The sequence below is a fragment of the Nicotiana sylvestris genome, chromosome 8 (genome assembly GCF_000393655.2).
Source record: "Nicotiana sylvestris chromosome 8, ASM39365v2, whole genome shotgun sequence".
Lineage (NCBI taxonomy): Eukaryota > Viridiplantae > Streptophyta > Magnoliopsida > Solanales > Solanaceae > Nicotiana > Nicotiana sylvestris.
Genome location: NC_091064.1, coordinates 73,927,907 through 73,999,995, shown reverse-complemented (window position 1 = coordinate 73,999,995; position 72,089 = coordinate 73,927,907). Strand labels below are relative to the sequence as shown.

The 72,089-nt window shown below is 40.4% G+C and overlaps 2 protein-coding genes across 2 annotated transcripts; both read right to left on the bottom strand.

Moving 5' to 3' along the window:
* Positions 1–47,586: 47,586 nt before the first annotated feature.
* LOC138875208 (uncharacterized) lies at positions 47,587–47,940 on the bottom strand. Its single transcript, XM_070154032.1, has one exon. It carries the CDS (start codon positions 47,938–47,940, stop codon positions 47,587–47,589), a length of 354 nt encoding a protein of 117 aa, XP_070010133.1.
* A 558-nt stretch (positions 47,941–48,498) lies between these two features.
* Positions 48,499–48,996, bottom strand: LOC138875207 (uncharacterized). The gene has a single exon (XM_070154031.1). The coding sequence runs from the start codon at positions 48,994–48,996 to the stop codon at positions 48,499–48,501; it is 498 nt and encodes a 165-aa protein (XP_070010132.1).
* Between the last annotated feature and the right edge of the window lie 23,093 nt (positions 48,997–72,089).

Below are 72,089 nucleotides of genomic sequence, written 5' to 3'. Positions count from 1 at the left end.
CAATTGTGTAGGTCAAAATGCGATCGCGTTTGGTTGAGAGTTTGTTCTTCGCGAACGCGTGGCCAATATCGCGTTCGCATAGGCGAAAATGAGCTGGAGTGAGAGGTGAGGTTTGTTCTATGCAGTAACGTGAGTTGGACCGCGATCACGTAAAGAATCCAAGGCATTGCTACGCGATCGCGTGGAGGGTTAATTTAGGGGCAGTCAGATTTGTGCTTCAGGATCGAGAGGCATTTTCTGCGTTCACAATTAAGTTATTTTAAAAGCTGGGCAGAATGTTTAAAAAACCCCTTTTCGCGATTTTTGGCCATATTTTCACCATTACTAATCTATTTTGGAGCTTTTTAAGGAGTATTGAAGAGGGAATCAAGGGGAATCGCTTGGAGGTAAAATTTATGGACTTAATACTTGATCCTAATGTTATTTTTACCTAATTTAACATGGAATTTGTGGAATCTAAAGCCTAAAAAATGGAAGTTAGGGCTTGGAAATTAGAGACCTAAATCTAGGGATTTGAGGGGTCATTTGTGGTCGGATTTTGATGTATTTGATATGTATGAACTCGTGAGAGTGTAAGGATTCTAGTTTTGTGATTTTTTTCGGAATTCAAGACTTGGGACAGGGGGTCGGTTTGGCCAATTTCGGGATTTTTGATGTAAATTGGTTATTTTTGAGTGGGCTTTGTTCCCTTATAATAATTTGATGGTATAAATCTGTTTTTGGTTAGATTTGTAGCATCCGGAGGCTGATGGGAGGGGCAAAGGAATTGGAGGCTAGAGTTTGGACCGGATAGAGGTAAGTAATGATTGTAAATGTTGTCATGAGGGTATGAAACCCTGGATTTCAAATCGTTGTGCTACTTTGAGGTGACACACACGCTAGATGACGAGCGTGGAGTCGTGCACCATTGGGGATTGTGACTTAGTCTATCCCGTATAACAATTAAACCGCGTATTTGATTGAAAATTATTTGGAAAGTATTATCTTGTTTTGGGCTGAATGCCATATTTGGGCCTCGTGCCAACTGTTTTGGACCCTTAGGGGTTTTTTACTACTATTCCTCACTGTTTTCACTTCATATTTGTACTCAGTCATGCTATATTCTACTGTTTTCACAACTCAGTCATCATTACTCGTTTTTGATATTTTAAATGATATTTTGGGCTGAGCATCATGTTTTACTGTAGCCTGAGTGGATTGTGAGATTTCTAACCGAGTAAGGCCGATGTCACGACCCCAACCCCGGTCGTGATGGCGCCCTACAAACTGCTAGGCAAGCCTGACCAACTAACAACCTCGGCCCATTTCTTATACAATTCATTATTAGCTAACACAGTTAAATTGCCAATTTATCAAAATAAAAGTTTAGGACAAAGAGTCAAATATGTGGAAATTCAGATGATAATCCCACTATGTAACCCATACAGATCTGGTGTCACAAGTCTCGAGCCTCTAGCACAAGTTTAACAGCCTAATACCTAATCAATCTAGGAAATGCGGATAAAACAAAAGGATAGAAGGGAGAGATCCGGGCTGCGGATGCCGTGCAGCTACCTCGATGCTCCCGGATGTGAACTGATCGACTGAATATCCTCACTCAGCCTCTGGAACACCTGGATCTGCACGCAAGGTGCAGGGAGTAATGTGAGTACTCCGACCCAGTGAGTAATAAGCATAAATAATGACTGAGAATAATAAATCACAGAAATCACAGAGTAATCTAGAATGTGGCAGTTTAAACAAGTAATATGAGAGAAATAAACCAATGGAAACGAAATATAGAGATGTTATAACAAATAAGCAGTTAAGTGACAGACATATAATGAAAATCAACACATAGAACGGTACCCTATAGTACCCGCTGCGGCGTGCAGCCCGATCCATATATTTATTGTCGACGGCGCTCACTGAGGGTGTGCAGACTCCGGGAGGGGCCCCTTACGGCCTAAGCTCAAGAGCAAGCCATCTCATGGCATCAACTAGGCCCTCGGCCTCATATCAATATCAACAAAATACTGCTGCGGCGTGCAGCCCGATCCCATAGTATCCTCACATCTGGCCCTTGGCCATACTCTGTCCAAAAATCATATAAGCCTCTCAGGCATTTAGTAAAACAGTAGTTCTCAGCCCAAAACATCATTTAATATATCTTTTTAGTTTCAAAAATTGAGTAAAAGTGGCTGAGTTGTAAAACAATGGAAAACGGTATGACTGAGTTCAAGTAGTAAGTCTAAATAGTGAGGAAATAGTGATATAACGCCCCGGAGGGTTCAAGTAGTTGGCATGAAGCCCAAATATGGCAATCAATCCAAATAATGAGGATACCAAATAAGCTTTAATCAAATACGCGGTAAAAACGTCACTCAGGACGGACCAAGTCACAATCCCCAATAGTAAACGACCCCACGCTCATCATCAAGCATGTGTTTACCTCAATATAGCACTACGATGTGCAAATCCGGGGGTTTAAACCCTCAGGACATCATTTACATTCATTACTCACCTCGAACCGGCTAAAGCTCTAACTCACTATGCCCTTACCTCTCAAATCGGCCTCCTCGCGCGTCTAATCTTACCAAAACTAGAACAAATACGTCACAATATGCCAAGGGAACAAAGCCCAAGCGTAAACAATCGAAAAATGTCAAAAATCTCGAAATTGGCAAAACCCGATCCCCGGGCCCACTTCTCGAAACACAAAAATTTTCACATCATTAATTTCTTATCTCTCCACGAGTTCATACATATCAAAAACACCAGAATCGGAGTTCAATTGACCCCTCAAATCCTTAATTTAATCCCTCTTAAACTCAAGCCCTAAACCTCCATTTTTAGTCCATTAATTCCTTAAATTTCAGTCCTAATTCATGAAATACTACCATAGAAGTGTGTTTTAAGTCAAAAAAACCTTAGCTTATCGAGGTTCCCTTGAAATCTCTCTTCAAAATTGCCCAAAAACTCTAAGTCCGAAGTTAAAAATGGTTAGACCCTTTAAACATAGCGAAGAAGAGACATATATACATTCTGCCCAGGGGTTTTCGCATATGCGACCCCTTACCGCACTTGCGGTAATGCATTTGCGGTCCAACCAACCGCTTCTGTGGTTTCTTATTAAAATTCCAAAAGTTGCTTCTGCGACTGGACTTCCGCATCTGCGGCTTCGCAGATGCGGCCACCTCGACCGCTTCTGCGAAAACTGCTCCCCAGCCAAAACTTCGCATCTGCGGCATTTCCCCTCGCACGTGCGGCACCGCACCTACGGTTCCCAAGCCGCAGGTGCGAAAACACCAGAAGCAGCATACTTTCTGCAATCATTCAAGTTCAAATCTTCCCGTTAACCATCCGAAATCACCCCGAGGCCCCCGGGACCTCAACCAAAAATACAAACATGACTCAATACCTTATTCAAACTTGTTCCAATCATCAAAACACCTCAAACAACAACAAATCTACTAAATCACATTGAATTCAAGCCTAATTTTCTAAAAACTTCGGAAATACGTTTTCGTTCAAAAATCCAACCAAAACATGTCCGAATGACCTGAAATTTTGCACACACACCCCAAATGACATAACAAAGCTACTACAACTCTTGGAATTCTATTCCGATCCTCGAATCAAAATCTCACCTACCAACCGGAAATACCCAAAATACTAACTTCGGCAATTCAAGCCTAATTCTACACCAGACCTCCAAAACCAATTTAGATCACACTCCTAAGTCATAAATCACCTACCGAAGCTAACCGAACCATCAGAACTCACATCTGAGCCCTCTAACTCATAAGTCAACATCCGGTTGACTCTTACAACTTAAGCCTTCTTAAAAGAGACTAAGTGTCCCATTTCTTACCAAAATCACACCAAACGCAAACCAATAAACTCGACCACATAAAACACGGATAACGAAGCATAAAGAAGGAGAAATTGAGAAAACGGAGCGGTAACTCATGAGACGACAGGCCGGGTCGTCACAACCGAGGACCTATGTTGTGAGGATACTCTGGGATTGGGCTGCTCACCACAACAGTGTTATACTGATTCATGATTATGATACCAAAGGCCTGATTTGTTATGCCACGAGGTGGCTTGATATAAGGCATAAAGCCTGTTTGATTATGCCACGAGATGTATTGTTTTTGCGCTTGGGCTGTAAGGAGCCCCTCCAGGAGTCTGTACACCCCCAGTGAGCGCGGGTACCTAGTGTGACATGTGATATTGGCCGAGGGTCTGTTGTTGTTTCATGTTATTGCCCGATGGGCTTATATGAGTGATTGTGAAATAGCCCAAGGGGCTAGTTCTATTGTTTTTTATTTATGTTTCATTCCTTATATCCATGTTTTCATCACTCGTTTGAACTACTAAAAGATGTTTTTCTCTGAACTAAGGAGTTTTTACGAGCTTTTACTATTTTATTGCATTGTACTGGTTTGATATTATTTTGTTATAGCATTTTGCTGTATTTTATGCATTTTCTTATCGCTCAGATACCTTTAATTTTATTACATACTAAGTTGGCATACTCACATTACTCCCTGAACCCTGTGTGCAGATTCAGGAGTCTCGGGTCACTCTAGCGATTGCTGATTTGCTTTCCAGTAGGCTTGTTTGGAGTTGACTAGGAAGCTGCTCGGCGTTCGCAGCCCAGTGCTACTCCGTCATATCTTTACTTTACTTTGTACTAGCTCTGTATTAGACTGTGTAGTCTTTTCATACTCTTAGAGGGACTTTTAGATGCTCATGACTGGTGACACCCCGATGTCGGGCTGTGTTTGTTTCCGCATTGTTCTATTTTACTCTATGTTTTTGGGATTTATGACTTCTTAATGACTTAAAAATAAATTATTATAACTGTTTAATTGGTTTGGGGGTTGTGTTGGCAGTCCTTGTTTTACGATAAGTACCACCACGGCCGGGTCCAGTTTAAGGTTGTGACAAGCCAATGCCCAAAACGATGGTTCGCAAACATGGTCCCCTTTCGGCGAACGTGATGCACTGACATTCTAAGCCTACGTGAATGTGGTAATCTTCCTGCGATCGTGAAGGCCAAACCTCCTACCAACTCCAACAGCCCTTACTTGGAAAACGCGAGCCAAGAATCGTGAACGTGAAGGACACTAACCATAAACCTTCACGAATGCAACATGCTTTCAGCAAATGCGAAGAACAAAACCACCATGATTACAAAAAAGCCTCTACGATTGCTTGACCTGCTTCGCGAGCGCGAAGCACACCGAACACAAGCAGTAATCAAGAATCTTAACCAAGATCTAGGTGGTTCAAAACTCACCCGACCATCTCGAGGCCCCATCAAATCATACCAACAATTTCGTAAATACTACCCAGACCTATCCAAAGCCTCTAAACATATTTATGATCATCACATCTATGAATTGACAATCAAACCCCAAATTAAACTTCTTTTAAGTTAATAAGCTTCTAAGCTTCCAACCAAGCGTCTGATTCCTATCTAACTAACTCGTAATGCAACCAAACTTAGCACACAAGTCTCAATTAACATAAAGAACCTATTTCACATCCCGAGAAAATACGAACCCGATATCATCAAATTCAACTCCCGATCAAACCTTTGGAGCTTCCAAACCTTCAAATTTCCAACATTCGACAATTAGCGCCAAAACATCCTAAGGACATCCAAATCAAAATCTGGACATACGCCTAAGTCCAAAATCAGCATACAAACCTACTGGAACAATCGAAACGCCTATCCAAGATCACCTAACTGAAAGTCAAATCTACGTCAAGTCTTATAACCTAAGCTTCCAACCATAGAACTATGTGTCCCAATTCATTCCAAAACATACTCGAAACCAAAACAACCATTCCCGCAAGTCACATAACAACTAATAAGCATACAAGAAACATCAAATTAGGGAATGAGTCTCAAATAGACAAAATGACCGGCCGAATCGTTACATTATGCTACTCTGAAACAAACGTTCATCTTCGAGGAGGTTTAGAATTTGTCACGACCCAACCTCAGGGAGAAGGATCTATGCTTAACCAAGGTAACCTGGTCAAACAAGCCTAATTGATGCATACTATATAACCTTGCCCATGAATAGTTTAAAAAAGAATAATATGGGGTAGTCTACCGAGAATATGGAAATGTACAACACTTATCTCTATTAATTAAGTGTGTTTATTGAGCCTCTAAGCTGACATGAGAAAAATATGGTAGTTCCGGTGACAAGGCCCTGGATATACCTTAAAATAATATACAAATATGAAATACGACATAAGGGCCCCAATGTAGAGAAGAGCTCACCAAAACTAGCTGAAGGGAGGGTACGCTCCTATCGATAATCTGTGTCGCCTACTGAGGTGCCACCTGCATCGATTAAATGCATCATACCCGAAAAAAGCACGTTAGCACATACGAAATACTACTAGTATGTAAAGATAAGTACCCTCACATGGATTGGAATGTCAACGTAAGGGAATAAAATAAGCAAATAGGGAGAAAATCAGTAGTATAAAAAATGCCAAGTCAAAACATATGAAGAATATGTAGCATAAGTAAAAAAAACATTAAACAAACATTCACATTTTAAGTTGGGAGATTATTCATTACCGAAAAACCACCATGCGCGAGGCATATAGTCTGATCTCAGCTGGTTCGGCTATGTCATCTCACCACAATGTGTGTGTATTGATATGGTAATGTGAATACAATATAATAACAGGAAGAACATACCACCATGCATGTGGCACAGTGTCTGATATCTGCTCTATTGGATAAGCCATCTCACCATGTTGTGTGTGGATCGACATGGAAGAGAAAGGAGGAGCCACTATGTGCGCAATATGGCATCTGATATCGGCTCCGTTGACTAAGAAGTCTCACCACAATTCCTTGTGGGTCGACATGGGAACTTGGACTAATGCTAGCAATGGCTTCATCCCAATTAAGGGGAATAATCTCATCATAGTGCGGTGGGGCATTGTCCCTAATTATGTTCTTCACCAACACATGTAGTTTCCGGTGTAGGCCTTTACAACCTACACCTTCTCGGTTGCGTAACGATACTCCCAAAAATATTTTATTTAAAGCATTTTGTCAACCCTTATTCTTTCTGTCATCTTTTGGGACAATCTTCATTCTCATTTTGGCACAATTGCCACATTTCATAATCATACGTTCACATCATTCAAATGCCATGGGTAATCATAAGACATCAAGGATATTTAGCACATTGGAAAATAACAGCTTCAAATACATGAGTAGGTACGAGCTTAAAATACATTGAATTACTTCCAAAAGGGGAGCATTGTGATTTGCAATTGAAACAAAAATTGAAATCATAACCATTTGATACATCAATACTTGAAACATATTCCCAAAGGAGAGCCTAATATAATAAAGGAAATTGGAACGTGACTTGAGTGAATACGCATTTGGTTAAATCAATCATTAGAAGCAATTCAGAACAATAGGAACAAGAACTTGAACAATCGATGTTTGGAAATTTACAAGAAATTATTAAATACGATTCTATGAAAGGAGTTTAGCCAACATACCTCAAATTTACCCCTTAATGATACTACAATGATCCACTGCACTAATAAACTTCAATCTACACTAACAACATCCAATGGGACCAATACGAGTGGAAAATTCCACAATTTAGGCCATTTAGGCACTTTATCAAACACCTAGTAGGCATAAATCCCTACAACTCTTAACCATAGAATTTTTTTCATCCAACTACCACAATTTACTAACAATTTATCCCACTATCATCCTTAAGGATTTTATAACTTACAACATCATATGCATGTCCAACCATCCACGCCCTACCAACAAAATAACATCAAACAACCACCCTACAATCTCTACAATAGTTATGAATTTAAATTGGTGATTTATGGCTTCCAATCACCATATCATAAGTTCCAACACTTAATTCATACTTATATACTCATAATAAATCCATGTATCTAAGTCTAAGGGTGTGGGATTACCTTTTAGAAAAAATCTTACAAAACCCTCATATGAGTTCTTGAAGAAATTTGTTGAAAATCTAATAATTTCACGGTGGATTGAGTTAGTTATAGTGTAGAATCAATGAAGTAAAACACCAAACTACTGGGGATTACTCATCTTGAAGATATGAGGAGTAGGGGTCTTCAGAGAGAGGAGAAGATCTCCAAAAATAGGCTAAGTTATAAGGAAGAAGTTAGCTCCCGAAATGCCCTTTTTAATAAAAAATATGATGGCTACATATAGCTGTGCATACCTCCTATATAGCTACGCAAGGGTCAAATCCCTAAATCCTCCAATTTTCCACATTCTGTTTTTAGCTACACATGCTGTGTAGCTCTCGTGCGTAGCTATGCTGTTGTGTGGTTTCTCAACTACCCTCTGGTAAAATGACCATAACTTTTCGTAGGTACTTCCAAATAACAAATGGTTTGAAGCATTAAAAACCAGACTCGTAGATCCTTCATTTGATAGTTAGTACACCACATAAATCTTTATATCTTTGGAGTTTTGCTTGTCTAAACTTAGGTCTTCTGCAAACTAATTTGAAACTTTTATCCATTTCCTAGTTCTCAACTAGACTTAATTCTAGGGCTCTCCTTAGACACTAAACCACATCCAATGCACCTCCTACATTTACTATCATGATCACCTAAGTTTGTTGTAGTTCATAATCTTTTGTGGAAGGAAAAATGGAAATTAAGCGACTAATGAGCATTCTTTATTGCCTCAGACTTAATGAAATTTGCGGGGCCTAACAATAATCATACATGGGATATCAAAACATTAATGATATTTTCTCTACATATCATGCTCGATCTCCCATGTCTCCCCCTCGACTGGTTGACCTCTCCACTAAACCTTTACTAACATAATATCCTTAGTCCTCAACTTCCAAACCTGCCTATCCAAAATGGCCATTGGCTCCTCCTTATAAGCCAGATTATCATCCAACTCACTGAACTGGAATCCAACACATGTGACTTAACTTCATAATACTTCCGAAGCATTGAAATATTAAACAATGTGTCAACTCCCGACAAGCTGGGTGGTAACACAAGTCTGTAACCCACTTCACCAACTCTCTCTAACACCTAGAAATGACCAATATACTGAGGGATCAACTTGTCATTCTTCCAAAATCTCATCATGCCCTTCAAAGGCGAAACTTGAATAAGAACCTTCTCACCCTCCATGAAAGCCATATCGCAAATCTTCCTATCAACATAAATTTTTTGCCTAGACTGTGCTGTACGAAGCTGCTCCAGAATCAATTTCACCTTCTCCAAAGCATTGCTAACCAAATATGTGCCCAACAATATAGCCTCCCCCAGGTCAAACCAACCAACTAGAGAACGACATCGCCACTCATATAAGGCCTCATAAGGAACCATCTGAATGCTCAACTGATATTTGTTGTTGTACTTAAACTCCAATAATGGGAGAAACTGATCCCGCTTAGCTTCTTAAATCTATGAAATAGGCCCTCAACATATTCTCCAAAATCTTTATGGTCTTCTCGGACTTTCCATCCGTCTGATGGTGAAATGCAGTACTCAACTGAACCTACATGCCCAACTCATGCTGAAACGCTCTCCAGAAATGCAAAGTAAGTTGAGTGGCACAATACAAAATAATAGACATAGGCATATAATGCAAGTAGGGAATCTGTCACGCCACAAACTTGGGGAGCGTGACTGACGCTCAATCGAGTGAACTCGACCGAGCAATCCTATTAGATTATTTCTACCCAAACTCACTCATGATTAAATAGAGGGTGTATTTTCGTAAATTAAATAATAGTGAGATCATGTGTAAAATACTAATTCTGTTTCACTAGTTACATCATTTTTAAGTCTCAAAATACACACATTCTAATGGGTTGATTGGAACAAGTGATCAAAACATAACATATCTTTGTTTGACTTTTCTAACACCCATGTACAACACACATTGTGTCTACGGATCCTCAAAAAGATACAAAAGAGTGTTATGATAGTGTAGGAAACAAGGCTCCGGCTATACCTAAAAACATAAAAGTAATAATAACAAAAGAAACAGTACATGACCCCAGGATGAAGTGGGTCTCACCAAGTCTGATGGGAAGAGGATATACCACTAATTCTAATCAACACTGCCTACTGTGGAACCATCTGCATCTATTTAAAGATATAGCGACCTCACCAAAGGGAAGTTAGTACTATCGAATATACTACTATGTATAACTAAACACCATCTCAATAGAATGAACAGTAATACAAGAAGGAACAATCATGAAATCAATAGAAGCCTCAAACAATACCAAAACATCAAGTTAAGAATCACATAAGCTTTCAAGAAGGTTTCCATAATTTTAGGTTGAGCGATCTTTAGTACCGATATACCATCATCCACAGCGCCACCGCATTCTTACACGGAGTAAGATCACGACCCGATTGGCTAGGTTTTCTCATTTGAGACATCAACCATAATCACAATTTCAGTTATAATTTCCAGCACAGTCACCACCATGTGTGCGGCATGGCGTTCGATCACGGCCCGATCGGCTAGGCCATCTCGCCCAAGACAATACCATTTTCTATCAATCACCTCATTTCATACTTCTTTCACATCTTTCAGTTCATCGCCACTAGTGGCCAAACTTGTTATCTCATATTTGTCACTTGGACGTATTTCATAATTCAAGTTCATTTCCACATTCTAATATTTTTATCATCATCAACAACAACAAGACTTTTCATTTAAGACTTTGATTACACATGTGAGCAATTTGGAATCTAAGGTACATAGAGACCTTTCACGCACTTTGGCATAACAATCTTTATTCGTATTTGTCATGCCTCGAACCTGGGGGCGAGACCAACACCCGGTGCCTCACTTATGCTTGCGTACCAACACACGACTAAGGAATTCTGAACATATGATGTCATATTTTTGCCATGGGCCACATTGCAAGACAACTGCGATTACTGACTAAATATTAATTTAAAGCTAGGCAGACAAGGCCGTTATACTTACTACAGTTGACAAACCAACCAAATATTAATACAAGGCCTACAAGCCCATCATACCACACTAACTAACAGAATATTTCTTCAAGCCTCTACCGATGGATATACTGTGATCGGAACAGGGCTCCGACCTACTCATAATGTATATATATATATATATATACACTAGATTTGTCACGCCCCTTTTTCCTCGAGGAGTCTAGATTTCGACATTCATGGGGGGAACAAATCATTTCCTTTAGGGAATTGGGTATCTAAATTTTAAGAGTCGCCACCTAACGGATTAAGGCGTTGTAGGGAACCTAGAGCAATTAACTCGTGTAACTAGTTTGCATTACCAGAGATTAGGGTAAGGGATCGAAATAACCTTGAGGGGAAGGTGTTAGGCACCCCTCGCGGTCCACAACGGTAGGTCCCAGCCAAACTTAAACCAAGTGAATTAGTAATTTTAACAAATAAATAGTCTTAACACATATTTGCAAATAAAGGTAGTATTCACAGTCTAAATACATATATGATCAACGAAATTTAGATAATGAAGGTAAAAGAGGTTTGGACAGCTTAAACACACATATATGTAAAGCAAAAGGAGGTTTAGATAATTTAAACACATATAGGAATTGGGAAAGGGAAGTTCTAAGTTTATTAGTTTACAGGATCAGTTTGTGCAATGCCCAGTAATCCTCCAGAACTAGAGGGGTTACACGTGACATTAGCGTGTAGGTTATCATATCCTTTTACTGTCCAATACCCCTCCCTTTAATGATTATATAAGCGAACTTGATTAAACGACTCCTAAGCGTGCTATTACCCGTCCCTTCCTTGTGGCCCCGGAGGAATTTAGGACCTCTAGACTTAGGCAGCTCTAGACAATACTAAGGTGTTTAAAAAGGAAAAGTCTAGGAGACAACGAATAACATATAGGACTGTCAATTAAAGAAGCAAGTAAATGGCCCATATTTACCTCCACAGAAACATAGACAAATAAACAGCACGTCTCAAACAGCTGATTTTTAAGAAGTTTAGAAAGCCTATGAACATTATATCTAGATGAATGTTACAGATACAGGGTATATAGGCTTTGTTTTAAGGGAAGTGGCAGAACCCTAACCAGTTTGCCTACTGGTTTTCAAAATCTATTAGACTTAAGCAGTTTGTAAACAATCAGAACATAGTTTCTCATTTTTATCTAATGCATTACGTTATCTAATGCATAGGTTCAACATGGTTTAAATGCAAATAGACACAGCAATCCTAGAACATGGCTTCTAATGCAGATTTGCAGAATATAAAGCCTATAGCATGTTTTCAACCTAGTTTTACCCACAGTATCATACAACTACCCTCCCGTTTCACTAGTTACCCCAATATTTATTTACAAATAGTTATTACATACCAGGGTTGAATAAATTGCATAAATGCAATATTGATTAAATTATAGGGAGCCTGATGTAGGCCCAAAGCTAACCTGGGAGTACCATGCCTTCAGTAGTCTCAAATGCCAAGGGTTTTATTGCCAAATTTGTGTCCAGGTGTGTTACAGTTTCCTAAGGACCTCAAGGATCCCGGCAGTGCTAGCACCCAGACCTTTCTCAAATAGAGACTGATTATGTGCAGTGTGGAAGAGCCAGCCCTGATATGCCATAGTTCAGAGAGATCTCAAGGATCCCTAAGCAGGACACACACCAGAGGGGTAGAACTTAATAACCTAGGAGCAAGTGGGAGTGCTTGACATAGTTTGAAAGACTTAGTGAAAACAATTTAGGAGTGAAAAAGGTTTCTCTAGAATAGACCAGTTTTGAGAAAATACTAGGAATGAAATCTAGTTTTTAGAAGAATACTTAAAACATTTTGAAATCTATTTTGAAGAGAGTAAGTTTAGTAGACAGCCAACCAATCATAGAAGGTTCAGTTTCACAGGCACTTTAGCAAACAGGTTTGCACACATGGGAAAGGGATTGGGAACATAGAGTAGTCTCATTGAGGGTGCATGAATAATGTGTAGGGAAGCATGTATACAACAATGTGCATAGAACACTTAGGAGCTTCATAGCCCTAACAGATTAACTAGGATAGTAGGCAATTAGGACATGGAGAAAATATATAGAAGACTGAATTAGACATATAAGTAGGATGATCACATAGTTAAGACATTAAACATGAATTGCAAACGGGCAAGCATCAGATAACAGGTGAAGTGTAGACATAATAATTATACATTTAAACATGGCAGAATTTAGGCATGCTAGATAAAGCAGTAGATAGGCTAATATAGTTAGGCATGCTAATCACATATTGAACAGGACAGTGCTAGTGAATAAGATCAAGAATGGAACTTATAATTGATGAACTTAAGGCAATAATGAAACATATAGGGTTTAGATTTAAAAAATAATTAGGGACATACCAGTTAGGAAGAGAAAAACACAGAATGCAAAACAGAGGTTAAGCAATATCTAGCCTTGGTTTACAACTAGCTAGACTAATGAATACCACAAGTAGTAGAGAAGAACAAATACGTCACACCCCAACCTCGGGAGGCGCGACCGGCGCTCAATCAAGTGAACCCAACTGAGCAAGCCTTTTCGACACCTTTTACCCAACTCACTATGATCAAAAAACCATGCTTTCATTTAAGTTAGACAGTCAGAAAGATCATTCATACAACATCGCTAGTTAATTTTTTATTATAGCCCTTAAACCATAGTTATAATCCCAAAACACTATGCAGTTATAGTTTAGAGGAAACAAGAGTTTAGAATTATAACATAATCTAGTGACCCATCCAATACCCGAGCATAATCCACACAAACGTCTACGGAGCCTCTAAGGATACAAAAGACAGTTATGATAATGTCGGCAACAAGGCCCCGGCTATACCTCAAAAGTGGAAATTTTATAACAAAAGGTGTACAGCATAACCCCTGAAGGAAAGGGGCTCACCAAGACTTCGGAGAGGAGAATACTCCGCTACCTGCAACCGGCACTGTCCGCTGTAGAACCACCTACATTCATTCAAAAATGTATTGCACCCGGCAAAAGGGACGTTAGTACCATGGAATAGTACTAGTATGTATAACTAAACACCATCTTATTAGAAAGAACTATCATACAAGGACAAGGAAATCACAAGGGACAATCAAAAGCTTTAACCGAACACCACATCATTAAATAAAAGAATCATATAACTTTCACATAATTTCCATAGCTTTAGTTTGGGGCCTTTGATACTGTTCATCATCATTCACAATGCCACTGCTTTCTTGAGCGGAGTCCGATCACGACCCGATCGGCTAGGTTGCCTCATTTGAGACATGTACCTCAATCATAATCTCATTCTCACTTTCCGAAATTCAATATCATCACAATACCACCAAGTGTGTGGCATGGCGTCCAATCACGGCCTGATCGGCTAGGCCGCCCTACCAAGACATTGTTCCTTTCTCATTAATCATTTCATTTCAATCTTTATTTCACATATATCAAATCATAGGCACTTAGGGCCACAAATATCACATCATTTCAACTTTCAATGTTAACCTTGCGATTTAGGATTATAGGTACGTACAAAAGCAATTCAAGTTGTAAGCATAGGTAAGATTTCACATAGTTGGCCTGACAATCTCTGTTTTTTTATCTTGACGTGAAGTCTAGGCATTTCAACACATGATTCATATTCTTCGCACATCTTTAAATATCTAGAATAGCACATTGCACACATTGAGGCACACCTTTCATGTATATATGCGTATAATTTCAAAACCAATTCATGTTAAATAACCATCAATACATCAATCAAATTTTAGTCTTACCACTTTTGCATAAACACCAACGGAGCTCAATTTCTAAGAAGAGGGGGTTTTAGCCATACATACCTCGATAGAGCTTTCCTTAAATTCTTATAAAATTCTGGAACTCTTAGCAACTTTGATCTATTTTATGAGAATTACAAGATGAACCAAGAATTAGAGACATGATTAAGATTCTACCTCATTTGGGTATATTATCAAGCACTAAGTGTGCATTGTTAATCACTAATTTTAATAGAAGTTTTGAAATCATATATTAGGGCAAACGTTCTTACCTCTTAGGATGAAGGTCTAGCAAATTTTACTTGAAAGTCTTCAAAGATTTGGGCAAAGATTGCAGTGACTTGGTGAGAGTTAGCTTCTCCCTCTAGAAATCCCTCTCTCACTCTATTTGTAGTAGAATAGCATAAAAAGGGTCTAATGGGGTGTTTTTAATGGGATGGGGTCAAAATTTAAAAGTTAGAAAAAAGGAGCCTCGACATAATTTGTGATCGCATAATGCGGTCCTCATACCTTTTCTGCAGTCACACAATGCACCACAGTACTTCCCCTCAAAAAATTCCAAGGAGATTATGTGATGACTACGTGGCCTGCATATTAATTATGTGATCGCATAATTGGCCGCATAGTTGACCTCAAAATTAACCATCAAACTGCTTCACTGTGACAATGCGGTCCGCATAGCTATTATGCGACCGCATAATGGACCGTAGAAACACACGCTTCTGAAAAATATTATTCCTTAACTCTTTAATGCACAGATCAATCCAAAGGGTCCGAACCGTGGCGAGCTTGCTCGCCGCGAACAATTTTACCAATTTCTAACACATATTCCTAACTTGGCACTACGAAATTTCCAGTTATTGAGTGGAGATTTCACAAGGTCGTACATCCTCCCCCACTTAAGATCATTCGTCCTCGAATGAGGACCATGGTTCACTCATTAGCAAACCTTCTGCAACTTCAACTTTTCCACATCATGAAATATATCAACAACCCCAAATTTGGCTAAATACCTAAATTTCAAAAAATTTGGCCAGAGTTTCCTTTGTAACTAGGCCTATCCACCTATCAGAGAGCCCTGGAAACATATCCTAACAGCATATATGCAATCTATAGACATGACATAACTTGTAACGACACCAATCATGGCCGCATAGGCAACATACAACCAAAAAAGAACAGTTTTACATAGAAAAAACCAAAGGATACAAAGTTCATAGGAACCAAATTCGTAAAAGGTATTACATGGCTATACAAAAAAATATGGGTACTTCTTTCTCATATCTTCCTCAGCTTCCCAAGTGGCTTCTTCAACCTGCTGGTTTCGCCATAACACTTTCACGGAGGCAATTTCTTTGTTTCGCAACTTCCGGACCCGCCTGTCAAGAATGGCAACTGGAATTTCCTCATATGACAATTCTTCATTAACCTCAATAGTTTCAACTGGCACAATAGTGGATAGATCTCCCACAACCTTCTTCAACATAGACACGTGGAAGACTGGGTGTACCATTGACATCTCGGGTGGTAGCTCAAGCTTGTATGCCACCTGACCGATCCTCTAAATGATTTTGTACGGTTCGACATACCTCAGACTCAATTTTCTTTTCTTTACAAACCGCGTGATACCCTTCATGGGGGAAACCTTCAAAAATACCCAATCATCTTCTTTGAACTCCAAATCTCTGCGACGAACGTCCGAATAAGACTTTTGGCGACTCTGAGCATTTTTCAACCTCTCCTTAATAATATTGACTTTCTCCATAGCATGATGCACGAGGTCCGACCCTATCAACTCAACTTCTCCAACCTCGAACCACCCAATGGGAGACCTACATCTCCTACCATACAATGCCTCAAATGGTGCCATCTGCATACTAGCATGGAAGTTGTTGTTATAAGAGAATTCTATGGCAAATGGTCATCCCAGCTACCATTGAAATAAAGAACACAAGCACGCAACATGTCCTAAAGCGTCTGAATAGTCTGCTTTGCTTGCCCGTCGGTTTGAGGATGAAAAGTTGTACTAAGATTTAGCTGCATACCCAAACCTTGCTGAAATATTTTCCAAAAGTTGGTTGTGAACTGAGTCCTTCGATCTAAAATGATTGAGACTGGAGTGTCATGCAACCTGACTATTTCTCTAATATTAAACTGAGCATATTGTTCTGCTGTGTCGGTAGTTTTGACTGGAAAGAAGTGCACTGATTTTGTGAGTCGATCCACGATCACCGAAATTGAGTCGAGCTTGTGTGGAGAGCGAGGTAATCCCACCACAAAATCCATGTTGATCATTTCCCATTTCCACCACGGAATTTCTATGTTTTAAGCCAATCCACCGGGTCTTTGATGTTCGGCTTTCACTTGCTGACAGTTCGGACATCTAGCCATAAATTCCGCCACATCCTTTTTCATGTTGTTCCACCAATAAACTTCCTTGAGATCATGATACATTTTTGTAGAACCTGGGTGCACAAAATACCTAGAAGTGTGAGCTTCTACTATGATTCTTTCCCGAAGACCGTCAATATATGGAACACATAGGCAGCCTTGGTACTGTAGGGTACCATCATCCATGCCAAATGAAAAAGTTGTGGTCTTGTGTTTATGAATCCCCTCTTTCGGTTGTGCTAACAATGGATCACTGAATTGTTTCTTTTTCACTTCTGCCATAAGCGATGATTTCACCCTACTCTGCACAATCACTCCCCCTTCGCTAGAGTTTGTAAGACGAACTCCTAAACTAGTCAACTGGTGAATAAAGTGCATACACATCATGAGATTGGACATTCAGAATACCTGTAACAACATCTGGAGAAGACTCTACGGTCTGGCGACCACTCATAGCATAGAACTGGCTGGGTCCTGCCAAACTCTGTGCACCACTCCTAGTTGCACCACTCCCTACCGGTGCTGGGGTACTTCGAGATGGAGAGGGGGCTGAAGATGTAGCAGCTACTGGGCTGGCTAGCTGTATTGTGCCCCTACTAGCTCCCTGACGGGATACACGATAGTTCCTCTGAATATGATCCCTCATCCCACATTCATAGTATATGGGTAACTCCAAGTAGCAAATCCCTGAGTGCATCTTCCCGCACATGGGGCACGGGGACCTCTGTGGCTGCTGGGATCTCTCTCCTGACCGACCCCACTGGTGGGATCCCCTGTTGCCCTGATTGGGTCTGAAACGACTCCACTGTTATTGTTGGCTGGGCCCTGATGGCGGTGCACTGGCTGAAGACTGTGCAACAGACTGGGACGGCCCTAATGATTCTCCCCTAAAAGCTGATCTTCCCCCAACTAGTGACTCCCCCATATTGCCCGTAGACTAGGCCTTGTTATTACCCTCTCTCTCCATCTTGTTCTTCAGTTTACGGTTCTCTATGGCCTTAGCAAATGACACCATTTTCCCATAATTTATGTCAGAATTCAAGGAAGCTATAGAAGCCTCATTGATAGTCAAAGGATTAAGGCCCTGAACAAATCGGCGCACCCTGGCCTCCATCGCGGGTAGCATGTGAATAGCATATTTGGACAGGAGGGAAAACTCCATGTGCTACTCCCATACACTTTTACTACCTTGCTTCAGATTCTCAAACTCTGCTGCATGGGCTGCCCTTGTTTCAGCAGGCAGGAAATGATCTACAAAGGCATCAGCAAACTCGCTCCACCTCGCCGGAGGGCTCCCATCCTCATGGGAATCTTCCCACAACTCAAACCACGAATAGGCCACCCCTTTCAGACGATAGGCAACCAACTCTAATCCCTCGATCTTAGTTGCACGCATAACCCTAAGGGTCTTGTGCATGTTATCAATAAAATCCTGGGGGTCCTCTTCTGGATTTGCACCCGTAAACATTGAAGGGTCTAGCTGATTAAATCTGTTCACCCTGGAACTAGAGGAATCCTCTTGCTGGGTAGCCGAACTGGGTGTAACATTTAACCTCTAGGCCCGAGAGGCCACTAGCTGAGTCAACATCTGAATAGCTCCCCTAAGATCCCCATTAGAATTACCAGAACCAGATGTTGGGGCTGGAGGTGGAACAAGAGTATAAATGGGAGGGATAGTGGCACTCTCCGTAGATGTAGGAACTGAGGTAGTCTGCTCTGGAGTAGAATAATCAGGCAGGGTGATAGTAGGGCGACTACCTTCACCCGCAGTATCAAGTAGGGAATCATCAGTCACTCTTGATGTGGCATTGGTTTCTTGGCCAATTCTAGCTTTCTTCTTTGGTGCCATGTACTGAAAATTGAAGGAATGCACTGGTTAGAGGAGGAATAATTTCACAATTGCCGCACGATTCAGAATATCAATGAAGGGTGTTGTTCATAAATGCCCAAGTAGCCTCCAACTTATACATGTGGTCGACTACACACTGATAAGAAGGACTCTACTAGATATGACTTCGAGACATCCTAGGACACTTTAAAACCATAGGCTCTGACACCAAGTTTGTCACACCCTAACCTCGCGAGGTGCAATCGGCGCTCAATCAAGTGAACCTAACTAAGCAAGCCTTTTTGACACCTTCTAACCAACTCACTATGATCAAGAAACCATGCTTTCATTTAAGTTAGACAGTAAGAAAGACCATTCATACAACATCGCTAGTTCATTATCTATTAAAGCCCTTAAACAATAGTTATAATCCCAAAACATTATGCAGTTACAGTTAAGAGGAAACAAGAGTTTAGAATTACAACATAGTCTAGTGACCCATCCAATACCGGAACATAACACACACAAATGTCTACGGAACCTTTAAGGATATAAAAGACAGTTATGATAACACCGACAACAAGGCCCTAGAGAGGAGAATACTTCGGAGAGGAAAATACTCCGCTACCTGTGATCGGTGTACAACATAACCTCTGAAGGAAAGGGGCTCACCAAGACTTCAGATAGGAGAATACTCCGTTACCTGCGATTGGCATTGTCTGCTATAGAACACCTACAGTCATTCAAAAATAAAGCGTCCCCGGCAAAAGGGACGTTAGTACCATGGAATAGGACTAGTATGTATAACTAAACACCATCTTATTAGAAAGAACTATCATAAAATGATAAGGAATCACAAGGGACAATCAAAACTTTAACCGAACACCACATCATCAAATAAAAAAATCATATAACTTTCACATAATTTCCACAGCTTTAGTTTGGGGCCTTTAATACTATTCATCATCATTCACAATACCACCACTTTCTTGAGCGAAGTCCGATCACGACCCGATCGACTAGGTTGCCTCATTTGAGACATGTACCTCAATCAAAATCTCATTCTCACTTTCCGGAATTCAATATCAACACTATACCACCATGTGTGCGGTATGGAGTCTGATTACAGCCCGATCGGCTAGGTCGCCTTACCAAGACGTTGTTCCTTTCTCATTAATCATTTCATTTCAATCTTTATTTCACGTATGTCAAATCACAAGCACTTAGGGCCACAATTATCACATCATTTCCACTTTTAATGTTAACCTTGCAATTTAGGATCATAGGCACATACTAAAGCAATTCAAGTTGTAAGCATAGGTAAGATTTCACATAGTTGGCATGACAATCTCTGTTTTTTTATCTGGACGTGAAGTCTAGGCATTTCAACACATGATTCTTATTCTTCGCACATCTTTAAATATCTAGAATAGCACATTGCACACATTGAGGCACACCTTTCATGTATATATGCGTATAATTTCAAAACCAATTCATGTTAAATAACCATCAATACATCAATCAAATTTTAGTCTTACCACTTTTGCATAAACACCAACGGAGCTCAATTTCTTAAGATAGGGGTTTTTAGAATTCTTACAAAATTCCCGAACTCTTAGCGACTTTGATCTATTTTATGAGAATTACTAGATGAACCAAGAATTAGAGACATAATTAAGATTGTAGGTCATTTGAATGTATTAACAAGCACCAAGTGTACATTGTGATTTTAGGACCCTTTTGTGAGAGATTTTTTATCATCTTACACCCCAATTGCTATCTTTTTAACTCACAATCTCCCCATACCCTATTATCATTTATGCATGCAAGATAATCATTCCTTATACCCATGAATCAACTTGTTAATCACTAATTTTAATTGAAATTCGAAATCATAGATTAGGGCACCAGTTCTTACCTCTTCGGATGAAGGTCTAGCAAATTTTACTTGAAAATCTTCAAAGATTTGGGCAAGGATTGTAGTGACTTGGTCAGAGTTAGCTTCTCCCTCTAGAACTCCTGCTCTCACTCTATTTGCATTACAATAGCATAAAAGGGGCCTAATGGGGGTGTTGTTAATGGGATGGATTCAGGTCTTAAAATTTAGAAAATATGAGCCCCGACACAATCTGCGATCACATAATTTAAATGCGGTCTGCAAAAGGGACCGTAAAATTGCCCCCAAAGCATGAACAAACTGCCCGGGTATGCGACAAGAATGCGGTCTGCATACCTATTCTGCGGTCGCATAATGCACCGCAGAACTGCCCCTCAAAAAATTCTAAGGAGATTATACGATGAGAATGCGGTCCGCATATTGATTATGCGATCGCATAATTGGCCACATAGTTGACCTCAAAAGTAACCATCAAACTGCTTTACTCTGCGGCGACTACCGCAGAAACGCGCGCATCTGAAAAACATTATTCCTAAACTCTTTAATGCATAGATCAATCCAAAGGGTCCGAACCGCGGCAAGCAGATTTCGGATTTTTGAGTAGAGAATTCACGGGGCCTTACAAGATAGGTTTTATAGTGTAATAGTATTTTTTGTGAACTAATGTTTTTTTTTCAGAAGTAAGAATAGAGGAGAGTATATGTAGTAGTTAGGAGCAAAACAGACTAAGGTAAAAGAAATCAAAACTCAGCAATTAGGGAAATCACAGGATCAATTACACACAAAATCAGCATAACTTCCCTTAATTGAGGATAACTACGCAACGGTTAAAGGAGAAGAGTTGTTTAAGGAAAGAAATCAAATCAGACCTAAGTAAAAAGGTAAATAAACAGGAGTCTAATTAAGGAAATAATCGTGAAGAATCAGTAACATTACAGGCAATTAAATAAGGTAAGAAGAATAATTAAAGTCGTAAACAAGGGAATAAATCAAGAATCAACACATAAGTTTTAACCGAGCAAATCAGTAAATCAAAATTCAAAATAGTACTGATTTAAAGGGCGAAAAAATATCAGTTTCCACAAATAGACAAATAGGCTAAATAAAATTTCATAAACACACAGAAACTAGCCGATAGATCGACTCAGAAACCCTAGTAGAGATAAACTAGGGAAAAAAGTCACAAGATACTGAATTAGACTAAGGAGAAATCATGAAAGTCAAAGCACAGAACGAAACAATGCAACGAGTGACACAGAAAAGCACAAAAATGAAGCAAAAATATAAGAAAATTGGGACTTTAGCATAAATCAACTAAGGTCCAAACAATCTTAGTGGAAATCAATCAATAACACTTAAGAACAGACGATTAACCTTCGAAAATCAGAAAATCTTTAGAGAACATGACTTAGGGTAAACTTAGTTTTTTAGGAAAACGAAAAATTAGTTGAAAACCCAAGAATCTTTCAAGGAAACAGGTGAAATACATTCAATTGGTCTCATATATGAGAAGATCAAAAGTAAAAATTAAGGTTTTTAGAAGTATAACAGAGATGAGGTCATAGACTTAGGAAATCATGGATTTGTTTCAAAAATAGGAGAGGCTTCTTACTCATGGTCGAGCAAATGGCCTAAAACAGTCAAAGAGAAAAAGGTTCAAATCAAACCGCCTAGGTCCCTTGAGATCTTCTCAAGAATCAAGGAAAATGATGAACCACAGCAAATAGGAGGCCAATATAGGCCTGAGATGATAGAGAAATATCGTAGAACATAGGGCTAAACCGGTGATGGCGCCTGAAGATTAGGGTTTAGGTAGAGAGCATTTGAGAGAGAAGGGAACGGGTGACAACGGGGTATGGTGGGAAAATCATTTAGGTCAGGGGGTCGTTTGGAGTTAAAATTAGTAAGAACCAATATGGGCCGTTGATCTCAGAGATCAACAGCCAGGATTAGGGGGTCTAGGTCTGGTCTAATTGCATTTGGTCCTGGGGTGTACTGGGTTAGGGATTTGGGCTGGTTTTTTGGGTCCGAAAATTAGTATTTTATAGGGGCTAGATTTAAATTATCCAATTAATTTAATAAAACAATTTTATAAAATAATTTATAAATGATAAAAATATAATTTGTGCATGAAAATGCTTTTAAATACTTATTTAATATTATAAAAATATAAAAGTCATTTTCTGAATAGATTATATAATTGTGCATATATATAGGCTAATGTTGCAAAAATATGCAATTCTAGCCTAAAAATGCAAATGTGATTGTAAAAAAGGCAATTAACATATTTAAACATTATATGGGAATAAATGATGAATTTATATGATTAGATCATCATAAAAGTAATATGAGGAAAAATTATTGTATATTTGTATAAATAAAAATGCAGAAATAAATTGATTTAATACCTTTAAAATTATAGAAAAATGATAAAAACACCTGTTCATGTTTGTTAATATGTATACAATATTTTGAAAGTATGTAGGGATATTTAAATATATATTAAGGAAAAATTGGGTATCAACAACTGCCCCTCTTTACCTGGGAAGGATGAGAGAGTTTTCGGATAAAGAAATGATGGCCAATGTTGACCGAATAGGATGTTTTGAAAGATAGAGGCCAGACTATGGTTTTTTAAGCTGTCTACATATCCCTGGTTTTACAGGAATCGGTCCATGTGTAGTTCCAAACCCATCGGTGGAATGTACTGATGAAGTCATTACAAGAATGGGCACGAAATTTCGAGATGGATGAAAGAGTGGTTATGGTGAACGGTCAAGTTTAAGATAGTTGAAGGAACTAGAGCGATGTCGCTCATGTTGGGATAGCAGTTGTTTACTAGTCACCTGCAGATAAAGAGTTGCTATGAATATGTATTTGCGCAAAAAATTTAAACATGTGCAGATTCCCTTTGGACTATGAAAGTTGTCTTCGGACAGTTAAGGATGACGTCCTCAGACCACGATGTCCTGGGCTATGAATTGTTTGGATAAGAGATTCACATGCCATTAAACTATGTTCTCGGGTCATGAAAATAGTGCCTCCAAACTATGACGCCTTTGAATAATGATATGCAAATGTGAGAGTGTATGCGGCATAATTGGAAGGTCTGATTTCTTGTCATCAAGGCACCTTAGAAGACCATCTCGAAGTCTCGATGCTACAAGTTCATGGTCATGTTTCCTCCTTTTGGGGTTCGTCGAGGAACGATCTTGGGATAACATTGACCGCGACCATGGTAGAAATCGGGGAGTTCCCAAGGAATGTGGCTAGGACTGACATGTTCTAGTGGACTGCCCTAACCCTTGATCAGGATGTCTCCTAGCCGTCCCATCCCCATCACTTTATCACTAATGCATTTTGTACTATGTTGGGATTCCTCTCCTATATAAAGGGGATCTTTGTCATTTTGTAAAACTCTGTTGCTTCAATTGCTCCACATGAAATATTCAAGAACATTCTATTTGCTCTCTAACATATTCTCTTGATACTATTGCTTTCATTTATTATCTTCATATTTGTTCATCATTTATTGCTTATTATTGACCATGAAGAGCCTCCGTTAATTTTATCATAACTGTTAGTCCTACTTCGACCCCCCTCGATAGCTCACAGCCGAGCTTCGGAATCAACCTCGAGGCCTCCGAATCGACAAGCTCAAGGCCTTGATTATTGACCCACCGGTTTTGTTATCCCCTATCTTTAACTCTCATTTCACTTCCAAATCTCACACATATTGCATCAACTGCTTAACAAACTAGCATAAAAATAGATCACATATTTTTAGAGTCCCATAATCAAATTTAATTGTTATTACTATTTTCAAGGTAAATAGTTTGGCGCCCACCGTGGGGCTTCAAATAATAGTGATTTTTTTCTTGCTGGTTTCATCACACAACACAATTTATCTTTCACCATTTTTCTTGTCCAAGATCTTCGATTTCAGGTCAAAATGTCTAACTCAGTGAATTGAGGCGAAAAAACAATATCGAGGACCACACTGAAAATGGCGTGGATGTTCCAGGTGTTGGTGTGCCACCACAAAACCCTGGGAATATGCAAGAACCAATCCCCATGGACGCGGTCTCACACGATGCCCAACACATCGATATAAGCTCGGATACCGGCAAGGGTGTGCATCAGGGAGATCCACAAGAAGCTCAGAAAACCTCGACCAGGGAAGAGCGTGAGGTTAGACTTCATGTTATTTTTGAAATGTTGCAGGCACAACAGCTAGCTAATGCTCATCTGCAAAGTCACCAGAAAACTCCCAGCACGATAACACCGGGGACAGCTCCCTCAGCCGAACAGGTACCAGAGAGATCAAGCAATAACAGGTCGATGACCGATCCCACCATCGTAAAAATGCTCGAGGACCTCACTAGAAGGATCAAATCGCGTGGGAAAATGATAGAAAACAACGACAAGAAGGTCGAGACCTACAACTCCAGGGTCGACCAAATTTCGGGCGCACCCCCGGTCCTGAAAGGTGTGATTCGAGAAAGTTCATACAAAGTCCATTCCTAGAGGAAGCAGCCATGAATCCCATTCCAAAGAAGTTCAGAATGCTAGAACTCCAAAAATACAATGGGTTCTAAGACCCCAATGAGCACGTTACTGCTTACACTTGCGCAGTGAAAGGCAACGACATAAAATACGACGAGATCGAGTCCGTCTTACTGAAGAAGTTTGGGGAAACACTCTCGAAGGGGGCCATGATGTGGTATCACAACCTAGCTCCTAACATCATAGACTCATTTTCCATGCTAGAAGACTCCTTCATAAAAGCACATGCCGGTGTCATCAAAGTAGCAACGAGGATATCCGACGTCTTCAAGATCAAGCAAAGGGAGAACGAGATGCTACGAGAATTCCTGTCACGCTTTCAAACGGATCAAATGGAACTACTGTCACACCTCCTTTTTACCTACACCCCATAAAGGGTATAAATACAAGGGAGTTTTTCCAATTAAAGGACAATCGAAATGGGATTTATTAAAAATCATCAGAGTCGCCACTTGGAAGATTTATGGTGTCCCAAGTCACCGGTTGAATCCCGAATCGAGGAAAATATGACTCTGTAATGTAGTCCGCGAACCAGAAATCTGAGTAAGGAATTCCGTTAACCTAGGAGAAGGTGTTAGGCATTCCTGAGTTCCGTGGTTCTAGCACGGTTGCTTTGATAATACTTGGCTTATTACAATTATTTAATTACTGATTTTAGATCCTATGTGCGTTTGTCTATTAACCGCTTTTATATCACTTGATTATTCGTAAAGGATTGAGTTACGCGTACGTATACTCTTTTCCTTTGGCGCGTCAAAAATCATGTCACGCGAACGTGTCCATAATTAATTACGCCTTGTTTATTTATTTAAAATAAATTGGTTGAGGTTGCGCGGACGCATCCCTCGCGTTGTTTTTAAGATCGTAATCATGTCACGCGAACGTGTCCCCAACCACAATAATCTATTAAACGTGCCTAAACAAAACTACAATAATTGGTTATTTGTTCAGAAAAAGTGACTCGGTTTACCTCAAATATCTCGTTAGCTATTTTTTCCAAGTGTTTTACTGTGATTTTGTCAGGGACGTGGGCTTTGTTCAAGATCTTCATCAAATCTCGACGGTGCTCGTTAGAATGGATCAATAATGAAAAGAGCGAGATCTGAGCTGCAGTCTTCCTTAACTGCTCCACAATGGAATAGTCTTGCGCTTTCGTCTTTCTCAGAAATTCTTCTTCTTCTTCTTCAGTTACTGTTTTCTTCACAAACACTGGATTATCCTTTGAGGTCTTAGATTTCCTCAACTCTTCAGGGGCAAAACATCTCCCTGATCGAGTTAAACCATATGTTTCACACACTTCTTCTTTAACCTCTTTCCCCTAGTAAGTTACTGTCACTCGTTCATAATTCCACGGGACCGTCTTGATGTTGACTACTGGAAGCTGAGTTACTGGTTTTATAATAACAGGCTCTGTGCAAGCACCCTTCACGACCACAACAGGTTTACTTGTAACCCCTGGTACAACCACTTTAACTTTCTCTGGTTTCACTGTGACAGCGCTTGACGACCCTTTCTCGGCTACCACAACTGGCTTATTGTCTACCCCTTTCAATTGGACCACTGATTTCCCACTGGTTACCTTTTCTTTTGAACTGGTTTCACTGGAGCGGATCATCATCACCGTTTGCAAGGGTTTCTTAGCCTCCCCTCCCTTGTGTATCAACTCAATCATATGGGTTTCATGGTGAGCTAGTAGCGAATTCTGATTGATATTTGGTGTTTTTGGGGCCTGAACCTCGATCCGATGAGTATCAATGAGCTCTTGTACAACTGTTTTTAGTTTCCAACATTTCTCTGTGTCATGGCCCCGGGCTCCTGAACAATGCTCACAACTCACCGAGCGATCAAGAGTTTTGGGAAGGGGATTCGGCATTTTGGCCTCGATCGGATTCAACATACCCAACTGTCTTAGTCTGTGGAATATGCTGGTATATGATTCTCCCAATGGAGTGAAAGTCATTTGCTTCTGCAACCTTTCATTCTTAAAGGCTTGATTGGGCCGAAAACCTGTTCCAGGAGGGTTTTTGTAGGCTTTTGGGGTTGGATGGGTATTTTGTGGAGCTTGGTAGGGACTCTGTGGAGCCGGCGCACACCATTGTGCATGAGCAGCAGGTTGGGTATAAGTTTGTGCGTGATAGACAGAAAAATGGGGATCTGGCGGTGGGTAGTAGTGTTGTGGTGAGCTATATGGAATGTGGGGGTATGTATGGGGATAGGGTCGAGGCTGGTTGTAGAATGGTGGAAGGTTCCTGGATCCACCCCAAGATGCCGACTCGATCGTTGCAACATCCTCTTTCTTCTTCTTTCCGAGTACACCCCCAGTACCGTTTTGAATGGCCTGGGTGGTTTCTTTGATTGCTGAGTAACTCATGATATTATTGGACTTGAGTCTCTCCTCAACCATGCCTCCCATTTTCACAACTTCATTAAAGGACTTGCCTACTGCTGACACCAAGTGACCAAAATAAGTGGGCTCCAAAGCCTGCAAGAAATAATCAACCATCTCGCTTTCTTTCATCGAAGGGTCAACCCTCTCCGCTTGCTCTCTCCAACAGAATCCATATTCTCGAAAACTTTCACTGGGCTTCTTCTCAATCTTTGTCAATGACAGATGGTCTGGGATGATTTCAAGATTATATTGAAAATGACAGGCGAAGGCTTGGGCCAAATAGTACCATGTGTACCACCTGCTATGATCTAGCGCTGACCCACTCAAACTTTGGCTGAAATATGCCATCAACAATTTGTCTCTTCTACCTGCTCCTCTCATCTTGCTACAGAATCCTCTTAAGTGTGCTACTGCATCGCATGCCTATCATACAGATCAAACTTGGGCATTTTGAACCCTGCTGGCAACTGAACATCTGGGAACAGGCATAAATCATAATAGGCTACACATACTTGGCCTCCCAGCCCCTTCATATCTCAGAACGATTGCTCTAAGCTTTTGACCTTTCTGATCATCTCTTCATGCTCGGGATTTTGGGCAGTTTCTCGGTCTCTGCCGGGATATCAAGATGAGGAGTGTAAGGATATGGTTCTGGAACTTTGAAGGTGGGTTTAAGGGGATAGTACTGGTTGTCGTGAGTGTGAAACAAGGGTTTAATGGAAGATCTGTGTAATGTAGAAGGCGGAGGTTCCACAAAAACAGGTGTAATTGGTGGGGGAGGGTACGGGACTTGTTTGGATGGTGGAGCTTGAGAATTATGGGAAGTGGCGCCATGACATTGTTAGTAGAGGGGAAAGGCTGGAGATAAGTTCACAGTGGGAGGCTCCGGAGGTTGGGCTGATGGTGGGATATAAGCAAGATTGGCGGGATAAACCGGTGGTGGATGCCCTTTCGCCCAAGCTTGGTACATTTCAGCCATCTGCTGTTTTAGCTTATACATTTCTTCCCTCACTGCATTAACGTCCATTTCTTCCACCTTTTTTGATGGGTCGACAATACTTGTTTTCGGTTCCTGGTCGACCATATTCAGCCTGTCTTTCGATCGGGTGTTGTAGGAGTGAGTTGCCAGAATGACAGTCAACTAACCACCTGCCTAGACTTTAATACATCAAACAAACCACCTTCTTAGCGATTTAGGCATTAACAGATTGGTAACCGCACATTGGGCATGAATGCACCTAAACAGTTAACCGTCTCTATTATGTATTTAATCGGTTGCATGCGTCATTCCGGCCTTTCTTACATTCGCTTGCAAACTTCCCATTTTCTTTTCTTTCATTTCCCTTCCTTTCATTCTGGCCTCTATTCTCTCCTTGTTTTTACTCTCTATTATTTTCTTTTTTTCTTTCTTGTTTTTCCTCTCTTTCCTTTTCTTTACTCTCTTGTTTTTCCTCTTATTTCTTTCCCTTTTTCTCTCTTTATTTTTCTTTCTTTTCTTTCTTTTGGTTATGGTCGAATCCTATGGAGATTGCCTACGTATCGTGACCCCGCATGAATCAAACCGAGCGTAGTTTTGGGGATAAGTGCGAAATAAAGTAAAAGCATTTTGGGATTTTCAATTTTCATAAAAATTGCTATTACAAAGACTAACACTAACAGACTCGCAAGAAACTAATAGACTCGAAATACAGACTTAAAAACAAACAGCCCACACACTCTGATAACAGAAATACAGACTCTAAAATAGCTGGCAGACTTTAGCGGAAAGAAAGCACAGACTCAAGAAATCACGAATACATCAATGCCTCAATTGTCCCTAGGACCCGCGGGGCATCATTTGGCCTTGCTGCGGGCCGACTTGCTAAATTCCCCTGAAGGTGGTAGAGATCTTCCATTACCCGGCGAACAAAAATCATCACAGTAGCGATGAACATAGATCTCGTCATATCCTCACAGCTACTGCACTTCATTGCAATATAGTTGGCGACCCTTTTGACTCGCTCTCTTATGACGCCCTTCTCTTGCAACAAACGCCCAATTTGTTCGATTCTACCTTCCAGAGTTCGTTCGGCTACCTAGTTCTATTCTTGGAGTTGTTACAAGTCCCTTTCTAGCCGTGCCATTAAGGCGTAACAATGTTCTCTTTCAGCTTTAAAATTTTTGGCTTGTTTAGCCATTTCACCCTCGAGGTTGCCAATTGCCTTTTCCCAACCTGTGACCCCTCTTTCATATCTTTCTTTCATCTATTGAACGAAAGCTGCACGCCCTTTGGCATTTTTTAGCCAACCTTGCCCGTGCTTTTGCTAGTTCAGACTCAGCTTTCTGCAAGTCATCTTCATAGTCACGTACCTTTTGAGTGAGGTTGTAAATGAGCCTCTCGTCTTTCCTGCTTCGGCCTGGGTTCTCGGCTTTAATTTTCAACTGTCGAACCTAAGCTCTGAGGGTCTTATTTTCTTGCACCAATCTTCTCCTTTCACCTTAGACCTCTTGTGCCTACAAATCATTGTTGAAGGTGACATTTCTCAATTCTTCTCATAGACCATGGATGATGGCCTTATATTCCTTTTCCTTCCCCCCCAAGCTAACCTCTCCTGAATTTTATCATCAAAGCCTTGAACATGAAGCCTTTTGGAGGGCCTCTCGGGCTCTGCTCGTTGTTTACATAAGACATTTTCTCAAACCAAGCAGCATAATTTGGATCTACTTCCCCCTTAGCGATATCTGGTACCTGGGTACCATTTTTTAGATACCGACAGCTATTCCAATCCTGCTGAACTACAACCTCAGGCAATGCAGCTTCTGGATGCAACTCTATGACTTGGGTGCTTAGATCTTCATCTTCAGGCACGACCTGATACCTTCCCAATTGCCTTAAGACCCTTTGCAGTGCATATGGCTGAATACTCCTTATGCCCATTATCCTCAGGTATCCTTTGGTAGAAGTCATATAGATGGCTTCTGTCCTCGGGAGCCATCCTATAGTCGACTCAACCCAACTTGCGTCAAGAGCTTTCAAGTGAGAAACCCATGCTTCAAATCACTCTGGTGCGTTGTAATCTTTTGTCCTCTCCTCATAGCTAATGATGAATTTGTTTGGACTCGAACCATAACTCATGAATCTGGGGTGATGGCGAAGATGCTCGATCAACCACATTTGCAGAATGATACTGCAACCCTCAAAAAACTGAGCCCCTGCTTTGCATATAGTCGATGCGCGATAGATATCTGCTAGCACTAACGGGGCAAGTGTATGATCTTTCTTGGTAGTGAGGATTTGTACGATACTAGCCATACGAATATCCACCGTTCCTTTCTCATTTGGAAAAACCATGATCCCCAAGAATGCCACAATAAATGCGAACAGACAATGAATTTGCCAAAGGCCCTTGTTTTGTTTGTTGCTCAGACCCTTTTCATGCGTTTCAAAACCAGTAGAATGTCCGAACCTGAAGTATAGGAAATGGAAAGCACAACACCCGTTGCTCACACGTTCTTTATTCGTCTGTCTACTAATATTCAGGAGGTCAAAGAACTTGTGCACCGATGGAGCCCTTGGAAATATAAGTTGTTGCTTCCTCAAATCCCGTCCGAATTCAATGTACCCGGCTATCTCCTCCAAAGTAGGGGTGATCTCAAAATCTGAGAAACAAAAGACATTATGGAAAGGATCCTAGAGCGTTACCAAAGCTTTGATCAGATCTTCTCGTGGTTTGATTTCAAAGATGTCTATAAGAGCACCCAAGTGCCTTTTCACCCATTTCTGACCATCTTCGTCTAGATCATTCCACGACATACGCAAGTGTAGCTGAGCCTTTTCCCTGACCACTTCTGGTGGTTCCTGGATGGTATTCATTTGTTCGTGTCGAAGATTAGGGTTAGGGGTGATCGAGTGGATAGTTTTTGAAGAAGAGATGAAGAATAAAGGGAAAAGAAAAGAAGAAAAGAACCATAATTTCTTCCCCTATACGCCAACTTTAGCCATGTGACTGTTTTTGCAAAAGCGGCCCCTTCCCAATTTCACGCGAATTTTGAGGCCGGGGGGAATTATTTTATGACCCTTCACAAACTTGTCCATTCATTTACGAAAATAGCCTTTCGACAACTAAAGAATACTCTGAGGCTATCTCGGCAAGAACGGTTTAAGACATTGCCGAAGTTGGATCCGCTTATTTCGACCAAACATCAAGATTGCATTCACTCAACCACGGACTCTCTTTTCTTGTTTTCCTTTCTCTCTTTTCAAAAAAAAAATAAGGCCAAACCTTATGTAGGTTGCCTACGTATCCCACATCCGGTGAGAATCAGACCTGCGTAGTTCGGTCAATTAAAACAAATTTTCTTAAAAACAAGAGTCTCTCCTCTTTTATTTTTATTTTCATTGGCAAATAAAATGTTTTTTGAAAACAAAAGCTTTTCCTCTTCTTTTTTCTTTTTCATCTCGTTGGTAAATGAAACATACTATTTGAGAACAAAAACTTTTTTTTTCTTTCTTTCTTCCCTCTTTTTGAAAATTCGCCAGTGTTTCGACACTATTTGGACACTGGGTTTTTTCAGAACAAGCGATTAACTCTCTTTTACCCTCATACTGCTATTCCTCTTTCCTCAACTTTTCCCAATATTCGTTATCCGGTCAGCATGCAAGTCCGAAGCAAATAAATGCACAAGTAGCAAGTAAGATGCATCAGGATGGTCTTTTTGTTTCAGGTGCAACTATCCTAGATAGACCCAACCCCTGTGTTGAGTCTCCAAAGTCAAAATGCACATGATGCAAACAAACGTCCTACTAGGGATCCGACATGAGGTTGTGTTTTTCTAGGTTTAAATCCTGGGGTTTTGGTCTAGTCTTGGGGTACCCAAACGGACGATTGGGGCCAAGGAGGGGGCGACGTACCGGGAGCACTGAAGTCTACCTGGCCTTGTCGCTTGCCCAGCCTCGTTCTATTTGGTATAATTTCTACAGAAAAAGTGGGCCACGCGAACGTGTGCACCATTTTCAGAAAAAATCAGAGAGGTGGCATAAGAAAACATTTATAAACAATTCAAACAATAATAAAGCTGTAAATAAATATCATTTAACACAAAAGATTCACAGAATACAGTAATATTAATGATGAATGATGCCAAGTAAAAAAAATCATTAACAAGCTCGAATTCTTGAACCCTAAACTAGAGATTCTGGGTTCGGTCCACAATAGAGTCGCCAGAGCTGTCACACCTCCTTTTTACCTACACCCTGTAAAGGGTATAAATACAAGGGAGTTTTTCCAATTAAAGGACAATCAAAATGGGATTTATTAAAAATCATCAGAGTCGCCACTTGGAAGATTTATGGTGTCCCAAGTCACCGGTTGAATCCCGAATCGAAGAAAATATGACTCTGTAATGCAGTCCGCGAACCAGAAATCCGAGTAAGGAATGCTGTTAACCCAGGAGAAGGTGTTAGGCATTTCCGAGTTCCGTGGTTCTAGCACGGTCGCTTTGATCATACTTGGCTTATTACAATTATTTAATTACTGATTTTATATCCTATGTGCGTTTGTCTATTAACCGCTTTTAAATCACTTGATTATTCGTAAAGGATTTAGTTACGCGTACGTATACTCTTTTCCTTTGGCGCGTCAAAAATCATGTCACGCGAACGTGTCCATAATTAATATCGCCTTGTTTATTTATTTAAAAAATATTTTTTGAGGTTGTGCGGACGCATCCCTCGTGTTGTTTTTAAGATCATAATCATGTCACGCGAACGTGTCCACAACCACGATAATCTATTAAACGTGCCTAAAGCAAACTACGATAATTTGTTATTTGTTGTATCTAAATCATAAGAAACTAGAAGAGGTCCATGGAAAATTCGCTAAATGGCACACCTCAAACTTAATTGCCTAAAATTCTTAATTACAAATTATGAGGGACATAGACTATTGGTGTCATTAACATCGTTCACCTCAATTGTTTTAAAGGCTGAATTATTTAACATTCGATGAAGTTAAAGTTCCCCATGGTCGTTTAATTAACAATCAAAGGCCGCAAATGGGCTTCTTATGTGAAGTCCAGAGCCAGGAAAGCTAGCGAAAGGCCTGGGCGTAACTGGGTCACAATTATGACCCAAATCATACTCGAAAAAGCTGTTAAGCTTCGGCCCAGGACTGAGCCCAATTTCGAAACCCCAACAGGTCTGAGTGGAGAACTCAGCATCGAGTCCTTGCAGGCCAAAACCCAGCGATATTCAACAACATGTTTGATCTAGTTTTTCTTAGCAAGCAATGACAAATGGAATTCTCATCAACGGACAACATATTCGATTTAGTTTTAAACCTGTACCAATATGAGTAATGCATTTTGACCTTATCCTACTATAGAAAACTTTTACATATCTAAAAAACTCAAAAATTCATTCTAAACCCAATTCATGAACCTAATTAACTTGAGTACCCAAAGACTTATGCCAATCAGACCAGTATTCATAAAGTCTTATTCCCACAAAGCAGGAAGTCACCCCCTTTAATCGAATGCACTCTGATTTCAGTCAAAACTAGATGATAAACTAAAACTCAACAGAGTCTAACCACATCCAGGAACATATGCATAACAAACAGTAAATAGCTTAAATCACAGTCCCTATATACAAGATCCAAATGTCCTGAACTACTTACATACAATCAAACCATCAGACCATGTGCTTCATCACAAACGAAAGGCAACATGAGTTTTCTAAGGAATAACACGCTACTATTATATGAAAATGGACAGATCAGACTAAATGCCATTACAATATACCACTAAACTCCAGAAATTGCAAGTAAACAGCTAATATTGATGATTAAAAAGGAAAACAGTATTCATTCATGAGGATATTCATGTAATTATAGCTCTCATACTTGCATTTCATCTCCTATAGAATCAGGGAATACCTGGAATTAAACGAAATAAGAAAAAGGGAGAATCAGCAGTAGACAGCAGAGATCATCAGCAGGTTCCAGTAACAGAAACAAACCAACAAAGCATGTTCGAAACCCAGAAATGAAGTACTGCAACCCAGAAACCAGTCTCAAACACCCAATTAAATCAGCTGACCTCAGAACCAACCCTAATGACTAAGTTTCAAACCATTTATAAGCTCAAACAATCAGGAAAATTGATTTAGGAAGAAGAGAATTTCAGATTATAAAGCTCAAACCCAATGAAACAGTATTTTCTGCAGAAGTTTCAGCTGTTTTTGTTTTCCATAATTTTTATTCTCTTTCAAGTCTCTTGGGTCTGTATTTTAGCTCCTGAATCCCTGCCTTGAAAGGCAAAATAGAGATGCCTTTATAGGCAAGGCATTAGGGCAAGCCTCAAGAGTTTATTTTTTGCCTTTTGGTCCCTTTTTAATTTTCATTTTAGCTTAATACCCCTAGTTCAAATTCAGATTTTGTCAAGTATTCCCCCCACAGCTTCCTAGAAGCTTCCCAGACAGTTACATCAAGATTCCTTAAGCAGACTGACAAAATTACCCTTTTATCTTCTTAAAATTACTTCAAGAATTCCAAACGGGTCAACTTGACCCAAGGACATAGACCAAATTAAATGGGCCACACTTGCCAAATGGGTCTGCAACAGACTAAATCCCAATTCGTATATTAACAACCCTAAACTCTATGAGCTTCTGAGAGACAGAACCATCCAAGTATTGGAACAATTTTCAAAACTAAGACCCTAAACCAAATTACTACTAACTGACACAAATAGAGGAGAAAAAAAAGAAATCCTCAACTAATCATGCATGAATAACAAAACTTCGGAACAACTAAATAAAAACCTAGAAGAGGAGATGAAGTAGAAACACAGAAGAAAAGATAAACAAATAAACAAAACGGACAAAGAAGATACCTAACACCAGCCAGAAACTGATCCGACAAACTTTGCAGGGCTTTTCAAATTACTGACCGGAATAGCCCTTAATCGTGTATATTCATGTGAAAATACGTGACTAAAGTCTGTTACAGTCTGAAACCTTCAGCACACCCGTTGATTTAGACTTTGGGATTTTAGGATTCTTCTCTTCAAATTAAGGTTCGAGAAGTTCTGGGTAGATTCGAAGGAAATTGGTCCGGGATTTAGAAAGAGGGGAGTGGGGGGTCATGGGGTGTCATTTTGGTGGCGTTTGGAGGTGGCGCCGCCACCAGACGATGGTGGATTTAGGGGCGGCTCAGCTAGGGTTAAGTCTGGGTTTCTGATAGACGGGGTGTTTGGCACGATGAAATGAGGGGGGTAGGGCGTTAGGACATATTTATATTAGGTGAGGGCTGAGTTGCGGACCGTTTGATCAACTGAGATCAACGATCCAGATCAACAAGAAGAAACGACGTCGTTTGAATTAATTGCGGTATTTGGACCGGGTGAGGCGGGTTTGGGCCGGGTTTCTGCGAGAATTGGGTGGGTAGGCTAATGATGTAGGTTTGGGCTTGGTATTTGGATTGATTTTGGCCCAAATTTTCCTTTCATTATTTCCTTTTTTCCAATTCATTTTTTCCCTTTTTTTAACAAAAATCTTTTTCTTTTCCAAAATTGAAATTAAAAGTTAAATTGAATCCTAAACCAAATTATCCTACCACATTAAATTAATTAACCCTAATAAATGTTACTACAAATAATTAAAAATCAAATTAAAGGAAAAAACTACCAAAATTCGACATTAAAATTAAAAGTGCAAAATAAACTATTTTTGTGATTTTTTCCATTTTTATAAAATAATTAATTTGTCTATTAATCCTAAAATGTAAAATTAAATCCTAAATGCAAATGCAAAGTATTTTTTGTATTTTCTCATCAATTAAAATGCACAAACAAAATGCAAACAATTAGCAGAAAATGCCACAAAATCCGACAAAATTGCAAACACTGACAAAAATTATTTTGTTTTGAATTTGTTGGAGTAATACGTATAGGAAAAAAATCACATGCTCACAACTACCACCGGTCTCTAATGACTGGACGGTGCAGGCCTTCACTCAAGGTCTGAACGAGCGAGGCTCAGTGGCTTCGAGGTAGCTGAAAGAGAATCTAGTCGAATATCCCGCCGTAACCTGGTCGGACGTCCACAACCGATACCAGTCGAAAATCAAGGTCAAAAATGACCAGTTAGGAGCCCTCTCAGGCTTAGCATACCCAAGCAGGCTCTTGGCAAAGGAGCCAAATCCAAACAAAGAAAGATATCAACCATACACCGAAGATAGAAGTAACACCACGAGGCGCAACCCACCTCGCAACGATCAAAGGATAGACCGAAGATAGAATCCCCGGGGACTCATCAATAGAGCCGGATTCGACAGGAATGTGGGGCCGACGGAGGCGCCTCACTTATCATAATACAACTTCAATGTCAATGTATTGGACATCGTGTTCGCCATAAGCAAAATCAGAGATGCCAGATGGCCCAGACCTGTACAATCGGATCCTTCATAAAGGAACTATAATTTAGTATGCGAATTTCAGAACACGCATAGACACAGGACCGAAGATTGCGGGCAACTACTGGAGGAAGTGGCCCGGTTACTCGACAATCTCCATCTTCGGGAATTCCTCAGCGACCGAGCAAAAAATCGGTCTCGAGAAAGTGAAACATCCAAAAGGGACAAGGCAGACGAGCCGGAACACGTCATCCACACGATCTTCTAAGATAGCAACCATGAGATACACCCTCGGCATTATCCCAATAAAGGACCGTACCGCAGCCTCCAAACGAATACACCAGATCAAAAGCGCCATCACCACTGAGGCTTAACCATCTCCCTTTTGATTTTATATTTAATAATTAACCCTTATGCAGGCGCCCGACTAAAGCAGTCAAAGCACTAACCCAGGTCGAAGACCTTAAGGTTTCAAAGCATCCATGCACTCTTTTCCTTTGACCGAGTTTTTATCCCGAGAAGGGTTTTACCGCAAGGTTTTTAACGAGGCAACATCTGTATGCTACCTAAGAAAGACTCAACAAGTGTTCGAGGCTTCTTTTGCAATCAACCTTGAACACTGGGGGGAATCCCCCCGGAAGGCCAGCCGCTTGGAAAAGCCAAGAAACTCCGAATGGGGTCCCAATAGGAATATGATGTTTTGGGCCAAACGGTCGAATGAACCGTGTCCGTATAGTCGGGCTGCCGATAGCAAAAACATATACACTTGTACCAAATAATTGAAGAATATCTCTTATCAAAGAATCTCACGCTCCAAAAGAAGCTCGGCACCTCCGCAAAAGCGACTTCTCCGCCAAAAATGTCTCAAACACTCGGGGACTGACATCGACAACTCAACACCTAAACAACCTCCGGGTCGGGACTCCAAGCTCATAAGCCCTCAATGAGGCAACATGAAAATCACTAAATGTATCCAAGGCCGAAAGTGCCCCGAATACTTGGGGACTGGCATAAAAATCTCAAAATATGCATGACCTTAGGGTCAGGATCTCCGAAATTGCCATTCATTAAACAACCCGAGGCTTTAAGACCCCGAACGGGCAGACTCAGTCTTGTAAGATCTACATAAGGCAATAACTATATCTGTAAGACCTCAAGCAAGGCATGATCTACACTTGTACCAAGTGAAAATATCTGTAAGACCTCAAGCAAGGCATGAATAACAGTTGTACGAAGTATCCAAAACTGTACGACCTTAAGGCATGTAAAACTTGTAATACATTACTAAAGGAATAAACTCGATCTCAAAGTTTCGGCTATATATCGAACTTTTAAGACCCCTAAAAAGGGATACCCTCGAAATAGATGTCGAAACTATCTCACTCGAGACTCAAAGGCTCCGGCTGAACACAAATGACTCTGGTCACAAGGCTCTACCAGCCAAACTAACGCGACTCGAGAACGCTCGACCGTCGCTACAAAATTATAGGCCTTCAATTTTTTCAAATCTGCTTCAGAGAGAACCGGTTAAACAAGCTACCATCGATATAGACAAAAGAGCTTTGACCGCGTCATCTCCTAAACATCGGCTTCGAGATACTCAGCCTCCGAGCCAAACCTCCTGAGGTACTCGATCATCGTCATATAATGACTCACAATCGAGGTTTTTTATTAAGCCGTCGAAGAGTCAGGCATACACTATTTCAAAAATCCTTATTGAGGGAAAATAAAGCCTATATAAATGGTTGCATCGACCAAAGCATAAGAGCCATTGTCACTAGCCTAATGAGCCTCAGGGCCACACACATAAATGGTCGCATCGACCAAGAGCCATTGTCGCCAGCCTAATGAGCCTTAGGGCCACATACATAAAAGGTTGCTTCGACCCAAGGAATAAGAGACGATGTTACCAGCCAATGCAAATACAAAACATGAGGGTCAAATAAGCTCGAGTCGTAACCCGATTCGGAGACTGAACCTAAAATTATTGACTAAATATGCCTAAGAGCAAGGCGTAAGAGCCATTGTCGCCAACCCACACTAAAAAAGGCCGCATCGACCCAATGCATAAGAGCCATTGTCGCAAGCCCACATAAAAGGTTACATCAACCAAGCACATAAAAGCCTATAGGCCATCCTAACGAGCCCCGGGGCCGTATCACTAATCTAAGGATTCATACCAACTCAAAGGTCGATTGATCTTGCTGGAATATCTATAAAGAGGAACTCAGAAGATATAGAAATCACGAGGTTTCCCCCTTGTACATACATGTAATAAAATACAAGCTCCATTTATAGTGTACTATGAAAGCACTATATACAAATAAAAAATAAAGAAAATACACGTCCCCCTCAGGAACTACGACCCGGTGGACCTGTCCTCGCCATCTTCAGCATCAGGCAGAAGGAACTTGGCATCATACTCCTCTGCCTTGGGTTGCTCGATCTCCTCCGAAAGATTGAAACCTCTGGCGTGAACATCCTCAAGAGTTTCCCTCCGAGATTTGCACTTTGCGTATTCTTTACTGTTGCTCGCACGACCAAGAGTTCTCCTTAGCTCAGCTCTAGCAGTGGCAGCACTCTTCAAATAAGTCGTTGCTTTTTGTTCTGCCCTAGTGTTGCTCATCACAGTCTTAGCCCGGGCATTCACCAGCTCAGTCTTCGCCTTCAAAAGCTTAGACTCGAGCCTTGCAATCATGTTCGCCTGCATAAAATCACTCGCATGAGTAGTGTGAATTCGCATCTCCAGGGTGGAAACTTTAGCCAAAGCACTCTCATTGGCTGCAACTTGGGCATCTATACGGGCCTGCTGCTCATCGAACTCACATTTGACCCTGCCAACTTTTCCCTAGAGTCGTTCCAGCTCCTCCGTTTTGCTCTCCAACTGGAATATCAAAACATTAACCTCCTGTATACGGCAAAATCAGAGGGCCTAATTTCTTGCTATTGAGTTACTTAAGAAGAACACCTCGAGACCCCGAGGACGAGAAGCTGTGACCGAGTTCCATCCCTTGGAGCTAGTTAAGGTCCGACATAAAGAGAACACAGGTCGAGGCTAGAGTAGAATGGGGAATTCCCAAGGCACACGGCTAAGTTTGACAATGCCAGCCTACCCAGAGCCTGTATCAAGGCGTCCACTCTAGCCGTCCCATCTCCATGCCTTTACAATTAATGTATTTTGTACTATGACGGGATTCCTCTCTTATATAAAGGGTACCCTCACCACTTTGCAAAGGGTTGTTGTTTCTCAAACTATTCTACACTAGATCAATAACAACTCTCTCTCTCTTTTCTCTCTAACTTACTCGCTCGAGACTACCTCTTTCACTCATTGCTTTCATACTTGTTCTTTGTTTATTTTTTGATATCAGCATAATGAGCCTCATTTAATTATATTCTAACTGTTAGTCTCTTCCCGGTTAACTCCGATATCTCGAGCCTGAGCCTAGGCATCGACCTCGAGGCCCTTCATCGGTTAGCTCGAGGCCCAAACAGCTAACTCATCGGTTTGATTGTAACCTTATTTTAGTTTGTACTTCGTTGTTAAGCTTCACATATCTAGTATCAGCTACTCTAACAACTAGCATAAAAATAGATCACCTATTTTTAGAGTTCCATCAACAAATTTAATTGTTATTACCATTTTCACGGTAAACACCTCCGAAAATGAAAGAAGGAGCATACGTCAACATGAAATACAAGATACCTGTCTCTCGAGGCAGCTCTCGCGGCTCCGGCTTCGATCCGCCTCACATTGCAGGGATACCACCTTGTTTCCTTTTTTTACACAAAGAAGCTTAAGGGATTTCTCCCTATCCGAAGCTTTCCGCAACCGAGCTTCATAGCGAAGTAGCTCGTATTTGAGCCTGTCAAAGGCCTACGAAAGAAAATTCAATAAGAAGGAAGAGTGTAAAACTGGAATAGTCCTATGCCAGTTACCAAACTTACCATAAAGCCGAGCCACTGAGACTCACCAAAGGCCGAGCCAATGTCTGATGGCTTAGTGTCCCCCGAAGTGCCTTTGTCAGGAGAAGAAGAAGGAACCAGTGATCCTTACTCTTTGAAGCGCCATCAGCACAAACGGGGAATGATCTTTTGAGAACGGAAGCCTCTGAAACTGAATGATCGGTCGAATTGCCTCTCTTGAACCGCTGAGAAGGACTTGCCCCGCTGCGAGCCTCCTCACACCCCGGCGATTCTTTTCTTTTATCAGCCACCCTCGACCCCGAGGTCGGTAGTCTCTCCTCCTCCCCACAGGACATGGCCTCATCTGGGAAGAATCTCCAATACCTGCGGCGGCTAAGTTTGTACGCTAAAAAGAATAGTACTACTCTAGGGAAATAAGCCACCAAGCGCCTACCATGATGCCTTGCCTCCTATCTCCCCTTGGATAGGTATCTCCACCTGCACTTATCATAGGTCCCCAAGGCTTCCCTCCTCACCTTCTCTTTTGCATGCTTGATAGCCCGAGCCAATCTCTGCTCGGTCCCTGTCGATATCTTACGGGCTATTTGATTTGTCGTGAATACTTCCTGCAGATAAGTGGCAACCTTCCCTTCGATCTTGGACTTGGCCGTAGTCAGCGCAGTAACCTCCTTTTGAGTATTTTGGAGAAGATCGTGGGTCGATGCCAATTCCAAGGCAACCATCTCGTTTCATTCCTTTAACCTGAGGATCTCCACATCCTTTTGCCCTATCAACAAATCCCTTTGACCGATCTGCGAAGGGAAAGGTAAACCAGTCGGTATCGAATTATGGGAGAGAGGGAAAGACTCATGCAAAAAAAAAAATACGTGCTCGGCAAGGGAACCGTTTTTTTCTGAGTGCTCCCTCCAAAGTATCCCAGAGCTCTCCTGACTCTTTCTCATTTCGGGCTGAACGAGCCTCTGACACTCGCAGTCTCAAGGATAGCCTCTCAAGCTCCTTTTCACGGCACGAAAGCTCCTCGTTAAGCCTGGAGAGGGCATGGTCATACATCTCCTTACACTATAGCAAAATAGAAGAGTTAGAAGAATGAATAAAGATGCTCGAGACTAAAGGAAATATAAATAAAGCAGCTATTACCTACTGCATGAACCTATGAGCCGCCTTGACAGAGCCAGGAGCGTTAAGATCAACGTTCTTGCTAACATCATCAAGAATGTTGCCAAGCGTGTCTCCCCTCTTGAAAGGACCCCCGGCTATGGCGGCATTTGCATCTTGAGAAGCCCTTAACTCCCTTGACGAGAACTGGGGGCACAAACTTAAACCACCTATGTCATCAATGTCTCTAGAGGGCAACTCCTGCCCTAGGAAAGCTCTGAATCCCGACCCTTCAGGATCAGCGACGATGATCCCTCAAGTGGAAACTACACCAGATCCGGTCATGGGATCTGGGACAACATTGACATCCTCCTCGAGGGTCTTCGATTCATGGGACTAACCCAAGTCAGCCGTTCCCGATTCAACAGCCTCCGGTCGAGGCACCTGCAAGGCTCCTGCGCCCGACCTCATCCTGTGTGCCAACCGACACTCACTCTCTTAATCCTCATCCTCGACACTTGGGCTTGATCTAGAAGTCAAAGTCGAGGTCTTAGTAACGGCTTGAGGCTCGCGTGACTTAGGTTTCTTTACTATAGGAGGATCGGCAGCCGCATTAACTTTCCTTTTCTTGCCCTTGGCGGGCTTTGAAGTTTCCACCTCGCCACCAGGGGGTGGCCTCATCCGCATATTCTCACCAAGCCTACATGAGCGTAGTGACTGTAGCTTATCAGCATAAAGGATTCGAGGAAAAACAAAAATCAAAGGCAAGAAAGCTTTACCATGATTCTTGGCCACCCACAGCTTCTTAGCCAGGTCAGGCCAACACCGAAAAAGATATGGGAATGCGGTGTCCAATCGCTTGATCCATCCTAGTATATCCGAGATAACTCTGGGGTACCAAGCGGTAGATGCATAAACCAAAAAAAGGTCATGTCTTCAAAAGAAAGGAAATGAAATCACAGATCCAAGGGAAAAAAGAGCTTACGCTGTGTTTTCCACTTCTTCAGGAAAGGCATCCTCCCGGTCGGAATGATGTCTAAGGTCCTCACACGGACGAACCTACTCATCCACCCTCGATCCTTATCCTCATCGATGCTCGAGAAAAATGATTTTTTGGATCGGTGGTGAAGCCTAATCAATCCTCGATAAAATTGAGGGTTGTACAGCCTAATCAAATGGTCGAGGGTAAAGGTCTCACCCTCAACCCCATCGGAGAAATGGCGGAGCATCAAGACTATCCTATAGATAGAAGGATAGATTTGACCGAGTTTCACTTGATATTTGTCAAAAAATCGAGGATAACCGGATCTATCTTTGAGGGAGAGAATTCAGAGGAATGGACAGGACCCAAAGTGAATGGGTAAGTATACACGTGTAGTAAGCCAACCTTGTGATCCATTATATTTTTATCAGGGCTGGGAATCTCCACCTTTACTGCCTCGTTCCATCTGTATTCTATCTTCACCGTCTTTATGTTAGTCACGACACTAATATATCGAGACACGTGCTGGCATCGGCCAAGTGTGGATGAAGTGTTGTCGATGGTAAAGTCCTTCGACATATCAAGCTTGGTGGGAGTACATTGTCCCAAGGTAGGTATCACTTTGGGTTTCCCTTTAGACGTTCGAGATGAAGAGGCAGCCTCGTCTCTCTGAGGAACCGTCTTGGAGGTTCTAGCCATGGTAATGGTGAAATTTCTTTGAGAAAGTAAGAAGAAAGGACGCAAGTACGATGGGTCTAGCTTTGCAAATCTAAAGTAGTTGGGAAAGTAAGAGTTATCCAACAATTGGTGCCTTTATAGGAGCCTTTTCGGAAGCAAAAGGGACAAACTTGTAGCAATTTGTGGGCTTCTTGATAGTCGTGTTTGACGACGACCCTTGCACGATTTTTTGGGCAAGGAATTTAATGCTCTGGTAGGCTGGCATCACAACGATGACTCCCTCAGGTTAAAAGCTCATAATAATTTCTTTTCGCTCCTCTCTAAGAATAACAGGGACTATCTGTATGCGGCAAAATCGGAGGGTCCAATTTCTTTTCATCAAGGCACCTCAGAAGACCATCTCGAAGTCTCGATGATACAAGGTCATGGTCAAGTTTTCTCCCTCGAGGTTAGTCGAGGCCCGATCTTGGAATAATATTGACCGTGGCCACGGTAGAAATACGGGAGTTCCCAAGGCACGTAGCTAGGACTTACAGGGTCTAGTGGACTGCCCTAATTCTTGATCATGACGTCACCTAGCCATCCCATTCCCATCTCTTTATCATTAATGCATTTTCTACTATGTTGGGATTCCTCTCCTATATAAAGGGGATCCTTGTTATTTTGTAAAATTTTATTGCTTCAGTTGCTCCACACGAAATATACAGGAACATTTTATTTGCTCTCTAACATATTCTCTTGATGCTATTGGTTTCATTTATTATCTTCATATTTGTTCATCATTTATTGCTTATTATTGACCATAAAGAGCCTCCGTTAATTTTATCATAACTGTTAGTCGTACATTGACCCTCATCGACAGCTCACATCGAGCTTCAGAATCAACCTCGAGGCCCCTGAATCGACAAGCTCGAGGCCCCGATTATTGACCCATCAGTTTGGTTATCCCCCTATCTTTAACTCGCATTTCGTTTCAAAATCTCACACATATATCATCAACTGCTTAACAACTAGCATACAAATAGATCATGTATTTTTAAAGTCCCATAATAAAATTTAATTATTATTACCATTTTCACGGTAAACAGAGAGATCCTCAAGCCATGGCATGGTGTCTTCCAGCTATGAGGATGATGCTTTTAGACTATGACGCCTTTGGACATATTGGCGATATTTCAGCCCATGAGATGTAATAATAATGATGTTAACAAGACAAGGCTTGGTCTTGTGAAATGGAGGGCAGAGATTAGCCCGGCAGAAGTGAAAATAGATAGTGCCAAAAAAGAGCAAAATTTATGCATGGAGGGACAGTGCTTAGTCCTATGAGAAGGCAGTGCTATGCCTCATGCAAAATTGGAGATAGAGCCTAGTCTCATGCAAGATGTGGGACATGAATTAGTCCCATGCAAAACCGAAGGCAATGCTTAGCGTTATGAAAATATAGAGGTGGGGCATAACCTTATGCAAGATGCGGGACAAGGCTTAGTCCCATGCAAATTGAAGGCAGTGCTTAGCCTTATGCAAATATGGAGGCAGGGCTTAGCCTCATGCAAGATGCGGGGCAAGGCTTATTCCTATGCAAATGGAAGGCAGTTCTTAGCCTTATGCAAATATGGATGCAGGGCTTAGCCTCATGCAAGATGCAGGATAGGGCTTAGTCATGTGCAAATGGAACACAGTGCTTAGCCTTATGCAAATATGGAGGCAGGTCTTAGCCTCATGCAAGTGCGAGACAGGGATTAGTCCCATGCAAATGGAAGGCAGTGCTTAGCCTTATGCAAATATGGAGGCAGGGCTTAGCCTCATGCAAGATGCGGGATAGGGCTTAGTCCCATGCAAATGGAAGCCAGTGCTTAGCCTTATGAAAATATGGAGGCATGGCTTAGCCTCATGCAAGATGCGGGATAAGGCTTAGTACCATGCGAATGGAAGGCAGTTCATAGCCTTATGCAAATATTGAGGCAGGCTTAGCCTCGTGCAAGATGCGGGACAGGGCTTAGTGCCATGCAAATGGAAGGCAATTCTTAGCCTTATGCAAATATGGAGGCAGGGATTAGCCTCATGCAAGATGCGGGACAGGGCTTAGTCCCATGCAAATGGAAGGCAGTGCTTAGCCTTATGCAAATATGGAGGCAGGTCTTAGCCCGATGCAAGATGCGGGACATGGCTTAGTCCCATGCAAATTGAAGGAAGTGCTTGGCCTTATGCAAATATGGAGGCAGATCTTAGCCTTATGCAAGATGCGTGACAGGGCTTAGTCTCATGCGAATGGAAGGCAGTGTTTAGCCATATGCAAATATGAAGGTTGGGCTTAGACTCATGCAAGATGTCGGACAGGGCTTAGTCCCATGCAAAGAACAAATAGCAAATAAGGGTAGAATGTTTCTTAGCTGGGGATACGTTCAGTGTCTATTAATTTTTCTTCATGTATATATATATATTTGTGAATTCTATCGCTATGTCATATGTGCCTACACTCAAAGAAAAATTTTATGTTTCGTAAGGGGAGGTTGATTCGTGCCTTTGTCCGCTGGCCTTGCTCTGCTCCATTCTAGAGGCCTTGTTTGAGTTTCCCTAGGTAACACCTGATTGTTACGGAAATAAAGCCTTCAAAAATATGCAATTATTGATAAAAATAGAGTCATTTTAGAAACATAGTGAAATATCAAGTATTTTCAGATGAACTAGTGACTCTAACACATTTCAGAGACATTGCAGCTTTCTCGTGTTAGAATTTTGAGGGTACTCCTCAAAATTCTGACCCAGTTTGGTAGATGATCCTTCATCCTTTTGCGAGTAACGAAACTTGTTGAACCTTTTTCGCAAAATTCTGCCCCAGTTTCTTTACCAATTTTTGACTGTCTTGCATATGCTGGCGTCAGCTGGACTTGCTCCAGAATTTTGAGGGTCCTCCTCAAAATTCTGCCCTAGTTTCTGGTTCTGGGGGAAATGAAAATTTTATTATGATATTATCGAACCCACAGGGATGTCTACGTATCCCCTCTTAAATGTGAATCAGATCAAGCGTAGTTCAATTACATTAGATGTAAATAGTGTAAGCATAATATCTCTTGACTGCGACTGAATTAATTGGTTTCGGCCAAATATCTCCGTCCATTTCTGCAACTATGAGCGCTCCACCTGTTAGCACCCTATAAACCATGTAAGTACCTTGCCAATTGGGAGAGAATTTCCCTTTGGCTTCATCTAGATGTGGGAAGATCTTCTTCAGCACCAGCTATCCTAGTGCAAATTTCCTTGGTTTGACCGTTTTGTTGAAAGCTCTGGACATTCTATTCTGATAAAGCTAATAGTGACATACTGCGTTCATTTTTTTTCCATCTATAAGGGCCAATTGTTCATAGCGTCTCCTTATCCATTCTGCATCGCTGAGTTCGGTTTCATGTATGATCCTTAAAGGAAGAACCTCTACCTCGGTTGGGATGACAGCTTTGGTACCATACACTAGCATGTAGGGAGTTGCCCCAGTTGATGTACGAACTGTAGTGTGGTATCCCAACAAATCAAAGGGTATCTTCTCGTTCCATTGCTTGTGGTTTTCTACCATCTTCCTTAGTATCTTCTTGATATTTTTGTTGGCAGCTTCTACAACTCAATTAATCTGAGGTCTATAGGTTGTGGAATTCTTGTGCTTGATTTTGAAAGTCTCACAAATGGCCTTCATTAGATCACTATTGATATTGACAGCATTATCAATGACAATAGACTCGGGAACTCTGAATTGGCAAACAATACGATCCTTGACAAAGTATGTGATGACTTTCTTGGTCACAACTTTGTAGGATGCATCCTCTGCCCATTTTGTGAAGTGGTCAATGGCTACTAGAATGAACCTGTGCCCATTTGAAGCAGTTTGCTCAATAGGACCGATGACATCAATTCCCCAGGTGGCAAATGGCCAAAGCGAGCTTGTTGCATTGAGCTCATTCGGCGACACTTTTATCATATCGTCGTGCACTTGACATTTGTAGCATTTGCGGACATACTAGATGCAATCCGTCTCCATAGTCATCCAAAAGTACCCGACCCTAAGAATCTGCTTGGCCAAGACAAAACCATTCATATGTGGGTTGAAGGTCCCAGCATGTATCTCCTCAAGTAGTTTATAAGCCACTTTTGCATCGACACATCTTAGCAATCTCAAATCAGGTGTTATTCTGTACAAGTTTCCTCCGATGTGGAAAAAGTGATTGGACAATCTCTGAAGTTTGCATTTCTGAGTACGATTCGTATGCTATGGATATTCTCCTTTTGCCAAATATTCTTTGATGTCATGGAACCAAGGTTTTCCATCTATCTCTTCCTCGACATGAGCATAGTAAGCCGGTTGATTATGGATTCTCACTGGGATGGGATCAATGAAATTCTTATCTGGATGTTGTATGATGGATGACAAGGTGGCCAAAGCATCGGCAAACTCATTCTGAATTCTAGGAACATGCCAAAACTCTATCTTCGTGAACATTTTCCTCAATTACTGCACATGGTGCAGATATGGCAATATCTAGGAATTCTTGGTGGCCCACTCTCCATGTACTTGGTGCACGAGAAAATCTAAATCACCAATTACCAGTAGCTCCTGAATATACATGTCGATTGCCATGTTGAGCCCTAGTACGCAGGCTTCATACTCTGCCATGTAGTTGGTGCATGTAAATCTGAGTTTAGCAGATACCGGATAATATTGACCTGTTTTTGATGCCAAAACCGCTCCAATTCCCACTCCTTTGATATTTGTAGCTCCATAAAAAAACATCCTCCATCTGTCGTATACTTCACTAATGTCTTCTCTTACGAATGACAGTTCTTCATTTGGAAAATACATTTTTAAGGGTTCGTATTCTCCTCCCACTGGATTTTTAGCAAGATGGTCTGCCAATGATTGTTCTTTGTCTGCCTTTTGAGTTACATAGACGATATCGAACTCACTTAGAAATATCTGTCGTTTGGCTAACTTCCTAGTTGTCATAGGTTTCTGAAATATATACTTCAGGGGGTCCATCCTAGATATGAGGTATGTGGTATAAGCGTAGAAGTAATGCCTCAATTTCTGGGCCGTCCAGGTCAAAGAACAGTAAGTGCATTCCAGCAGAGAGTATCATGCTTCATAATGTGTGAATTTTTTACTTAAGTAGTATATGGCTTGCTCCTTTTTCCCTGTCTTGTTATGTTGTCCTAGAACGCATTTGAAGGCTCCATCCAATACAGATAGATAGAGTAGCAAAGGCCATCCTGGATCTGGCGGGACCAAGACCAATGGTGTGGACAGGTACTCCTTGATTTTGTCGGAAGCTTTCTCACAATCCTCGGTCCAGTTTGTTTCGGCATCTTTCCTCAGCATCTTTCCTCAACATCTTGAAAATGGGTTCACATATAACTGTGGACTATGCTATGAAGCAACTTATATAGTTGAGAGGTCCTATGAAGCTCATAACGTCCTTTATGCTCCTGGGCGGTGGTAACTCTTGAATAGCTTTAACCTTCGATGGCTCTAGCTCAATCCCTCGAAGACTGACAATGAATCCTTCGATGCCAAAACCGCTCCAATGCCCACTCCTTTAATATTTGTAGCTCCATAAAAAACATCCTCCATCTGTCGTATACTTCAGTAATGTCTTCTCTTACGAATGACACTTCTTCATTTGGAAAATACATTTTTAAGGGTTCGTATTCTCCTCCCACTGGATTTTTAGCAAGATGGTCTACCAATGATTGTTCTTTGTCTGCCTTTTGAGTTACATAGACGATATCGAACTCACTTAGAAATATCTGCCGTTTGGCTAACTTCCTAATTGGCATAGGTTTCTGAAATATATACTTCAGGGGGTCCATCCTGTATATGAGGTATGTGGTATAAGCGTAGAAGTAATGCCTCAATTTCTGGGCCGTCCAGGTCAAAGAACAGCAAGTGCATTCCAGCAGAGAGTATCATGCTTCATAATGTGTGAATTTTTTACTTAAGTAGTATATGGCTTGCTCCTTTCTCCCTGTCTTGTTATGTTGTCCTAGAACGCATTTGAAGGCTCCATCCAATACAGATAGATAGAGTAGCAAAGGCCGTCCTGGCTCTGGCGAGACCAAGACCAATGGTGTGGACAGGTACTCCTTGATTTTGTCGGAAGCTTTCTGACAATCCTCGGTCCAGTTTTTTTCGGCATCTTTCCTCAGCATCTTTCCTCAACATATTGAAGATGGGTTCACATATAACTGTGGACTATGCTATGAAGCAACTTATATAGTTGAGAGGTCCTATGAAGCTCATAACGTCCTTTATGCTCCTGGGCGGTGGTAACTCTTGAATAGCTTTAACCTTCGATGGCTCTAGCTCAATCCCTCGATGACTGACAATGAATCCTAGTAACTTTCATGTGGGAACCCCGAGTGCACACTTTGCGGGGTTCAATTTTAAGTTGTACCTCCTTAACTTGTCAAAGAACATTCTTAAGTCCGCTATGTGATCCTTGGCCCTCTTGGATTTGATAATGATGTCGTCCACATACACCTTTATTTCTTTGTGTATCATATCATGAAAGATGATTGTCATGGCACTCATGTAAGTATACCCAGCATTATTTAGACCGAATGACATCATTTTGTAGCAGTATACCCTCCATGGTGTAATAAAAGTTGTTTTCTCGGCGTCTTCTTCATCCATCCAGATCTGGTGATAACCTGCGAAGCAATCTACAAAGGATTGGAGTTCATGCTTGGCACAATTGTCGATCAGGATGTGTATATTTTGCAGAGGAAAATCGTTCTTGGGACTTGCTATGTTTAAGTCTAGATAGTCAACACATACTCTGACTTTCCCATCTTTCGTTGGAACTTGTACAATGTTGGCTAACCAGGTTGGGTGCTCAACCACTCTGAGGACTTTGGCTTTGATATGCTTAGTAACTTCCTCCTTGATTTTCAGGCTCATATCTAGTTTGAATTTTTTGAGTTTCTGCTTCACTAGCGGACACGTGGGATTAGTAGGCAACTTATGAGCCACTAGAGACGTGCTCAAACCGGTCATGTCATCATACGACCATGCGAAGATGTCCTCATATTCCTTTAAGAAATGAATGTACTCTTCTTTATCTATTGGTGACAAGTGAATGCTAATGGAGTCTCCTTGACGGTCTCGGCTTCCCCCAAATTTACTGCTTCGGTTTCGTCGAGGTTGGACTTAGGCTTATTCTCCAAGTGTTCAACTTCCCTAACAACTTCCTTAGGTATTTCATCTTCTTCATTCAAATAACTATCCTCATATTGTGTTGCCTCATTACATGTCACAGTCAGCGGTTCATCAGAAAAGTAATAATAACGTTGTATAAAGAAAAAGTGTGGAAGATATTAATAAATAAATAAGAGCAATGCATTTGATTAAAACTGAAAACATCCAAACACGTATGACTCGATGAATCAAGCATTTTTTTTGAAACATGTAAGTCTTTAAAAAAATTACTGAAAATCTTAGATGTCTAGAATAGCTATAGAAATAAAATCTGCCAAGCTACCCGGGGACTCGGCAGGCCAAGGATGGTGTGGCAGTCTAGTTTCTGAGAACACCTCCCTTCTCCATAGTCTGAATAGTGAGACCTTCTTCCTCTTCCTCCTGGATTATTGCACTGCAATCCATGCCCTCGTCCTCTAGGAATAGATTCCTTAGCCCAACTAATGCTTCTTCTACTGTAGTTCCTTATATAGTATCAGCTTGGCGAAAAGTTTGACCCAGATGTGACACTGGTTGCTCGAGAGGTTAATAAGTTCCACGCCATGGTGGCGACTAATCATCATACGCATACCATGTATATTGGTATCCTATCCTGGAAGTAGTACCATGACGTTTCAGCTGTATCGATTTGGTAATACCCTGGAGATTCTTCCCAAGCCCTTTGCCGGGTTCATACCCAGACCATGTCAGTATGCTTTCTATTTTGCTACTCCACCACTTGTCTTTCTCAACGGCATTTACACGTTCAATGTGATGATGGGTTTCCCCTCCTAGCCTTCTGCTGTTCTTGATAACCGGGATGGTTTGACTGGTATAAATGGGGTTACTACCGTCCCCGTGGATGATTTCCTCCTGATGGTTCCATTCGAATTTCATGGCTTGGAGTAGTGTGGAAGCCACAGCTCTAGTGGCATGTATCCATGGTCAGCCCAACAGAAGATTGTATGAAGCTGATATGTCATGCACTTGGAATTCAACATTGAACCAAGTTGGCCCCATCTGCAGAGAAAGATTAATCTCACCAATCATGGCCCTTTGAGATCCATCGCAGGCTTTTACATTCATGCTTCCTGCCCGTATCTCATGGAAACCTTTTCCCAATCTTTTCAAAGTATCCAACAGACAAATATTGAGGCTTGAACCCCCATCAATCAAGACCCTGGCGATGTATTTGTCTTCAAATTGCACCATGATATGCAATGCTCGGTTGTGATTCAACCCTTCAGGCGGTAGTTCATCCTCATGGAAGATTATTTTATGACTTTCCAGCACCTACCCTACCATGTTGGCCATCTATCCACAGGTGATATTGTTGGGTACATAAGGTTTACTCAACACCTTCATCAAAGCGTTCTTGTGCGCCTCTGAATTTTGCAACAGTGATAGTATGGATATCTGAGCTGGGGTTTTGTTCAAATGATCGATGATGGAGTATTCCATTGCTTGTACTTTCCTCCAAAGGTCCTCTAGCCCTGTTTCAATGACAAGCTGCTTGGTAGTGGCATCCTTACTTGGTCCTCCCAAGTGTTTAGGTGTATAGATTCATCCGGTCCTAGTCATTCCTTATGCAACATCGGATTTTTCCATCTTTGCCTTTCCTTTTCACCTAGCTTCGACAACGTAATCCCAGGGTATTGCTTTTGAATTGAAATGAGGTGTGATTAATATTGTCACTATGAAAGGTGTGTCCACTTCCACTTTAAATGGAACAGGGGTGGCCGCAGGTGGAGCTACTTTTACCTCAAATGGAACCGATGCAACTACATCAACCTCGATTGGTGGCTGAGTCTGTACTATGATAGAGTAAGTATGAATGCGGGTTTAAAGTCATCGCCTTCTCGAATAAGCTCGATTGACCCCTCAAGATCCCATTCTCCATCTATCTCTATCACATCTATCCCACCACCCCTATGATCCGGGAGAGGATTGTTGCGGATATTAGATGCAGCCTCTTTCGTCTATATGACCTTGTTGTCAATCAGTGTCTGCATTTTGTCTTTCAATGTTCGGCACTCGTCAATGATGTGCCCCTTCATACATGAATGGTATGCACAGGTTTTGTTTGGGTTGACGCAATAGGATGGGGTTTCTACTGCCACAGTAGGAATGAGAGTGACATAACCAGCGGCATTCAACCTTTCATATAACTAGTTGATGGTTCAGCAATAGCGGTGTATTGTCTGGGTGGCTTGTGGTTAAAATAGGGTCGTGGTATTGGATAATTTTGGCGAGTTGTAGGTGACTGGAAATGAGATGGTCGGGAATTATAGGTATGATAGGCAGTGGCCGGTTAGGAATATCTGGGAGATGAGGGTTGATATGTAGGTGGATCTCCTTGGTATGTGGGTGGGGTGTTTGATATATGAGTGGAGGTGTTTGATATGTTGGTGGAGGTTTTTGATATGTGGGTAGAGATTTCGGGCCCTGAGCCACCATTATTTCCCCAAAGTCTTTCTTCTTTGATATGTCGCCTAATTGTAATGCCTTGTTTGTGGCCTGTAATGCCTCAAAGTTTGTTACCATCCCGGTTTTGATGCCTTCTTCGAATCTTTCCCTAAGTTTGAAGATATTAGAGAATTTATGGTTTTCAATAGCCATCAACCTTTCATAGTATCTGATTTTGGCTGCTTCCGGTCTCCAACGAGTAGCATACTTGCGGAAAGTTTCGGTGGGCTTCTTATTGAGGTTCTGAATGTAAAAAACATTCGGTATATTTTTTGTGTTGAACCTGAATTGGTGCATGAAATCGGACGCCATACTCACCCAGTTGGACCATTTCTTAGGATCCTGGCTGATATTCCAGGACAAAGCATCTCCCGTAAGACTTCTCTTAAAAAGCTTCATCCAGATCTTTTCATCCTTTCTGACCCCGACAAGTTTGTTGCAATAAGTCCTTAGATGAACCCTAGGATCACTTGTACCGTCAAACATCTCGAACTTGGGAGGTTTGTACCCCTATAGCAGTTCTACATCTGGCTGTATGCATAGGTCTTAATAGTTCAAGCCTTCTATCCCTTTGCCTCCTTCGACACCATGAACCCGACTTGTCAATTTCTTGAGTTCCTCAGCAATGTTCTTAATAAGCATGTCCTTCTCAGAGGATTCTGGTGTATAGGAGGTTGGTTTAGTAAAGTGAGGTACAGTTTCCACATATATAGGGTTGTTATGGTGAGTGCTAGGGATTTGGGTGTAGTGGTGGTCATTAATTGAGTTTTGAGGATCAGGAATCAGTTGTGGTGTGTTCTGGGGAGTGTGATAAGTAGCGGTTGGTGGGTATTGGATTGGTTGACGATGGTGTTGTGGCGGAGTTGGTATCGGTAAGGGATTGAGATTTTGAGGTGGGGTTGCATATTGATACGGAGCAGAAGGGTTTTGTGGATGCTGGTTTGGTGTGTTTTTGGGAGGTGCTGGGTTTTTGGTGTTTTGTCGGTTGATATCGGGGACATTCAGGATGAGGGATAGGTTTGCTAAGTTGCGAACCTGCTCAAGCTCTCCCTGTAGCTCCAGTATCTTTTGTTCTAACCTCAAAACTAAATCATTTGGTGCCGGAGTACTTCGACCATCTGAAGTTTTTGCATTTTCCACATTCTCCTTTAGAATACCACTTAAGTCGTCCATTTTAGCTTTCCCTTTATTCTTTGTATTACTTGGAGGAGGAGGAGGTGGAGAGCCTTTAGATCTGGTGTGATATGTTGATGATGCTAGTATGTGCGAATAGACCTTAGGGATGGGAATAAAGAATAAATAAAAACAAAAAGTAAGCAAGTCAGTAAGGGTTCTTAAATGTTTTGCAGTATTTAAATACATATTGTGGGAATGTAAATTTGCGTCCTAATTTGGGAACATCGTTGTGCTCGAGGTAGGCGTAGCGACAAATAAATTTGGAGAAATTTAGTTCCAATAATTGCCTCATTTCATTAATGTAAAAATAAATGACCCAAAACGACACTAAATAAGATAATGTTGCTAATGACACTTGGCCTTATTACATATAAAAGAAAAGCAAGTAAATCTAATCTACATGGTCCCAAAAGGACCCTCTCCAGTCCGGATGTTGTTGTCTATAAACTCTCCCAGCTCGCGTAGGTTCAGCAGTAGGAATGCCCTTGCCAAATGCCCTCTTTCGTTTCCTTTAGCGTTTTGGCAATCAGTGACCCTTTTCCTTAACTTCCCTTCCAATTCTATTAAACTGTACTCCAGATATTCCATCCTTTCGCTGGATTTAACAACTCTCTCTATCCACTCACTAATCATTTCCATGTCGGCCTTATGCTGTGCCATATGCTCAGCTTCAGACTCTTGAACTCTTTTCCGCAGCTTGTTATACTTCACCTCTACTTCGGCAAACTCATCTATGACCCTATTTCCTGGACCAACCCTTGGCTCAAAGATTCCTAATAGATTATCATCCAACCATGAGGGGTAAAAGTATGATTGGTCCGCATGATATCGGTCTAGCTTGATAGTATCCTTTTCCACAATAGTCTTCAAAGTCAACATATGTTGTGATTCATTCTTATTTGGGATGGCGTCACCCTTAATATCAGCTATGAAGTGACTCATTTTAGTAACTCATGGTATAACCTGTCTCCTGCCTGCCTATCTTATAACCTTGAGGGGAGCAAAAGGGTATATCCCTCTTAACCTAATAAACACAAAATATGGGACGCCTCTGGATCTTATGATGAACCCATCGGTGGGGAACCACTCGAACATCCACTGAACCTGATCCTCAGTCAACTTGTTGAAAAACTGCACCCATCCTACAACATCCTTTGGTTGAGCAAAAATGTCTGGAATGTAAGTCATTCTCTTGGGGTGATGGAAGACTATGTGGTCATTCCATGTCCTTCGTGGAAACTCTTGGCGATATTGACCCTCTGGAGATGTTCTAACAGTCAAACTTGTAACAGCAAATTGCAACCCTCAAAGAATCTGGACCCCTTCTGACAGCGTTCCAAGGCTCGGTACATATCCGCAATGATCATAGGAACAATAGTATATGTCTACCCCTCGATCTTGTCCATCAGAGTTTTGTCCACCATTTGGATTCTGTCCCCTTGAATTTGGAATGCAAGCATGCCTAAAAAGCACACAATGAACACGAAGACCCTACGATGAACCCAGCCCAAGGAGGTGATTGAGAACTCATCATCAAAGATACGGTAAGAGTTGTTGTGGTCGTATCTTTCACAAAGGAAGTCAAAAGGTACGTAGGAGTTTATTAGGCACTCCAAATCATCATTTTTCTCCAACACCATCATCTTAAGGAACCCTCTAGTGGTGCAATTTTCAGGTGCGAATAGGACAGGGCTATCCCAGGGCAGCCCAGCAAATCCTCCTATTCTTCTAGAAGGGGAGTCATTTCCTTATCCTAAAACAGAGTGGCGGCCTCGATCAACATTTTGTTCGGTTGAAGATCCAATAGTGACGGCAAATTCCCTAAGACTCTTTTCATATGATTTTGGTCACTTGAGGGAAGGTCCCTCCACCAATCTATCAAAAGTGGAGGTATGCTACCGACCATACCAAATCTTGGGACTTCGTGCCTCATTTTTTGCAAAACAAGAGATAGTTAGGCCCTTCCCCCTCCAGGTTCGTCTATTTATACAGTAATGATTAGCATATTGGCAATTATTTCTCCAAAGTAATTCATACAATCGTGATTATGTCCGTTGGGATTGTGGAAAACCCGATGGACTTTTGGACAAGGCTTGTCTTAAAGGGTTATTGTGTGGACGATATATTAACACGGGTAGGTTTGACCATGATTCATGTACAATTAATCAAAGTAAGGCTTCTATAGAAGTTTAGACTAGGATCCTCAAGCGGACAACTTGAGGGGAAAAGGTACGAAACCGTCGAACACACCATTGATCGACTAGTTTTACCGCAAATACGCCTTTCCGAATATAAAGGGTGATATATAGGAAAAGCGCAAACACTCATCAAGGGTTGCTATGGGATTGATTATGGACGAGTGAAATATGATGTTGAGCATGATTTATGCAACAATAAATAGCATGTTGTCAAGTATTTGAACGTAAAAAATAATAAATGCAGTATTTAAATAATTGAAAGACAGTTACGGAAAAAGAAAACAAAGAGGCAAGTCAGTTTTAGGAAATAAAAGAAATCATAAATAAGCAGTTAAATCCAGATAAAGGGGAAAGGGTACATGGGATAAAGCATGCTTAGACTAATTCACGAAAAATAAGTTTGTTATGGTAAGAGCCTAAAATATCCCCAGTAGAGTCACCATGTTGTCGCGCCCCCTTTTCCCTCTCTGAGTACGGGTTTCGACATTCATGGGGGAAACAACTTGTTTCCTTTTTGAAATTGGGTATCTGAATTTGAAGAGTCGCCACCTAACGGATTAAGGTGCGTTAGGGCACCTAGAGCAATTAACTCGTGTAACAAGTTTGCATTACAAGAGATTAGTGTAAGGGCTCGAAATAACCTTGAGGGGAAGGTGTTAGGCACCCCTCGCGGTCCACAACGGTGGGTCCCCACCGAACTTAAACCATGTGAATTAGTCACATTAACAAATAAACAGTCTTAACACATATTTGCAAATAAATGTAGTCTTCATAGTCTAAATACATATTTGATCAAGGTAATTTAGATAATGAAGGTAATACAGGTTTGGACAGCTTAAACACACATATATGTAAAGAAAATGGAAGTTTAGATAATTTAAACACATATAAGAATTGGTAAAGGGAAGTCCTAAGCTGATTAGCCTACGGGATCAATCTGTGCAATGCCCGGTAAACCTCCTCAGCTATAGGGGCTACACGTGACATTAGTGTGCAAGTCAGTATATCCTTTTACTACCCATTACCCCTCCGTTTAATGAGTATATATGCGAATTTGATTAACGACTCCTAAGTGTGCTGTTACCCGTCCCTTCCTTGTGGCCCCGGAGTAATTTAGGACCTCTAGACTTGAGTAGCTCCAGACAATCCTAAGGTGTTTAAAAGGGAATAGTCGAGGCGACAACGAATAAAATATAGGACTGTCAATTAAAGAAGCAAGTAAAAGGCCCATATTTACCTCCACAGACACATATGCAAATAAACAGCACGTCTCAAAAAGCTAATTTTGAGGAAGTTTAGAAAGCCTATGAACATGATATCTAGATGAATGTTACAGATATCGGGTATTCAAGGTTTGTTTTAAGGGTAGTGGTAGAACCCTAACTAGTTTGCCTACTTGTTTTCAAAATCTATTAGACTTAAGCAGTTTCTAAACAATCAGAACATAGTTTCTCATTTTTACAAGGAGGTTAGTTACGTAAGGCTTGCCTAGGCGTGGGATTCTACACAATAGCATTTGCAGGGGCTGTTTAAACAGTTTGAGATTATTCAACCTACAGGAATGCTGAATCTAGGTGATACAGATTATAATAGGCAATTTATCAACTTGTGTTTAGAGAATGATACCTATATGTGAGTCTGTTTTAAACCTTTTCATGGACAGCTATTGATTTAATCGAAATAGACGTGGTTCAGACAGATGCAAACAGAGTTCCTAAGAACATGGAATCTAATGCATACAAGAATGTCAGTATTTATTAAGATTATTTGATAGCAGCATGTTTATGTGACAGTACTTGCAAAAAAAAATCAGGAATTGAGCATGTAATATGCTGAAGCAGTAAACGTGAAGGCCCTAAAAACAGGTTATCTAATGCACAGGTTCAACATGGTTTAAATGCAAATAGACATAGCAATCATAGAACATGGCTTCTAATGCAGATTTGCAGAATATAAAGCCTATAGCATGTTTTCTACCCAGTTTTACCCACAGTATCATACAATTACCCTCCCGTTTCACTAGTTACTCTAATATTTGTTTACAAATAATTATTACAGACCAGGGTTGAATATATTACATAAATACAATATAGATTAAACTATAGGGAGCCTGATGTAGGCCTAAAGCATACCTGGGAGTACTAGGCCTTCAGTATTCTCAAATGCCAATGGTTTCATTGACAAATTAGTGTCCAGGTGTGTCAGAGTTCCCTAAGGACCTCTAGGATCCCGGGCAGTGCTCACACCCAGACCTTTCTCAAATAGAGACTGATTATGTGCAGTGTTAAAGAGCTAGCCCTGATATGCTAGAGTTCAGAGAGATATCAAGGATCCCTAAGCAGTATACACACTAGAGGGGAATAACTTAATAACCTAGGAGTAAGTGAGAGTGCTTGACATAGCTTGAAAGACTTAGTGAAAACAGTTAAGGAGTGAAAAATGTTTCTTTATAATAGACCAATTTTTAGAAAATACTAGGAATGAAATCCATTGTTAGAAGAATACTGATAACATTTTGAAATCTATTTTGAAGATAACAAGTTCAGTAGACAGCCAATCAATCATAGAAGGTTCAGTTTCACAGGAAATTTGGCAAACAGGTTTGCACATGGGAGAAAGGGATTGGGAACATATAGGAGTCTCATTGAGGGTGCATGAATAGGGTATAGGGAAACATGTATACAACAATGTATATAGAACATTTAGGAGCTTCATAGCCCTAACAGATTAACCAGGATAGTAGGCAATTAGGACATGGAGAAAAGATGTAGAAGATTGAATTAGACACACGAGTAGGATGATCACATAGTTAAGGGATTAAATATGAATTGCAAACAAGCAAGCATCAGATAACAGGTGAAGTGTAAACATGATAATTATACATTTGAACAGGGCAGAATTTAGGCATGCTAGATAAAGCAGTAGATAGGATAATATAGTTAGGCATGGTGATCACATATTGAGCAGGACAGTGCTAGAGAACATGATCAAGAATGGAACTTATAATTGATGAACTTAAGGCAGTAATGAAACACATAGGGTTTAGATTTAAAAAATAATTAGGGACATACTAGTTAGAAAGAGAAAAACACAAAATGCAAAGCAGAGGTTGAGCAATATCTAGCCTTGGCTTACAACCGGCTAGACTAATGAATACCACAAGTAGTAGAGAAGAACAAATAGCTTTTAGAGTGTAAGAGTGATTTTTGTGAACTAATATCTTTTTTCAGAAGTGAGAATAGAGGAGGGTATATATAGTAGTTAGGAGCAAAACAGAATACGGTAAAAGAAATCAACACTCAGCAACTAGGGAATTCGCAGGATCAACTACACACAAAATAAGCATAGTCTTCCCTTAATTGGGGATAACTACTCAACGGTTAAAGGACATGAGTCATTTAAGGAAAGAAATCAAATCAGACCTAAGTAAAGAGGTAAACAAACAGGAGTCTAATTAAGGAAATAATCATGAATAATCAGTAACATTACAGGCAATTAAATAAGGTAAGAAGAATAATTAAAGTCGTAAACAAGGGAATAAATCAAGAATTCAACACGTAAGTTTTAACCAAGCAAATCAGTAAATCAAAATTCAAAATAGTACTGATTTAAAGGGGGGAAAATATCAGTTTTCACAAATACACAAATAGGCTAAATAAAATTTCATAAACACATAGAAACTAGCCGAGAGATCGACTCAGAAACCCTAGTAGAGATGAACTAGGGTAAAAAGTCACAAGATACTGAATTAGACTAAGGAGAAATCATGAAAGTCAAAGCACAGAACAAAACAATGCAATGAGTGACACGGAAAAACATAGAAACGAAGCAAAAGTATAAGCAAATTAGGACTTTAGTATAAATCGACTAGGGTCCAAACAATCTTAGCAAAAATCAATCAATAACACTTAAGAACAAACGATTAACCTTTGAAAATTAGAAAATCTTTAGAGAACATGACTTATTGTAAACCTAGTTTTTTAGGAAAATGAAAAATTAGTTGAAAAACCAGGAATATTTCAAAAAAACATGTGAAATACGTTCAATCGGTCTCAGATCTGTACAGATCTGAGAAGATCAAAGGTAAAAATTAGAGTTTTTAGAAGTATAACATAGATGAGGTCATAGACTTAGGAAATCATGGATTCGTATCAAAAATAGGAGAGGCTTCTTACTCATGGTGGAGCAAATGGCCTGCAACAGGCAAAGATATTAAAGGTGCAAACCAGACTGCCGAGGTCCCTTGAGATCTTCTCAAGGATTCAAGAAACTGATGAATCACAACAAATAAGAGGCAATTATAGGCCTAAGACGACAGAGAAACATTGTAGAACGGAGGGCTAAGCCGGTGACGACGCCTAAAGATTAGGGTTTGGGTAGAGAGCGTTTGAGAGAGAAGGGAACGGGTGACAGCGGGGTATGGTGGGAAAAATGATTTAGGTCAGAGGGGGGTCGTTTGGAGCTAAAATTAGTAAGAACCAATATGGGCCGTTGATCTCATAGATCAACGGCTAGGATTAGGGGGGTCTGGGTCGGGTCTAGTTGCATTTGGGCCTGGGTGTATTGGGTTAGGGATTTGGGCTGATTTTGTGGGTCCGAAAATTAGTATTTTCTAGGGGCTAGATTTTAAATACCCTATTAATTTAATAAAATAATTTATAAATGATAAAAATGTGATTTGTGTTTGAAAATACATTAAAATACTTATTTAATATTGTAAAAATATGAACAGTCATTTTTTGTATAATTATGCATATATATAGGCTATTGTTGCAAAAATATGCAATTCTAGCCTAAAAATGCAAATGTGATTGTAAAAAAGGCAACTAAAATTTAAACATTATATGGACATAAATGATGAATTTAGATGATTAGATCATCATAAAAGTAATATGAGGAATAGTTACTGTATATTTGTATAAATAAAAATGCAGAAATAAATTGATTTAAAACATTTAAAATTATAGAAAATTATAAAAACACTTGTGCATGTTTGTAAATATGTATACATTATTTTGAATGTATGTATGCATATTTAAATATATATGAAGGAAAAATTGGGTATCAACAAGATGTATATAAAGCTCTAGACCTGGCAACTCCAAAGAGCATGAAGTTTACTGATTAAGTTGAACTTGAGCAACACCTAATGAGGAAATCTACCCGCCTGTCTGTCTGAAATTGCACGCATGAAATACAACGCCCCCAAAAAAAGGGACGTCAGTACGAAATAATATACCAAGTATGTAAGGCAATATGTGGAAAGCTGAAACTTAATTAATAATATAATAACTGAAAGTAACTGGGAGTCCAAGATAATCTAAAGATATGATCCCCTGCTGATACTGACTCAACTCTCTCAATATAGTAAGTAAAATAGTAGTCCGGCCCTATAAGGCTCGATATATATATAATTGCTCTGCTGTAGTAGGCTTGCTCATAGGCGCTCGACCATAATAGGCTTTGTATCTCGACCAACTTGACTCGCTCATAGGTGCTTGGCCACAGTAGGCTCGGTATATAACTTACCATATGATCAGAGGTTGCCCAATAAGGGCTTGCCCATCGATTATAGCTCGATGGAAATGAAAGTACTGTAATACTGTATATGTAGACTCTCTAGTCTCTTGAATGGATGAAGGAAATACTCAAATGAATATGAAGTCCCGATAAAGAGAATATTATAAATTACAAAACAAGGAAAATATACGTAACTTGTGAGATTAGAAAAAATATACGTGCATTTTGGGATATGAATTTTTCTTTAAGCCTCGATATCAAACTCGTATAATTAAGAGATCATGCCAAAATGAAGTAAGAGCTTAGTCTTAACATACATGAACGGATTCTCTTGACAATCCTTTTACCACATGCCTATCACGATGAAACACGTAACGGCGGATCGGAGTAGGGGAAAATCCATATGATATACTTGAGAAAGATTGCATCGTACTCCCTTATAATTATAAAATCTCACATTACATTGAATTGTTGAAGACCTTACATGCTTAAGTGATATATGCAGATGCATATTTTGAACACTCACATTACTTACCATTTTACTTACAAAGATTTTCTTACAAGATCTTACTTAACCATCCTACAAAATCTTAAGGTTTTTGGATGCCATATAGGTGGATGTGGCAGCCATTATATCCCACAATTTTCCACCTTATCTAATGACTTAATGAGTCATGAATGATAAGGTAGTTTGCTACCACATTGAGAGGGGACTTATCCTTATCACAATTTCCAAACCACTTAGTTCCTTAATTTATTTTTAATCCCCATTAACCAGTAATTATCCAATTATTCACATTATTAGGAATTATCTTAAATTACTTAAAATACTACTTACTTTTAACACACTTTACTATCGTGGTCATGTGGTATCTTGTATGGCACTAGTCCATAAATACAGAGTATTTTAGCTTGGGCCATATTTTATCCCAACATGCCAAATTTGACAAAACCCATTTTCTTTAAATGCTTACCATCGCACCTTTTTGAATTTACTCATTACTTGCTTGAAATATCATAATGCTTATAATCTCAAAATAATCTCATTCCCGAACTTACATCGATTAACTTACGATAAAACTTTAACGTACGAAAATGCGGGATATAACATCATTCATCCCTTTGGAACATTCGTCTTCGAATGTTGACTAGTGCACTTATTATTATCATAACCTATTGTTCTTTATAATACTTTAGTACTCTCCTTGCCATCTAGGAAACCGTTATGTGAATAATTCTAAAGGACAGGGCATCCTCCCCTCTAGGCTTCTTTGTCAAGCCACGACTTGTGGTCGGAGTCCTTCCAATCTCGTAACTGTTGCTACCTTCCGTCATGCAGCCTGTACAATACTGACCTTGTAAGCCAGCCTATACGACTCTTCTCTCCTTTTACCTCCAGCTTTTAGCCAATCTCAAGGCCTTACTTTGTAAACATATACAAAACTTAATAAGATGTCTCTCTAGGCATCTATAGGTATACTAAAGTGTTTCGCTCGGTACTTTGTAGAACTTACGAATATTGCTATATCTTATTTCATAGACTTGGTTATCCATTTGTATGACTTTACTCCATCTACATAGGTCGTACTATACCATAACTCTTACTTCAGTTTATCATTACTGAGGTCTGCAACCACCTCCAGGTTACTCTCGTTGCTTATGCTTAAGACCGATGGCCTAATCTCATCACATATTTTGTACCGTTTATCTATCCATTGTTGATTCACCTCAATATTGATCTACAATCTAACATTGATAACTTGAAACTTCTTACATAACCACTAGGGCTGACGTCTCATCGGGGAACCTCTGAAATGATTAGACTGATCCACCAAGGGTCGATACCATGCTTCCATAATCGTATTTTATAGCATCCCAATGTGATTTACTTTACATGGGTATTTTAATCCCATTCAATTCATGAAATGCTATTCGATTCATTACTCAATTTAAGGCCCAAATGTCATCCTTCATCTATCAGAATCACATATATATTTCACTATCAGGGCAGCATTTCATTTCTTCTAAATGCTACTAGTATTAGACCCTTTGAGTTTCTTTGGTCTATATTGAGCTTTCTATAACTTAGAGAAACCATTAGCTTTCTTATTTTCATGAGCTTAATCCCGAGGACATATCCATTCTTATCACTTTCTCAATCACCCTTTCTTATCCTTACTCTTGTTTCCCTAAAGCCTTGTCGTTTTACCATACTTTAGTTTGTGACCTACACATATCTATTTATACTACTCACAACCTTTCTTCAGCTTGCTTGCATCATAGATTTTCTTGTGTTATTTTTGAACACCAAGTGAGACATCGCATTATCTCTAACTCTTTTTTACTCTCTAGAGTAGTTCTCTCGGTTCCTAGAAACCATAGGGTGGGAGATATGCCACTGATGACACTGCTACTATCCTTGGACATTATATCCCGATACTTCTAGCCCTCTATCTGAAATATGGATTATTCACAACCTTCTGCTTTTGAGTATCTTGTACGTTGTCCACCTTTACCTTACTTACCTTAAAGTCTCGCGTCACATCTTTTATTTCTTTCATGACCTCTCTTCAACACAGGTATAATTCATGCCCATACTTGAACCTCCATTATAATACTTGCACCTCTAGTGCACATAACAATTTGGTGGGAGCTTCATACTGACTTCTTATGAAGCTGGTACTCTTCCAACTGGCATTATCGTATGGCCATTCTAGAATATGGCTACTGTACTATCTCTCTTGTACCTACGATATAAGAGTGATCCTGCAATATTCTCTATCACTATGTCAATAATTTTTTGGTTCAATAATCAAACTCCTGATTTACTTAGTTGATGTAACTCTTTAGTTTCCACTTTCTTCTGATCAGGCTTTATGTGGGCTTAAGATATATTCCGATCTACGGCTCCTAGTATTAGTTATTACTTTAGTCTTTCCTGGGCGTTATGGAATATCCACAAAACAATCTTCTAATAATTTAATCCTTTATCTATGCCCTGGGCACAATTATTTCTTTTAACTTATACCGAGTCTTCTACGATTGTATGATTGTTAGCATATATGCTGCATGGATAATACTCCGAAATCTTAAGTGCGTTCATGACGTAACTAACTCTGAATAACTGATCGAATAATTCCTTTCGTTTCTTCCCAACTTTTTTCAAACGTAAGCTATTGCCTTTCCTGGTAGTTTCGCTCCGTTGTTGCGTGCATACTTAGCTTATCTGAGTTCTCACACATGCTGGAATATCCGTGCAACTCACATGATCTTGAATATTAGCTTTTGATTTTTTTAAATTTTTTTTTCTTTTCTTCCTTTTCATTAGCCCTAATAGGTGCCACTTCCTTATGGAGTGCATATAATGTTGTTATGAGACTGTTGTTACAAGACCATTTCCTCTTTAGATAACTGTGGTTAGGTTGAAGCCTTTTACTTTATTATCCTTAGCTATTATTACATTGTTGTACTTAGGGAGGACCCTTTGACTATTGTAAAGCTGTGAACTTATTATATTGTATACTCGACGGACCTTCTGATGTCCTTCCTTTACTATACTTATCTGTAGTTACTTACTTCCATTCCCTTGAGCTTGTAAGGTTGCTTCTGAGCTTAAATTTTAACCGTTCCATCGTGGAACTCTCTTTTATTTCTGTAACACTCATACAGAACATTTAACTATCCCAACTCCTATCTGAATATTTTTCCAAGATCACGATATCATTATCTGCGAAACTAGATTAACTATGTTAGGGTTCACTATGCTTATCTTGCACGATCTGTTGATTTGCTTATATCCTCTCATCTCAACTACTAACTACTCGTTGGCCCATTCTCATATCAATATCCCGCGTTATCTTTCTTCGGTTATTTTCTTTTGTCTTAACTTACGTCTTACACTAGCTCCTTATTTATCAATAACATCTCGGGCAGGAACACTTACTTCCTTTCTTTGATATTGCATTTGCATAATGTTTTGAATAGTAGCATATACGTACGAGGTGGATAAGTGTAATCTCATTCCTTTTTTTTTTGTTTTTACCGCATTCTTTCTTTACCATTCCATGATTACTAGAACCATTTAATTCTGACTTCATGCCACGTTACTCCATATCCCCCCCCCCCTTTGGGGAGTAGTAATATTTAAAGCAATGACGATCTACCTACAAATGTTTTATCTTTTTATCCTTGTTGTCCTTTGACATCATTGATGATCCTTACTAGCCTTACGGTAATCCTTCGGTACCAAGCATAGAAAAATTTCTTACTTCCAAGGGCGAAACTTAGTGTAACTAGCACATACCGTCCCTTAAGCTGCACTTTGCTCATATTGCTTGCTTTAGGGAAGCATCTTTCTAAATGACCATTATCTAGATTTCTCATGAATTTTCTTCTGTTGTCTAGTTTGTTATCGCTGGAATGAACTCTTAAATTCTCACGATACCGACTTTTATCAAATCACTCAGCCCGTAATTCATTTTTAGTTTATCTTGTTCACCAGCCCATACTGATTTCTATTACTCTAGGGTCCAATTTTTCCTTCGGTTAGTTATGTTAGAGTTGCAAACTTATTTCTCGAAATGATGATGCGACTGTACGGCCTATACTATTTTCTTGTCTTAAGGCCCATCACCTCTCGTCTCTTTCTTCATTTGACTATAGATTCTGTAACAGTCTACCGTTGTCATCCAAGTATCACATCTCACTCATAATGCTTCATTATTCCTCCTTGTACTTCCCTGCTAATATATATGTTGCAACAACCTGGCCAGTCATTTTAAGAATTTACGCCCCGATCCCCTATTAACTACATTCCCTATGTTTGTTTTTGCTATTATGAGTTGCCGGGAAGGTTTATTTGGAGTTTCAGAGAGTTTTGGGACACTTAGTCTCTAAATGAGAGTTTAAGTTTTAGAATTTGGACCATAGTTGGAACTGTGTGAAGACGGCCTCAGAATGGAATTTCGTTGGTTCCGCACTGGGTGATTTCGGGCTTAGGAGCGTGTTCGGATTGTGTTTTAGAGTTTTGTAGCTTATTTAGGCTTGAAATGCCAAAAGTTGAATTTTTGAAGTTTCAGGTTCGATAGTGAGATTTTGATGTAAGGGTCAGAATGGAATTCCGAAAGTTGGAGTAGCTCAGTAGTGTTGAATGTGATGTGTTTGAAAAATTTTAGGTCATTCGGACGAGGTTTCATAGACTTTATGATCAAAAGCAAAATTCGGAAGATTCTTGGAACCTTAGGCTTGAATCCGATGTTAATTGGTTGATTCGATATTGTTTGAGATGTTTTGAAGATTTGTATAAGTTTGGATAGTGGTATAAGACTTGTTTGTGCTTTTGGTTGAGGTCCCGGGGGCCTCAGGGTGATTTCGGATGGTTAACGGGAAGTTTGGAGTTGGGAATTTGCAGCTAAAGCTGCTAAGTTTTACTGTCATAACCGCACCTGCAGTTAGGGGACCACAGGTATGATGAACACATAAGCGAGATTCATGCCGCAGATGCGGCCACAGGTGAAGGCAGCAGCAGACGCAGAAGTGAGATGTGTGCAGCACCTGCGGGACCACAGATGCGGAGCCTGGGTCATAGGTGCGGAGAAGGGGACTTAAGTGAATACCACAGAAGTCGTGCCTTTGACCGCAGGAGCGGTAGCGCAGAAGCAAAAACTGACCGCAGGTGCGAAAAACCTGGGTCAAAAAGTATAAAAAGTTTCCTTCGCAAATTTGAGTATTTTTCATCGCTTTTCAAACGGGAAGAAGCTTTGGGGAGCGTTTTCAAGGGGGATTTTTAGAGGGATTCATTGAGTTAAGGTCTTTGGTCCTTAAACTCGTTATTATGGTAGTTTTTATCATTGTAAGCATGAAATTTGAAGGAAAATCAGTGGTAAATTTGGGGATAGGGCTTGGTTAATTGGAGAGGTTTGAGTGGTGATTTAAGGGACCATTTGGGGTCCGATTTTGGAACTTTTGGTATGAATGAACTCGTGAGAGTGTGAGGATTCCAAATTTGTAAATTTTACCCTATTCTGAAATGTTGGACCGGGGGCGTTTTGGTCATTTTTCCTAATTTCGCGTATTAGCTTAGAATTAATTAGTGGAATCAGTTACTTGAAGTTATATTTACATTATGCAATTGATTTGAATAGATTTGGGCCATTTGAAGTTGAGTACACATGGAAAGAGTATGGTTTCGGGTTGATTTTTGAGCCGGTTCGAGGTAAGTGGCTTGCCTAACCTTATGTAAGGGAACTCCCCTTAGGATTTGGTATTGTTGATATATGAAATGCCTTGTACGTGAGGAGATGAGTGCAAATCTGTGATAATTGTTGAAAATCCTATTTTCATTAAGTAACTATAACTGAGCTTTCTTTCCTATTTATGCTACCTGTAATTTAATCCCACTGTTAGCTTAGGGAATCATGTCTAATTGACTTAATTGCCTTACTTGCTCAAACTGATTTATTTGAATTATATGCAGCATGCTAGGATAGAATTATCTATTTACCATGGTATGGAAATTTGGACTGAATTGAATATTCTTCGTGTTGCTGCTATCTGTTTACTTTGGGAGTACAGGACAGTATCCTGGGAGATCCCCCTGCATGTTTACTTTGGGACTACAGATTTGTATTCCGGGAGATCCCCCTACACTTTTATATTGGAACTACGGAACTGCACCCAGTAGACTCCCCAGTACTGGGTATTTACATTTGAGCTGTATTCCTTCTGTGATTATTTTGTCTTTGTTATTGTTGTTGTTATTCTTATTATCCTGTGTTACTTTATATTGTTAGCATTTAACTATATTGTCGTATTCTATACTGTTTTACCTCGTTTATCATCTATAATCAGTAGGGCCTTGACCTTCCCCGTCACTACTCAACCGAGGTTAGGCTTGGCACTTACTGAGTACCGTTGTGGTGTACTCATTCCCTTTCTGCGCATGTTTTTCATGTGCAGACCCAGGTACTTCGACTCAGCCCTACCACCCTTGAGGCGAGGCGATTCTTCAGAGACTTCGAGGTATATCTGCCGCGTCCGCAGACTGAGGAGTCCCTTTCCATTCTCTATTATAGTATTAGCCCTTCTGTATTTACTTTTGTTTATGCATTACGGAGTTAGACACTTGTATTTATTCAACAGCTTGTGATTTCATGAGATTCCGGGTTTTGGGAAATGTACTTTCAGTTTGAGAGTTTGTATTGTATATGCCGAGCGACATATTTAAACCTTCACTATGTTTATTCCCTAGTTTTTATTTGTTTTTATCTGATATTTTTCCTTTTTCCGAAATTTTTAGGCTTACCTAGTCGTAGAGACTAGGTGCCGTCACGATAGTTCACGGAGGGCGAACTGGGGTCGCTACATAAGTCTATCACTTTATTCTAAAAACTTCAACAAGATATTCTTTTCCTTTTACCTCACGTTGCTCCATTTACTAGCTCTTCGGGCTGCCTAACATTCTCCCTCTACTAGGGATGGGAGCCACTCTAAGGTGATATTTATCCCTTCAAAGCTTCCAGTGCCTATCTTTGAAGTGCTCATAGTTGTACTATTTTAGAGTGCATCATCTAGGTGTCAGACAGGGAGATCTATTAGCACCTTTGTAATATCCTTTGAAAATGCCTACTAACTCAAAAATATTCATCCATTATTTTGGGTTACTCCAACCCCAGCCAGATCATGATATCTTGTCCTTCTCTTATACTACTTTTTTTGACCCCCATAGAGCTAACTGGAATGGGTGTGACCAATTGTACATACCTATATTACTATTTAAGGTTACTAAAAAGGTTTATATTCCTCTTCATGAGTTGTACATACTGTTAACCTTCATTAACTAGGTACCGTGTACCCTTCTTCACCTTGCTTATTTTACTTGCTGAAACTTGTGTCTACCTCCCGATTATCTTATTCCTTTTTACCGTAAGAGTGGCTATACATTCATGCCTTAGGGATCCTTATCAAGAAACTTACACATCTTAGTATCCACATGTTCTAATGGAGAACTTATATTTACTCATCAAAAGCATAATGCAAAATCGAGTTCCTCTGACTCAATTCTTCCACAACCGTATTCAATCCCATACCAACCGTCTTTGTAGATATAGGTATCATTGTATTAGGAATATAATAAAATTTAGGAATCTGACTTCTTACAAGTGAGCTCTACTACATGATCTGGAGGAAGAAGAAAGAGTGATAGTCTTAAATGTTCCGTAGCCTCCTGCTTATAAGTGTGGTGTACAACACACCCATAAACAACACTCTACTAGACATGGCTTGTAGACTCTAGGACAGATCTCATCTGATACCATTTTTGTCACGCCCCAAACCTGGGGTCGAGACCGGCACCTGGTGCCTCACTTATGCTTGCACACCAACTTACGACTAAGGAACTCTGAACATATGATATCATACTTCGTCCATGGGCCACATTGCAAGACAATTGCGATTGCTGACTAAATATCAATACAAAGCTGGGTAGACAAGGCCGTCGTACTTACTAAAACTGACAAACTAACCAAATATACATACAAGGCCTACAAGCCCATCATATTGCACTAACTGATAGAATATGTGTACAAGCCTCTACTATGATCGGAACAAGGCCCTGGCCTACTCATAACGTATATACATATATACAAAAGATGTACATAAAGCTCTAGACCCTGGCAATTCCGAAGAGCATGGAGCTTACTGATCAAGTTTAACTCGGGCAACACCTAATGAGGAAATCCACCCACTTGTCTGTCTGAACCTAGACACATGAAATGCAGTGCCCCTAGAAAAAGGGACGTAAGTACGAAATAATGTACCGAGTATGTAAGGAAATATACGGAATACTGAAACTGAACTGATAATACATTAACTGAAAGAAACTAGGATTCAAACATAATCTGAAGATATGCCCCCTGCTAATACTGACTCAACTCTCTTAATATAGTAAGTAAAATAGTTTTCCAGCCCTATAAGGCTCGATAGGCCCTCTCATAGGTGCTCAGCCACAGTAGGCTCGGTATATAACTTACCATCGGATCATAGGTTGCCCAATAGGGGCCTGCCCATCGATTATAGCTCGATGGTAATGAAAATACTGTAATACTATATATGTAAATTCTCTACTATCTTGAATGGAAGAATGAAATACTCAACTAAATATGAAGTCCCGATAAAGAGAATATTGTAACTTACAAAACAAGCAAAATATACGTAAATTTTGGGATATGAATTTTTATTTATGCCTCGTTATAAAACTCGTGTAATTACGAGATCATACTAAATTGAAGGAAGGGCTTATCCTTAACATACCTGAGCCGATTCTCTTAACAATCCTTCCAACATATGCCAATCGCGATGAAACACGTAACGGCGAATCGGAGTAGGGAAAAATCCATATGATATTCTTGAAGAAGATTGCACCGTACTCCCTTGTAATTACAAAATCTCACGTTACTTTGAATTGTTAAAGACCTTACATTCTTAGGTGATATATGCAGATGCATATTTTGAACACTCACGTTACTTACCATTTTACTT

Excerpts from the sequence above, each read along its gene's own strand:
- LOC138875208 (XM_070154032.1), bottom strand. The coding sequence starts at position 47,940 with ATGATAAAAGTGTCGCCGAATGAGCTCAATGCAACAAGCTCGCTTTGG.
- LOC138875207 (XM_070154031.1), bottom strand. The coding sequence starts at position 48,996 with ATGGACCCCCTGAAGTATATATTTCAGAAACCTATGACAACTAGGAAG.